Below are 72,089 nucleotides of genomic sequence, written 5' to 3' on the forward strand. Positions count from 1 at the left end.
CTTCTTCTGGAGGAAGAGGTCTTCTTCTGGAGAAAAGGTGCCTTTGGATTCAACCCACAGTTTAAAAAAAAAATTCTACACAGCAGAAACAAATAAGAGATAACAGCAATTTGGCACCTTGCAGGTAAGTCTCGGCACCTTATGCTCTGGGGTCGATCTAAAACTGACTTACATCTTTGGGGTTAATTCAGTCTTTCTTAGCCCAGATGAACTTCAACAGTTTCCCCATAAAGTCCGCTGTCACTCAAACCCACTTCAGGTGAAACAACAAAATGTGTGTATTCTATTTTTAAAGGACGCCATCTGGAACTGTTCTGTCTTGAGCCTCTCTAGTTTGCTGACGCTGCATGTCTAAAATGAATGAGACCTGACATACAGCACAGTACTTGCTGTCTGCCCCAAATCAAATTGGCCTTTATTCATATAACTTGAGAGAGAAAGAGGTGAAGAAGGGCAGGCTGGGGGAAAAAGAAGACTTCTGCTCTGCATTTAATATCTTTTTTAGAAGATGCAAATTTGCTACCTGTTTAAACTACGGTGTACTAAGGTTCTGACAAAAATCAACGAAACATTCCTTAGGAATGATTCAAAGAATATTCCTGGAATCATTCCACATAATACCAACCTTTGTGGTCCTGTTACTATGTGTTACTTTGTGGTCCTGTGCACTAGTGTGCATGCACTCTTTCAACATTCTATTACTAGAATGCCGAACCAGTTTGGAAACCCCATGTTCGAACTGGTCCAAATGTTGGGGGTCGCTTCAAGGCGTGGGGAGGGTGCCCTTACCTCCCCCGCCATGCTTCTCCCTCTGACGCTGCTGCAAAAACCACTGGCGCAGGGCAGCTGTATACCTTCTAGCTGCCCTGGTCAGCATAAAACTGGAAGTGGCAGGTGTGCATGTGCACACACACAGCCCTGCCTGCCAGGTGTGCATGGAACTGGTTCCATTCATACCCCTAGTTACTATCAGCTTGGCAGTGAAATTGGGCTGCCCACAGACAAGGTCATAGTTTATGCATACTTGGATGGAGAGGCTCTCTTAGGAACATAGGAACATAGGAAGCTGCCATATACTGAGTCAGACCATTGGTCTATCTAGCTCAGTATTGTCTTCACAGACTGGCAGCGGCTTCTCCAAGATTGCAGGCAGGAATCTCTCTCAGCCCTATCTTGGAGAAGCTAGGGAGGGAACTTGAAACCTTCTGCTCTTCCCAGAGCGGCTTCATCCCCTGAGGGGAATATCTTGCACTGCTCACACATCAAGTCTCCCATTCATATGCAACCAGGGCAGACCCTGCTTAGCTAAGGGGACAAGTCATGCTTGCGACCACAAGACCAGCTCTCCTCTTAACCCTGAACTTCCGAGCTACACCCTCTGGGGCCCCCACAAATCCTCTTTAGTCTGTCCCGGGTGATATGGTCACCATGCCATGCTGCTGGCCAGGGTGCTGAGCATGACCTCTGCTTCAGAGACAGAGGGGACAGTTGGAAAATAAATATTTGGGATGCAAATATGTTAAATTGTGTGTTGAAATGTTTGTGCCAATGCATATTTTCATAAATATAAAGGTAAAGTGTGCCATGGTTTCAGTGTCAACTCCTGGTGACCACAGAGCCCTGTGGGTGTCTTTGGTAGAATGCAGGAGGGGTTTACCATTGCCACCTCCTGCACAGTATGAGATACCTGCTTTATATTCTTACATTCTTGTGAGTTCAATTGCTGTTTGTGCCCTCAAGAACCCACATGTGGCTCTGGGGCAGGGGCTCCAAAGACCTTTAAGTCCAGGCTCCAAAATTACCTAGTCACTTAGACAACTCACAGAAAAATATTAGCTTGTGAACAAAAGAAAAGAGAAAAACAAAAACAAACCCAGATAAGGACAAAAGCATCTTTATTTAAAATCCAAGATCAGCTACAAAATTTAACAACAAACAACAAGGACAAAACATTCAAAACCCACCGGATCAGGAATGAGTCATTTGTTGTGTTTTCACCACTGCTACACAAAACTGAGCTTATAAAACAAAACGGGTTATAAATCGGTTTGTATCAGAAAGAAGTAACATGATATAAAACCCATCCAATCTATCCAGATACTTCAGCAATAGCGAGGGGATATATTTCATGCAAAAGTCCTTATAAAAGGGGCAATACAGCAAAATGTGATGCATCGTTTTGATCTCCTCCAACCCACACAGACAAGTTCGATCTGCTAATGGCACTTTAGGATATCTACCCTGCAGAAGGGAGAACATTATATTTAGCAGTAAAGAACCCCTTTCACAACCTTGGGAAAGTGAAAGTTGTTAAATAATTTGCAGGTTCCCAGGCAAAATTTGCAGCCCAAACTTCATACTCTGTGATATTCTATAGATATTCCATGTCATTCAACCTCTGAAAAATACTTGTTTGGCTTGATTGTATCCTAAGGAAGTAAGGAGCTCTAACAAGAGGACATATGAAAGTAATTTCTTTACAGTTTCAGACTTTCAGTTGGGCAAATGCTCACCCAACAGAACGAGCGAAACTAGTCCTGTCAGTGGCGGGGGGACTGAACTTTAAGCCAATAGCTGAGTTACCCATACTTTACCCTTACTTTGCCTTGGTCTTCCGGTTGGACATTGCGCTGGGGAGGACTTAATCTAGGAGGACATTTAACAGGTGCAGCTTCCTAATCACTTCCTAGAGATGCCCCTGATGAATTTCTGCCCTCTGCATTTCTGATCAAGGCAAAGTGTGGGTGCATACAGCCTCATTTCTAAAGCCATCATCATACAACAGACTGTACAAAATCTTTATAGCTTATATGGCATGGAAGTTAAGATGGGCACCTTAACTTGCAATTTCCATTCTTTTTCACATGAGTGAAAATGTAAAGAATCTCTTAACTCTCATCTTAAATCGAATGTTTTTTTCACCCAAGATTTTTAATTTGACTTTGGTTTTAAATGTTTTAAGGTTTTCATTTTCATTAGTTTCATGTTATTGTAAACTGCCCAGAGACAGTAGTTTGGTGCGGTCTACAAATTTGAGATATATATAAAATAAATAAAAATAGTAGTACACCTTAACCTAATCTGACTGGATTAGTAGGCCTTAACCCTCTGAATTGCATTTTTTAAACTATATATACGCTATGAGTCCCCTCACAGTCTCATGAGCTTTATGAGCCCCACCCCTTGAGCCCCCTTCACTGTCTGTGAATATAGAGGCTTCATTTCTTAAGTAAGGCCAAGTGAAGCTTCCATGTTCACTGGCTCTGATGTAGAACCTCCATGTTCAAGAGCAGTCTACACCAGAATGATGGTTTCTTTGTGCTGGATGGGAATGGTTCTTAGGATTTCCTTGAGGTTCCTTCTTTGGAACGTCCTAGTATTGGGTCCTTGGTCCCAAGACTATACATTTTTACTCAGAAATAAAAAAAGCCCCAGAGTAATAAATAGGGTTTCCTCATCAGAACAGGCAGGGAGGAAGGAAAAAAAGAGAACCTACATTCTTGCCTAGGATCTCTCCTGGTCCTGATTCCTATGTGTGCTTACTCAGAAGTAATAACCAGTGGAATTAATAGATTTACTTTCTATTAATTTATTCCAAGCGTTGCTTCTTGCCTCTGGTGGGAGTAAGAGCATGGGGTCAGAGAGAAAAAATAAATGGCCATGAAAGGAAAGGGAAAGGGAGTAATGGTTGTTTAACTATAAAAATGCCATATAGCTCATAGACTGTCCTTATTAGGTACCTATGTTCAGATTCAGGAAGTCACTCACTAGAAATCCAAGGACTTGCCCCTCCGAACTTTGACTTCATAATTCTCAGTAGGCAGACTCAGTTTATGCTCTTAGCTAGCTTTCCCTTAGTTATTTCCCCCTATTATTATGAAGATTTAGAACAATTACTCAAATATCCCTAGATTTTTTGTTTTTTAAACCAGAAAACCCACCAGTCCAGTATGAACCTAAATTTTGGAGGAATGCTAAAAAAAAAAAAACATTTTGAAAATTAAAAATATGTATGATCTGTGGTGAAAAAATGTTATCAACACTTTGAACCCCCTTTTCAGAGTTAAAAACTTAAACTGCTTTATCTCAGCCATTTTGCAATGGATTTGCACCACATCTGGAGGAATCGTGTCTCTTGTTCCCCAGTTGATATTTGAAGAATTTCATGGGGAGTGGATGTATACATTTGATTTTATAAGCAATAGAATGTTTAGGGCTTATAATGGCAGAATGTTGGAAAACCCGATCTTAACTGTTCTGGCATGATTGTTTCAGTATAATGCATATTTTCTAGAGCTTATTAATGAAATCTGAAGAAAGTACCATTATCATAAAATTGCACAGTAGAGGCCAAAATGCCAAGTTTAGGTGAGCGCTGACCTTTCTGAACATTAATCTTTCTTCAATAATAGCTTTAGTAAAGTAGGTTGAGTGTGTCCAGGCAGAAATTCCTGTTTAGAATGTTCATACTTGTTTATATGGTGTCATCTGGGAAGGACTAGGTGACACTATCTAATTCCGTGCCCTTATATGGGCAAGGATTATGCATCTGCAGCTTAGACCCCATATCTCTATATAAAGTGATACAATCAGCAAGCCGGTGTACTTCAGCAAGGTGTTTGAAGACTAAATAATTGTGGCTAACCCAAGCAACTGAACCAAGTCACAAAGTGTAATGGAAGGCTATGGAGGGAGAAAGATCAGAGGCACTAGTGAAATTGAACTTATTTCTTTCCATCTTCACATGGGCATGTGAATCAGGCAGCTTGAAGCATATTACATTGGCTGACATCCCAACAAAGTGCTTGAGGAAGGCTGGTGTGTTAGCACAAAGCTACTGTGTTTGCTAGTTGCACAAAGTCTGGAGCTTGTGTTCCAGAATAGTGTTTTTACTTGCACAATTGTGCAAATCTCATTTGTTTTAAAGGAGACTCTTGTACAAGAGCACTATAGCCAGAGGCGTATCTAGGGAAATAGCGCCTAGGGCAAGCACTGAAATTGCGGCCCCTGTCCAAACATCTGACACCCATCTTTCAGATAACTTTACCATAATAACAGCTGAAAAATACAAGTCACGCTCGTTAATCTTTTAATATTTCAAAAACTATTTAGCAGTGGATGGTAGTCAGACCAAAAAATGCTGGAAAACTACAAATTTCAGTATGCTGGGGCTCATGAAATACCCCAAAACTATGTGAAGGTATACTTGGAAAACTAAACAGAAGTGTCTGTCTAATTCTATACTATGCATTGTAGCATCACTATTACATAAGTTTTAAAAATAAATGGAGAATTTGACTTTTCCCAGATACTCTGAAAATAATTAAAGGATATGCAGAGTAAACTGTGTCACTGCTTGGAATATATTCTAGTATTTCAGAAAGACAGTTAAAATGAGAGAAAGAGAGCAAGAAACTCCCAGTGGGCCTTAATACTAAAGGATTTCACACTGATTTAAAGACAAACTCACCATTAATAGCCATATTATTAAGACATCATATGTAACTCACTTATCACAAGAAGCAAAGTAAGAGCGAATCCTAGCTCCTAGATACAATCCTAGCTCATATGTTTCAGCTCAGTATTCACAAGCCCTGATTCTCTGTACATAGTGCCAAACTAAATATGTGTACAGTGACTTATATTATATTAAATTAATTTTGTTTACCTGTAGCTCCTTCAGGGGGCTTCCTAAAGGCTGTGGGGGGGGTCTGCAAAGGTCCCCCCCACTGGCCTTTAGGGCCTCACAGGGACCATTTGAGCATGTGCACTGGCCATTTGTTTTAAGAAATGGCCGCTGAAAACAAAATGGCCACCGTCCATGCTCAAATGGCCTCTGTGTGTCCTGGCATGGCCTGGGCAGGCCATTTGAGCATGTGCGGTGGCCATTTTGTTTTCAGTAGCCATTTCTTAATTTTTTTAATTTTAGAAAATGGCGCCCCCCTTCAAGTGGTGCCCGGGGCACGTACCCTGCCTGCCCTACCCTAGATATGCCCCTGACTATAGCACGTCACAAATCTTTATCATTTAGTGCAACTATGCAGACTTAGCAACTTTGTTTGTTAAGAAATCACAGGTAGTTTTCAGCTCAGCACTACACAGCTTGCTGTCCCTGATGTCCCAGAGAAAGCAGAGAAAAATCCAAATATCATAATCTATCTGTCTGTTTTCTAATGTTTAGTGCTACTTTCTCATCTCTCCTTCACCCCAGTCTTTAGACTACGAGATAATAGTCATTTATTCATTTAATAATTCAGAATTTAAGATGTTCCTAATGTATTCACACAATAAAGTGGCAAAATCTGATTGCAACACTTTGCAAGGCAATGAATCCCTGTAGTATTACAATTCCCTATTCAGAAAATGCAATTGTCTCTGGTCTTAAATTTTTTATTATGTACAGCTTATCAGAATGTGTGGAAAATTGCCAAGAAACTTCAAAATGACACACAGACATGAAGAAAAATAAAACACCTGAAAGTTATGAAAAACATATTTACAGAAAACTGAAGTTAGTAATTCAGTGATAAAACAGAATAATAAGATATTTTCCTATCAGAGATGTACACATTTGCTTTGCTTTTAGGTGAAAAAACTTTTTTGCATTAAAGAGGAATGAGTCTTTCCAATGCTTGCTAGAAAATCTAGAGAACACAACCCCACAAATAAATAAAGCTAACGGCTGACATCGAGACTAATAATGCACTAGTGGTATAGGAGAAGTACTGGTATAGCAACTGTGCTTCTGAGGAGTTCCTGACTAATGCTACACAAGTACTTGCATGGGAAAGGTGAATTTTTTCCATATCTATTGGTCACTGTGGCTGGGGATTATGAGAATGGTAGTCCAAAAACAGCTGGAGGGTTGAAATTGTGTAGCCCTCCCCTAGAAGCACTATGTGGCACCCAAAAATATGTCCCTAAGGGTTGTATAACCCCCAGGGACATATTTTTGGGTGCCACAGAGTGCTTCCAGGCGGGAAAAGGTTGTTCTTCCAGCCATACGCAACACACACACAAACACACACAGTGTTAGGAACTTCTATACCAGTGCTTATCCCCTAGTACCAGTGTTTCATTAGTCTGGATGTCTTAAATACATTCATTCATTCATTTAGTTAGTTATTTGTTATATTCCTTTACCTCCTGATATAGATTATTTTTATATATTTTATTATTATATATACTTGATAAATAATCAAAACAAGTTATTATCCAGAAAAGCTATCATAAAAAATACTGTTTGTTAATTTTATGGTTTTAAAATTATTGTATTGTTTTAACTTTTATACATATTATATGTTGAACTGTTTTAACTTTTATATGTTTTAATTGTTGTTAGCCACCCAGAGACGTAAGTTTGGGCAGGGTATAGATTTAATAAATAAATAAATAAATAAATAAATAAATAAATAAATAAATAAAATGTATGTTTAATATGTATGAATTGGCTATTGTTATTTGTAATATTAATACAGATCCTTTCCCCCATGTTTGGTTGTATCATGATTTTTTATTGAGGTTCATTTTTGTTGTTAACCTCTGATCATTTTGGAATCTCCTCCTCTTTTGTAATTGGTATATATTTGGGGGTGGCATAGAGTGCCTCCAGGAGAAGGGGAGGAACATCTTCCCTCTGCTGCATGAGCAGTGGAGCTGAGTTAGTTGGACTCTTAAGAAGCACCTGTGCTTCTCCTGTAGTACTGGTGCTTCGTTAGTCTGGATGTCAGTCAGTGGATTGTAAAATTGACATTGAATGTAATTTTTATCTTAGAAGGGACATGAGGATTTCGCTCTATGTGAAGCAACACCTGCCTCCAAGGATCTTGCATTATCAGTCAATACTCTAAACACTCGTTCTAAGGTGTGAAATGAAGAGAATAACACTTCTATTGAAAATCTTAAAGTGAGAGAAACAAAATGAAATACAGGGGATATCTTATTGGGAAAACTCCTACAGTCTAACTGGATAAAGGTAGCTGAAACACCCATAAAATAGGTTTCAAGACCATCAAAAATTACAGGCAATATTGACTATCCACTGAGATAATATAATATAATATAATATAATATAATATAATATAATATAATATAATATAATATAATACAATACATCATCTTTTTAATGTTGTCATAAAGCTGTAAGGAGCAAGACCTTCCCAGTGACCAATATGCTTCTCTGGAATGACCTCCCTAAAGAAGTGGTCTGTATTTCTCACCTGGTTTCATTGCCTTTTCAAGGCAATTGTGTTCCCTAAAGCATTTGTCTGGTTTCTGGTTGTGTCACTATTGTCATGTTTTTAGGTAGGCATTACTTGTCTAGTTTAGGGTAGACAGGCATCCTCTTTTGTATTGGGCAGTACTCTTTTTGGTGGTTCTGTCTGGTATTTTGGGTTACTGCCTGGTGTCTGGAGTTTGGGGGAGTTTAGGTGCACTTTTATTAAAAGAAGAAGAAGACATTTGTCATGGCTGCAGCTCTGTCTGAGCAGCTGTTCTCTTTCCCCTATGCCCCCAGCTTCCCCAGGGAGCTCAGGTGAATGGATGCAGAAGCAGCAGCATTCAGCAGGAGAGAAGGTGAGGTGGCACGTGTTTTTTGGAGGGACCCAGAGTCATTGAGTTGATAGAAGACTACTATGCCATACCACCCCTTCACTCAGCATTCAACTAGGCCTGACTGTGGCTGGCCCTGAGGTGAGAAGTTGCTGCTGCCCATGATAGTGCCAGGGGACATAGGAACATGGAACATAGGAACATAGAAAACTGCCATATACTGAGTCAGACCATTGGTCTATCTAGCTCAGTACTGTCTTCACAGACTGGCGGCAGCTTCTCCAAGGTTGCAGGCAGGAGTCTCTCTCAGCCCTATCTTGGAGATGCTGCCAGGGACGGAACTTGGAACCTAGATCCTCTTCCCAGAGCAGCTCCATCCCCTGAGGGGAATATTTTACAGTGCTCACACTCCTAGTCTACCATTCATATGCAACCAGGGCAGACCCTGCTTAGCTAAAAGGAGAAGTCATGCTTGCTACCACAAGACCAGCTCTCCTCTCCTAGGGGTTGGGGAGCTGGCCTGGGAGCTGGTACTGCGGCAGCTGGCCTGGGCTTTTGGGGCTTGGCTTCTCCCAGCCCAGCCAAACGCAGCCAAGGAGGCAATGCTGTGTGGCTTATGTGAGTGGGATTGGGTGTCTAGGACTCTTTGTAGGGGGGCAGGGTGCACTGCATGGACTGAAGCATGGAGAGAGAGGGAATCAGTAGGAAACATGTTTAAGAGAGAATGAATAAATATCTTGGGAGAAATGTAGGAGAGAAAGAGTGGGAAAATGTGGAAAATGAAGGTCCAGTAAAATGGCAGGAAATAGAGAGAGAAAAGGGGAGGGTGAGGTTTGTTTGTCCATTTTTTTGAGGGGTGTGGGAGGTGGTGGAGATAGAAGAATAAAGAGTGAGATAAAGAATCAGAGGTTTTGAAAACTTAGCACCTAGACAGCAGACTGAGCACACACACAAGTCAACTAATCATAGGTTTCCCCACTGTGTTGAGGGTTTTTTAAAATTTTTAAATGATCTCATTTTCATCTAAAATTAACATCTGCAACATTTATGCATAGTAGCAATAGCACTTACATTTATATACCGCTTTATAGCTGAAGCTCTCTAAGCAGTTTACAATGATTTAGCATATTGCCCCCAACATTCTGGGTACTCATTTTACCGACCTCGGAAGGATGGAAGGCTGTCAGCCTTGAGCCCCTGGTCAGGATCAAACTTGTAACCTTCTGGTTACAGGGCAGCAGTTTTACCACTGCGCCACCAGGGGCTCATTAGTAGTCTTCTCTTTCCGCTCCACTTTCATCATCTCTTTTGGTGATCTATGTCCTCTATTTGACAATCTGAAACTGGTCATCCTGGTGTAGTTTGATGGCCTTAATCTTTTAGTAGTTTATGACTGACAAGGTGCAAAGCACAGAGCCGAAAGTGTCTCCACGGCATTTAGTAATGACGGGTTGTGCTGTGCACAGGGGTTGAATTTTTCCAATCCCCCATCCCCATGGAATAGATCACTGTGGCCCTGAAATAGGTCCCTAAGGGTTGGCAGCCCCCAGGGACATACTTCTGGGTCATGGGTGTGCTTCGGGGGGGGGAGGGGAATCAGTGAAAATTGCCTCCTCTACTGTTAGTGAGGATCTCAGCCTGTGTGTTTAAATTCTGTTGTAGGCTGCCATATGTGTTTGTGAAAAGGTAAAGTAAAAATATCTTAAATAAATTGAATGAACTTATTTGTGGACTTGCAATAATGTGTTCTCTCACACATTTCATGTAACCTTTTTTACACTGTAGATTAATGAACTACAGATTTTGATGACAAATGTCTCAAAATCATGTTCATTTTTCCTATTATGTTTTTCTTGTTCCAACACTATACTTAAGAAGTTATTCTTTCTTGGTTACTAAATAAACAAAGGTGCCAATTAGGCAGAAATACAGTTCATGTTAGAGACAATCTTGTGCTTGCCTTCTGGAAAGGAAGATTGAGTCACATGTTCTTCACACTGAAAAAATATAAACAGAAATGGTGACAGGCCAAACTGAGAGACCTATTGAGTGCGGAGGAAGTGAAAACGGCAGTGTGTGGTTATGAATGACAGTTAGCATTAAACCATAGAAAACTCAGTTCCAGTGGGAAATTGGAAAGAGAGTGACAGACAGACAGAGGGAAATGCTGACAGTTCAACATGTATCAGGTGCCCTCTGGCTGCAAAAGTACTGACCCATACCTGGAATTTGTGCCTCATCTCCTGTATTTTAAGGTAATTAGGAAACGCCTACTGTGAATATGGCTTCTTAAAATATACAATGGTTCTCTGAAAAATGCTTTCTGAAAAGAAAAAAAATAAAGCAGCCTTGAAGGATTCTGAAATTATTTTCTTAGCAGCATGTGGTACATTACCATTGCACAAAGGGACTATACTCCAGCACAGCGGAAAACTTCAGAACAGATTATAAAAGAGAGGGAATTGAGAAGAAAGTGCATGATAACCACTCAGATGCTTCTGCTGGTCCTGTCAGATAGGACTGGTGTCCCATTGGCATACCAATGTCAAATCAGAGATTGCTTCTAGTCTCCTTCATTGCACAATTCTGAGCACATGAATCCACCCCTTTCTGAAGGCTGTCATTTGAGATCCATGCAGGGATGTTCCCACCATTAGGAATTAGGAGGATGCTGATCAAACAGAGGGCCTTTCCATGGTGATATCCCAAATTTGGAGCACTCTCCCTAGGAAGAGTCACGTGACCTGACACACACAATAAAAGATTAAAAAATGGCTTCCAGTGAACAAAAAGAAAGGGGAAAATGAGATTGCTAAAACTTATGCCCCCTTGTGCAATGGAAAATCCTTGCATGTTGGCAGAGGGTTAGCCTAGATATTGACTAAAATATCGCCCCCTCCAATGTATTTTGTCTTTTACCTTACTTAATAATCCCATTCAACCGCTTCTGCTGACACAGGTTGCTGAACTAACTACCATCCTAGTGAATTAAAATAGATTTAAGAGACTTGCGTCTAGCTGTTCAGCAGGGACAATATTAAATCTTTCCAAATCAAATAATTTGTGGATCAGAATGAGGTTCCCACATTGTTTTCTATGAGCCATTGCTACATTGAAATGTGAAGGTAATCAGTACAGGTTTTCAGTGCAGAAAATTGGAGGCTATGTGAATGTAGCTGTTCTTTTTTTACTCAGCAGGCTCTTATTGAAAAAAACAGTCATTCCTCTGATCACTCTCTTCCAGTACATTTGTTCACTAATTGGCAACATGCCTTCCGGTTACAGAACTGGTACATGAACAAGGTAGAAAACACCAGGAAAATGAAGATGTAGTTGAGAGGCAGAGCAGTAAAATTATATGGCTTAGAAAAATATTAAGGGCTTCATCTCATGTTAGCTTTTATGGAAATAACTAGTCTTCCAGTGGAAATTGGCATTAGAATATATTCAAGGTATATTGTATATACCAGGCTTCCCCAAACTGCGGCCCTCCAGATGTTGCTGAACTACAACCCCCAGCATACCCAGCCACAATAAATTGTGGCTCGGGATGCTGGGAGTTGTAGTTCAGCAACATCTGGAGGGCCGCAGTTTGGGGAAGCCTGGTATATACTGTATATGAATGATAGTCACCTTAAGTGGCACAATGGGGAAATGCTTGACTAACAAGCAGAAGGCTGCTGGTTTGAATCCCTGCTGGTGCTATATTGGGCAGCAGCTACAGGAAGATACTGAAAGGCATTGTCTCCTACTGTGCAGGAGGAGGCAATGTTAAACCCCTCCTGTTCTACCCAAGAAAATCACAGGGCTCTGTGGGTGCCTGAAGTCGAAATTGACTTGATGGCACACTTTACCTTAATATAAATGATATATGACATGCCCTAAGAATATTTATGGGATTTGCAGTACTTAAAATGTGTATTCTTCATCATATTTACTTTTATTTATTTTTACATTTATACCCCATTCTTCCTCCAGGAAGGCCAGAGCAATGTACATGGTTATGCAGACCACTCACAACGTGGCTATGTACACTCTGCACAACATCCCTGTGAATTAGTGAATCCCTGTGAGTCACCCAGTGAGTTTCATGGCTGAATAACAATTTTATTCTCCCTATCATGAGACAACCCATGGGGTTTTACAATCTGGCTTCCTACTGTCAGGCCAATGAATGGGAAGTCAGATGCCATCCAAGCACTCATCCCGGATCAGATAGGACTTGATCCTAGATAAACATCATAGGCATATCCACAACTGAACAAGGGGAGGGAGACAAATGCCCCTGGACCCATGAGAGTGGGGGAAGACTCTGGTTGGGTGTCATCTTGCTTTTTGCTCTACTCCTTGCACTTCTCTGAATAAGGTGGGGAGGGTCAGGGGCCCATCTTCACCTTTTATCCCAGGGCCCACTCCAATCTTGCTACTCCCCTGATGACATGCCAAGCTGGCTTTCACACCTGGATAAATGTGGGCCCAACTTCCTCAGTTATATGCACCAGGCTTCTCAGTGGTTAAGCAGCATAACTGGGCAAGTGGGTTCACCACAGCCTGCTGAGATTCTATCCCCCTTTCCAGGTACCCTGCCCAGCAGTCAGCCCATTTCGCATATATACCTGGTGTTGGCCCAGACCTTAATCTTCAGAACACCCAACTCAAACGGCAGCAAGCTTTTCTTTGATTAATTTTAAAATTTTATTGATTACTTATTTGTGGATATTTATCTATATATTTACATATTTCCTTTCCCCAATTGTATCTTTCTATGTTATGAGATGTTTTGTTTATGTTATGTTATGCTGACCTCGGGTCACAAATAAAGAACTTTGACTACCTGGTGTCAGAAAGCCAGGACAAGATACGGATTCTCCTAGAGTAAGATGGATACGTATAGGGCCCTTTCATGCTGATGGTGAATGTGCAGACACTGGAAGAGAGGCTGGCAGGCACACACCCGTATTTAGAGATTTATTTAAGGATGTGCTCAGTTAGTGAAATCCACAATCTATTCCCACTGAATTCATGGAGGGATAATGTGCATACTTAATGGCCTGGTTCAGATATACTTTATCAGTTGATCAACCACAGAGGATCAGGACATGTGTGTGCCACTAAAATGTCCTTCCATCCTGTGATGTTTTTGGTTAATCCATTCCTTGACGCAGACCATCTTTTGAATGGTGCTTTAGTTACTTTTATCCCAGTCCTGGAGTAGAGGCGGGGCTAACAAACAGCCAGCAGCAAGAGCACTAAAGGAAGACTGCACTTGCCTCTCTGTACATAGTATCTATTTAATTAAACCATTAATATTCCTGATTCAACTCCGCTGTCTTGTCCTTGCATACCAAAACTCTTTCCTTTGGATTCTACAGGAGGCAGGAGGAGTGGTGAGGTGCATGGGGCCGTGGGACCAGGGGCATGGGCACGGGTGCTGCCACTACGCCACCCCCCCTGCCACCACTCACCTTTTGCTCCTAGAATGCACCTTTTTGCACCTTTTGCTCCCCCCTGCCGCTCCTAGAATTCCAGGGTTTCTTTCTCTAATCAAGTGGGGAGCAATTCATCTGAACCACTCCTCTGTATATGACTCCAATACTAGTTTAGCTGAGTATTTTTACTCCTAGTAAGGAGGAGTAAAATACTAGTTTAACTTCATGCAGCAAGTTAGTCTGTGGAGGAGGACTGTGGATGAACCACTTCCCACTCCTGTGTCAGGAAGGAGGGGGAGCGCATGTGTGCTTGTGGAACACAAATGTATTGATCATGTGTGATGGGCCCAGCTGACAAAGTATCGCCCAAAGCAGCCCCTCGTGTGACTGGCACACAATAAGCTTGATGGCTGAGCTAGACCTTGGACCTCATCCAAGACAGATATCCCTGTCTCTAATAATGGAGGCTTCACTTGACTACTGCTGCTGCTGCTAGTACATATCTGTATTTTCAAGTGTTCAAAGTGTGAGAAAGTTCAGAGATGACCCCCATGTACACTCCCATGCCCTTAAAAAGACACACCATCTTGATCTGCCTGCCTCCAGGAGGGACTAGGAATGAGAGAGTGTTCACCACTGCAGTTAGAGTATTATAGGAGAGGAGTGCAGCCATAGCTCCCTGCCTTCAAGGAGCCTGATTCGGGCACCCTGACACCCCCAAAAGAGTTTCCCTTCAAGGACACTCTAATGCAGGGCAGCCATGACTCCTCTCTACTCACTAATGTCTCTGCACTCCTGATCTCTGCATTGATCAGCTTGGCCATGGATCTCAGATGGTCCCTTAATCCTTAAGGTCAACATATGCATCCTTCTCAGAAAGCCCAAACCTCTTGGCAATGGCTAACTAACTAACCTGAAATTCATTGTTCTCCACTAAAGGTCATCCCCAGTAACTATTAAATAGAGAAGCCCCTCCTCTGCACATAGCCCCAATACACAAAGCATATTTCTACCCTATAAAATAGCCAGCAGAAACCCCTCCAACTTGCACAGGCCCTGGGATCCATCTTGGTGCTGTGACCTTCTCCTTCCACATCACCATGGATCCTGGCTTCCCTCCCTCCACCCCAAGATCAGGTAAATAAAAGGGTCCCCCCACACCCATCTTCCTCCACCCCTGGGAGCTCTCCCTTCTTTCCCTGGTTCCCACTTTCTGGAGTGTCTGTGTCAGTGTGTTGTGTGTGCGATAGTCAAGCCAAGTTTGAAGGTTCCTCCTTTTACCTTGTTCCAACTGCCTGAGTCTTAGCAGCCTCTCGTGATCAGCATAGGTTGGCCCTGTTTAGAATGCTCTGTTTATAAAGCCATGTCAGTGATCGAGGTAAGATACCTGGAGGTTTGAACCAGTGAGGGAGGTTGTGATTAGGTCTACCATGGATTTTGGATAAAGGGCAAGCTATGAACAAAAATGAAAAGCAACTATGCACATTCTATACACACTGATTTAAGAGTAAGCACACTTGCTCTTGGAGTATGCACATCCAATGCATGCTTACTTGAGAGTAAGCTCCATTGAACTTACTTTGAACTAAACATGCAGAGGATGGGCCTGTCATTCTTCTTGACAAGCAGTCACCTTAATAGTAGGTCCAACTTGCTCAGAAATTGTGACAAAACATGCACTAATGAGGAAAATTAAATTAAAAAAAAAAAAAACATATAAATACCATAACCATATTCTATCCTCAAAAGAACTAATCCAGATTAAAATTGGCTCCCCCCCTCATTTCAAGCAGGGCCGGAAAAATCCCAGCTACTTAAAAACTTGTTTCTCTGCTGCTGAAGACTTCGAAACATGTTTTCAGCATTGCTTTAAGATGCATTCAGATCACAATGGTAGAACATTATGAACCAGTTAGCACACTTCAATCACCATTTTGTTCACAGAGGGTGGTAAAAAAAGCAGCATTGTTTTCCCAAACCTATGTTAATTCAGTCTCATTCTGGATTAATTAACTTGGAGTATTTTCATGATCATTAAAGCAGATTTGAGATTTCCTCAAATATAAATGGGCTTCTCAGATGCACCTGGTGGCTGCTGCATGAGGCAGGAGACTGAATTGGATGGGCCTTGGCTTTTCTTTATTCTTAGATGATATTTGGGAGGCTGGAACAAGTCAATCCTTGTACCTAGGGATGTGCATGAATGAACTGTTATGCCCAGTTCAGTTCAAGTCTGAACCAGAATTGAATGGAACCAGGCATGTTTGGTCCTGCCCGCCCCTCAAATACTCCCTGGTTCAGCTCAAATTTGAGCCAGTGTGAGGGTGTAAGGGGAAAAAAAAACTTTTTTAGAAGAACTCATTGTTCCTGGGGATGCTGCCACAGCCATGAGGGCAGGGGGTCTCCAGTGATTCCCCCTCCCCCTGCCACCTCCCCCCCCCCAATCTCAATCTGGCCTGGTTTGGGTGGTTTACAGGCCATTTTTGGCTGTTTTCAGCCTGTTCTGGGCCTCTTTGCACTGGTGGTGGCCATTCTGGAGGCCACTGTGCATGCACAGTGGCCATTTGCATGACCCCAGTTTATGGAGTCCCAGGAGGTTTAATTAGTCCCAGGAAGATTGGATGCAGGAAGACAGGGTGAAGTCCCAGGAAGTTTGGGCTCTCACAATATTTTCTTGCTAATGATGTTACTGACGCCAGCAAGAAACATGCAATCCTGCTGAGTGTTTGTGGAGCAAAGACTTATGGCCTGATTAGAAGTTTGGTAGCAGTTAAAAAGCCTACAGACAAAACTTTTGAAGACTTGATTGCTAATGTTACTGATCATATTTTTCCCAAGCCTTCTGAAATTGTTAGGCATTTAAAGTTAAATAGTTGTGTGCACCAGCCAGGGATGTTCATGGTGACCTTTGTAGCCAAACTGCACCACCTCTCTGGGCACTGCAGTGTTGGAGATACTTTGAAATCTATGATACAAGATCATGAATGAAGAAAGGATCCAGAGGCACTTGTTAGCTGAACCCAATAGGGGTGTGCAAACAGGTTCAAATCCGTACCTGTTCAATATCAAACTGGTTCAGTTTGAAGTTTTGGGGTTGAGCCAAACCACCCCTGGTTCAGCTCGGCCCTGGACCAACTCCCCCCCCCCGGTTCAGGGGTCCATCGAGCCATTAATTCCCCCCTTTTAACTTACTCCCTCCAGGGGGCTTCTCTGAGGTGGCAGGGGGTCCGTGGAGGTCCCCCTCCCCCCACTGTCCTTCCTTTAAGCCAATATTTCCCAGTTCAGGAAGTCTTCAGCCTTTTCTGGGCCTATTCCCCGGCACGGCAGCCATTTTGGAGGCCGCCACACATGTGCAGTGGGACCCTGCATGGACGGGTCATGACCCAGGCCATGCAGAGTTTGATGAACCCCCCCCCCCAAAAAAACCCTGAACCAAATAGAGTTTGATGGGGGTCAAAACCAAACTGGCCTGGTCCAGTTCGGATCCAGTTCATGCTCAAACTGAACTGAGCCAGGTAGTTTTGTGCACACCCCTAGAACCTGATTTAGGTTTTTTAAAGGCCTTTGAGATTGCACAGGGCATGGAAGTGGCTGCCTACCATGTTTTGGAGATACGGTGGGGGTGGGGGGCAACCCATGTTCAGGAGTCCCAAGTACCCACTGCCCTGGTGCATAAGATGTCAGATGCTGCGATACGACCTGAGGTTTTTTTTCTGGTGATCAGCACCCACTCCTAGCAGGGCATCTTGTTTCTTCTGTGGTGGTAATCATGATGGTTACACCTGCCCCCACAAGACTACTGAGTGCTGGAAGAGTACAAAGCAGGGCTACCTCACCACAGTTTACTGCACTAAGTGGGCACCGCAAAAATGGGCCAGGAGGAAGGGACTCCACTAAGCTGAGGAGATCACTGACCATGTCAAAGAAGTGTACACCATCTTTAACATGGTAGAGGACCCAATACTGGTGGAAGTTTTCATTCATGGCACTTCATGTTCCATCACTAGTGATACCACCTATCAGAGTTTATGGCCACATGTGGAGAGGCCCCAGATAGATCCAGTAATTGTGGTGTTATACAACTATTCAGGGCATACAATTCTTATGTGGGGCAAGATCCATGTTTGTGAGGAACACATGTCACAGATGTCCATGTTGCCATTGCTGGTGGCCAAGACTATGGCCCTAGTCTCATAGGCCAGGACTGGATACGAGCATTAAATTTGAATTGGACAGTCTCAAAATATGTTAGCTCACCTGGGGTGGAAGCAATCCAGGCAAAAGACTTGGAGATATTAGGAGGAACTAGAAACCCCACAGGGGTCAAAGCCAAGATCCTCATGAACCCAGAGACCAAGCTTCTATTCTTCAAGCCTCATCCAGTACCATATGCCCTGCATGACAAGGTGGACCGAGAATTAGATCCTCTACAAGCCCAAAGCATTACTGAACAAATTCAGTTTGTAGACTAGAATTTGTAGAATTTTGTTCTAATTTTGAAATCAGATGGTTGTCTGAAGCTCTGTGGTGACCATAAAATTGAATTGAATGGCTAAGCATGATACCTACTAAAGTCCCAGAATTGAAGATCTCTATAAGACAATAAGAACATAAGAACAGCCCTGCTGGGATCAGGCACAAGGCCTATCTAGTCCAGAATCCTGTTTCATACAGTGGCCCGCCAGGTGCCTCTGACAAGCCCAAAGGCAAGAGGAGAGGGTATGCCCTCTCTCGCTGTTGCTCCGTTGCAACTGGTATTTAGAGGCATCTTGCCTGTGAGACTGGAGGTGGCTTATAGCCACCAGACTAATAGCCATTGGTAGACCTTTCCTCCATGAATTTGTCTAAGCCCCATTTAAAGTCATTCAAGTTAGTGGCCATCACCACATCCCATGTCAGAGAATTCCATAGATTATGCACTTTGTGAAGAAGTACTTCCTCTTGTCGGTCCTAAATTTCCCGACCTTCAGTTTCATGGGATGACCCCTGGTTCTACTGTTGTGCAAGAGGTAGAAAAACGTCTCTCTGTAATTTTATACTTCTCTATCATGTCTCCCCTTAGTCGCCTCTTTCCAAAGTAAAGACCCCCAGATGCTGTAGCCTTGCCTCATATGGAAGGTGCTCCAGGACCCTGATCATCATGGTTGTCCTCTTCTGTCTACCTGGGCCATAGCTTGACTTCTGCAATGCGCTCCATATAGGGATGCCTTTGTATGTAGTTTGGAAACTTCAGTTAGTTCAAAATGTGGCAGCCACATTGGTCTCTGGGACAACCTGGGAAGACTATATTATGCCTGTACTTAAACAGCTGCACTAGCTGTCGATATGTTTCCAGGCAAAATACAAAGGGCTGGTTATTACCATTAAAGCCCTGAATGGCTTAGGTCCGGGTTACCTTCTGTATGATCCCAACTGCATGTTGAGGTCATCTGGAGAGGTCCACCTCTAGCTGCCACCAGTGCATCAGAGAGCGATTTGGGACCAGGCTTTCTCTGTAGCTGCTCCTAGGTTGTGGAATACACTCCCCACAGAAATTCTTGGTTTAATTACATTATCGGCCTTTAAGAGAGCCCTTAAGACTTATTTGTTTTGTTTGGCCTTCCAGGGTTTTTAAACTGTTTTAAATTGTTTTAATTGCTTTAACTGTTTTAAACTGTTTTAATTGTTCAAGTGTTATGGTTTTACATTTGATTTTTGAATGATTGTATTTTGTTCTTAGTTTGTTAACCACCCAGAGCCATTGGAATGGGCAGTGTAGAAATATAATAAATAAATACCTGGCTATTGGTCGCTGTAGCTGGGAATTATGGGAGTTGTCCAAAAAACAGCTGGAGGGGCAAAGTTGAGCAGGCCTGATCTATGGATCTGCCCCCACCCCCAGATTCCCCTTTGCCAGCATAGTGCTGAACTGGCACAGTTCAAACCAGGCCCAGTTTGTGTAAGTCCATTTGTTACACCAACAGTGGCCGGGGGGGCGGGCGGCAGTGGCAGATTCACCCCCACTGGCCTACTCCAGAGTAGCCCAGGCCAGCGGCAAATCGGTTTGGGCCTTCTTTGGCCCTGTTGTCCTCTGCGCATGAATGGGGGACAGTTTAGTGACCCCCATGCATGTTCAGATGCCATTTTTGTGACCACGCAGATTGTGTAACCACACAAATGGCCTCTGTGCATGTGCAGAGGTCACCAAAATGGCCCCCACACATATGCAGTGGTCCAAACCAGGCCAAAGAAGGCCCAAAGCAGGCCACTGCCAACCTCGGTTACTCTGGGTGAGACTGGTGGGGGGTGAGCAACCTCCACCCCTGCTGCTCCCCTGTGGCTGCCGCCGCCATTGCAACAAATGGAACTTGTAAGTAATAATAGACTCTCCTCCCACCCCTTCTAGACTTAGGGAAGCCCCCCTGCCCCTTTACTGGTAAAGGGGAATCCTCACTAGATTCCCTTTTGCCATTATAGCTTTGAACCGGCTTGGTTCAAACCCGGCCCCATTTGTTTGAACTCAGACTGGCTGAGGCCGGTCCAGTTTGACCCCAAACTTGTTGAGTCAAGCCAGTTCGACACTGAGCCCAGCTCAAATCAAGCTGCTTTGTGCACCCCTAGTGGTAACACTGTCTGCTCCCTACTCAGAATGATATTCATCTGTGCAATACTATAACTAGGTCATTGCATCAACATTAACATGCAAGATGCCAGTTTTGATCTGAAGGACATGAAGACAACAAATCTTGCTCTGCTATTCCAATCAGATGCTATTCTTTATCAAATATAAAATAATTTGATATGCAAAGGCTAGATCTTTAAAATAGTGTTTCAAGAGCTACAGGCAGAAAATCTTCTTCTGTTAGCCTCTACAGAGAGCACAAATCCCTATGAGGAAGCACTTCAAACATATGTCTGATCGTTATTTAAACTTATTTGAGACAGTTGTAGATCTCAGAAGGATACCAATTATTTGTTATTATGTTAATTACATATTTGTAGCTGTTTTCACAATATTTGAATCTTGAGTGTAAAAATGAAGGATGTGAGGGTGGGGAAGGTATAAGCATAAGGACAGAGTGTGGTATTTACTTAAATATTTACTTTTTAATTAAATTTATACATCACTCCACATCAAGACTCCCCAAGTGGTTTACAATAAAATTAAGTAAAATACCATAAGCTTTTTTTTTTTTTTTAAAAACCCATTAAAATGCCAGATGTAAAATAGAAGTCGACGAGGACAATGAATAAAAGAACTAATTCAGTTTAAAGTTCTTTGAAACAGACTTCATTGTTTTCAGTCAATAGACTTTAATCATTCTTCATTAATTGCCAATTTGTTTTTGACCATCTACCCTTCTGTGACAGAAAATGCTCTTCCACCAGGGCGATGCTGAGACTATGATACCTACCAAACCACCAGGCAAAGAAAGTCCTTTATTTAATGCAGGCCTTTGCCTCACAGGAGCCAATGTCCAGGCTAACATAATCCTGGAGAAGAGCATTTTCCATTGTGGAAGGCGGCGATGGATGGTTTTTGTGATCCTCCCTTTCCCCTGCAGCTACCTGTGCTCCTGAAAATATGTCTCTGAGGGTCCCCTAACCTTCCAGGACATATTTTCAAAAGGCATAGCTATCTGCAGGGAGATAGCTAGAAATCATTAAGGAAATGTCCTCCTTAATTGATGGGAAATGATCTTGCACCAACATTAGTCTGGATGTTGGCCTCTGTTTTTAGTCCCTATGGCTGATGGGTGTTTTTAAACTGATTGTACTGGACTTATGTGTCAGCAAATTATGTTTCCTGCTTGAGTCCTTTTTGGAAGCTATCTTGGGAATTTTTAATGAAAAAATGAAGCATACATTTTAAAATAATAAAATAATGACAAATGAAAAAGATTTAACTTGATGCTCGGAGATCAGTAGAAAGGGCATGATGCTAACCATCCTGAGTAGGAGGTTCCACAGCTTGAGATCTACCACCAGGAAGTTTGTAGATTTCATAGCCCATATATCATGCTTCAGGTGGTAGGGACACTCACTAGACATCCCAATCCCAAATGTTCTAGGCATTCTTTCAGATGATAACAATTGTGTCTGGTTGTAATTTGGACTGGCTAAACCAATGATCTTCACTATTTTTCAAGTGAGAAGCATTTGAAAAAAATCCCACTGTGCTGACCTTCACATCATACTGTGTTTGGAGGGCCCTTGAAGAGAAATAGAGCCCTCTCTTAAGAGCTCTAAGGGGAAAGTGCTGGGAAGGACAACAATTCCCAGCATTCCATGCAGACTTTCCAAAATGGTGCAGGGGCTTAAGAGGGCTCAGTTTCCATTAAAGGAACCCCACTGGTCCTGAGCAAAGGATATCCCTACACAGTGGGAATAATCATTTCTGTATGGGGGACTGTGCACAGTGCTCAGCTTCAGCCAAAGCTTCACAGACCCAATAAGCAATTGGTCACAGTTAGGGTTGGTGGGAGTCACCACCGGCCCCCGATCAGGGGCGTAGCAAGGTTGGAGTGGGCCCAGAGACAAGATTTTAAAATGGGGACCCCCCCCACTGAAACTCAGCTCATGAAGTAAAGAAATCTTAAATGAGGCTGAATAGTAGTAACAAAAAGCATAGTAAAGTTTGTATACACACACACACACACACACACACTTATGTGCCACAATAGAACACCATCCTAAATTATTTTTTAAAATGTGGACGATACAAGTCATTTAATGGTACTAGAGAAATGCTGTTCTGGTAGCTCCAGCACTTAACACTCACATCATTTTTGGAGGATGAATACAACTGAAGGAAGCCTGGGCGGGTGGGTGGCTGGGAGAATCAGTCATGTGACTTGCCTCTGGGGGCTCCTGAAGGCAGTGGGCCCCCAGACAACTGTCTCCTCTTGCCATATTATAGTTACTCCCCTGCCCCCGATCCTTACAATGAAGAACATTGGGCTTGTGGTAGCAAGCATGACTTGTCCCCTTTGCTACACATGGTCTGCCTTGGTTGCATTTGAATGGGAGACTGCATGCATGAGCACTGTAAGATATCACCCTTAGGGGATGGAGCCACTCTGGGAAGAGCATCTGCATGCTTGTATGCAGAAGGTTTCAAGTTCCCTCCCTGGCATTTCTAAGATAGGACTGAGAGAGATTCCTGCCTGTAACCTTGGAGAAGCTGCTGCCAGTCTGTGTAGACAATACTCAGCTAGATAGACCAATGGTCTGACTTGGTATATGACAACTTCCTATGTTCATATGTAGAATTTGTTAGCTAGGAATGCCTTGCAGGATACCTTCAAAGGCTAATTTAAAGGTGACTGAGCTTCAGGATGATAACAGGATGTTTACCTCACAATCCAATTTAGCATGTAATGATAGAAGGAGAAAGGTGCAGACCCTTCAGTTGTGGAGATAAGATAAAATAAAATGCTGAATGATTCCTATCTAAATATATGCAGGGGCATTATTTAAATTTCACACCATATTGACAGAATTGTACCAAAATATTAGACAGGCGAATGAAACAGAATGTACTAACTGAAAAGGGGCGGGGGTGAGAGATGAGAGTGGCTATGCTTCATTGCTCCTGTGATTGAATATTCTGGTTTAAAATGTCAAGAGATGAAACCATTTCCTTTATTTAGCATGCATATCACTTAATTAAAGTTGTTCTACATTGCTGGATGCTCAAAACCTGCTGCTGTTCTCAAGCTAGAAATTGTATTTTGCCTGCATTATGAGCAAGATAGAAAATGCTGCGAATTGTATGACGAGGCCGAATGTCTTCCTGGCCTAATGGACTTCCTTTCTTAAAGCTTTAGTTTTCACTACGGATGTGCATGACCCCAAAAATGCAGTCCAGTTCGAATTCAAACCAATTAAAAAAAAAACCTGCTTTGCTCCGAACCAGTTCAGTCGAACCGGCTGGCCAGTCCAGTCCATTAGATCAAACTGGTTTGTGTGATTTGTGTGGCCAATATTTTTCTAAAGGGCAATCTGGTGAGGATTCCCCTTTCAAGTACAGGGGTGGGGTACTCTGCTCATAGTAAGGGGCAGCAGGGCAAGGGCGGCATGAGATGTAAAAAGCTGCTTACCAGGCCGGTGCGACTGCCAGCATTGCCTCTCGGCGCTGCTCACCCTCCTGGCGCAGCCCCATGTGTGCTTCCACCCTCCTTTACCAAGCCACTGGCTTGGCAATGTTCATGCTGGCCAGGTAAGCAGCTTATTACTGCTCTCACTGCCCCTGCCCTGCCACCACTTACTGTGCTGAATCGGTTTGCCTGAACTGCGCCAGGTTTGAACAGAGCAAACCGGCCCCGGTTCGGTACATAATCAAACTTCTGAACCGGCCCCGGTTTGAGGAGAACCTTTCATGCACTCACTTAGTTTTCACTGAAGAAGACGGAAATATATTATTAGAAAAGGAGACTGGCAAAGCAAAAGTGCGTAATGTGTAGTTCTTGATGACTATTTGCAGGGGTGGGTAACCCTCCTAGTTCAATACATTTTCTAGGATTTTTAGTCTAGTTCAACTAAGGGCTCAGAGTGAATAACTCTGTTCACAAGAGCTCTTCAAATGGAAATTCAAGTGGGAAGACCCAGGCACTTTAATTTCTGCACCACCTTAGTGCCTTACTTGAAGAAGTGTTCTGTCCCATCCCACAGAGAAGATCCCATCAATTCTGTTAACCAGGCTAGACTAGGTAGGCTGGGGCACCATGAATAACTCCAGGGGAAAGTTGCTCTGGCAGTGGTCAAAAGTAGGTTGAGTTCTTAAATAGTGTGAGCTCAGGTTATTCTTTCTGGGCACCATCTCTTTTGCCTGGAGAGTGGATGCTTTAAAGGGGCAACCTTCTGACCTGGAGACTGGCACACCTCCTCCTCTGTATCCAGTTTTGCCTAGCCTGTTGCTAACTTTGGCATGTAAGTAAGAGAAAATGTGGTAATATGGGAGGGGCTGGCTCTTTGGGGGCTCAGGTTCCGAGGGTGCCATTGCAGGAAGTTCAGGCTCTAACAGTGCTGGGGTTTTGTGGGGCGGGGGGGGGGCTCCATTTTTTATTAATCAGTTTTACATATATTTTGAAAGGGGAGGGACACAAAGCTATCAAGGGGAAGAAGACTTCCTTCAGAAATTGGAAGGCTTGTCCAAATGAAGAGAACAAAAAGGAGCACAAACTCTGGCAAAAGAAATGCAAGGAGACAAAAAAGGGATGTGAAAAAGAGAGTTTGAGGAACTTTGAACTCAAAGCATCAAGGGGAATAAGAAAAACCTATTTAAATACATCAGAAGCAGGAACTGCCAGGATAGTAGTTGGACCATGAAAGGGATTGTTAAGGAGGCTATGGAGACTGCCAAAAAACTAAATGGATACTTTGCATCTGCCTGCATGGCAGAAGATACTGAGCCTATACCTGTGCCTGAACAGACCTCAGGGACAGAGGCTAAAGAACTGCATCAGATAGAGGTGATGAGAGATGACGATCTGAACTGTTTGGATCTAGTTGACACAGAATACATGGACTTTCAAAACGTTTTTGGCCAAGATCTTCATCAAAGACTCTTGAGAAAACATAGCATTCATGGGATAAGGGAAAGGTTCATGTGTGGATTGGTAAATTATTGAAAAACAAGAAACAGAGGGTAAGTATAATTGGACAGTTCCCTAAATGGAGGGAAGTAAGAAGTTGGGTCCCCCAGGGATCTGTACTGGGACCAGTGCTTTAAAATTTATTCATAAATGATCTAGAGGTTGGGGTAAGCAGCAAGGTGGCCAGATTTGCAGATGACTCCAAACTACTTAGGATAGTGAAATCCAAAAGAGAGTGTGAAGAGCTCTAAAAGGGTCTCTCCAGACTGGGGGAGAGGGTGACAAAATGGCAAATGCAATTCAATGTAAGCAAAACAAACAAACAAACAAACCCAACCTCACATAAACACTGATGGGGTCTGAGAGAGATATCCTTAGAGTCATGGTGGACAGCTCGTTGAAAGTGTCAACTGTGGCAGCTGTGGGAAAGGCCAATTCCATGCTTGGAATTGAAAGGGGATTGAAAATAAAACTGCTAATATCATTTATACAAATCTACAGGTGAAACTCGGAAAATTAGAATATCGTGCAAAAGTCCATTAATTTCAGTAATGCAAATTAAAAGGTGAAACTGATATATGAGGCAGACGCATTACATGCAAAGCGAGATAAGTCAAGCCTTAATTTGTTATAATTGTGATGATCATGGCGTACAGCTCATGAAAACCCCAAATCCACAATCCCAGAAAATTAGAATATTACATGGAACCAAGAAGACAAGTATTGAAGAATGGAACAATATCGGACCTCTGAAAAGTATAAGCATGCATATGTATTCAGTACTTGGTTTGGCCCCTTTTGCAGCAATTACTGCCTCAATGCGGCGTGGCATGGATGCTATCAGCCTGTGGCACTGATGAGCTATTATGGAAGACCAGGATGCTTCATTAGCAGCCTTCAGCAATTCTGCATTGTTTGGTCTCATGTCTCTCATCCTTCTCTTGGCAATGCCCCATAGATTCTCTATGGGGTCAGGTCAGGCGGGTTTGCTGGCCAATCAAGCACAGTACACTGTATACTTTTCAGAGATCACTTCAGAAGTTGGCGGAATGCAAATTTACTACATAAAGTTAAAATAATAAATTAAACCAAGATGGTCAGGGGCATCTGGAACACCTTCCTTACAAGGTAAGGCTACATACAACAGCTGGGGCCTTTTAGTTTAGAAAAAAAGATGATTAAAGGGAGACATGATAGAGGTCTATAAAATTATGCATGGTTTGTAGAGAGAAAATTTTCCCCTCCTTCCCAACACTAGAACCAGGGGTCATCCCATAAAACTGATTGCCACAAAATTTAGGACTGACAAAAGGAGGTACTTTTTCACACAGTGCATAATCAACCCATGGAGTTCTCTGCCACAAGATGTGGTGAAAGCCACCAGCCTGGATGGCTTTAAGAAAGGCTTGGGTAAATTCATGGAGTGCAAGTCTACCAATGAGTATAGGCTACCTCCAGCCTCAGAGGCAAGTTGCCTCTTAATACCAGTTGCAAGGGAGCAACAGCAGCAGAGAGGGCATGCCCTCAGCTTTTGTCTGTGGGCTTCTCAGAGGCATCTGGTGGGCCACTGTGTGAAACACTTTTAAAGCAATTTTGCCTGATCCAGCAGAGCTGTTCTTATTTTATGACACCAACAAAGCAGTTTCACAAATACAAAGTAGCAATAATGCAATAATAACAAAGCACTTCTTTATCCATGCTCTGTCTGGTTTCAGTGACTGGGATTTGAACTAGTGCTGGTCTTGCCTCTTTGTGGTCAGATTCACTACCCAGGGCAGGGCTCAAAACAAAAAGGAATAGATGGAATAAATTCCTTTGAAATGCTGTCCTTGAGTAAATATTCCAAACCTCCACTCTTCTCACTATTAGATGGGCTTTGCAAACCTTTTAACTCTGTAAGGCATTTCTGGTTCTTGTTGTTTTTAAGCAATGGCTCTTAATTTGAATTTAACTTATAAAAGTTGACCTTCTTTTATTTGTGTGTGATTTTGCTGATTTTATTTTAAGTGTATTACTAATTGTCCTGTGTTCTTATTCTGCATGCCACCTTGGGAAATTTCTTGTTTTAAAGGTGAGATAGAAATGCTTAAAATGAAATCGATAAACTAAATAATCACAGGACTATACTGCCATACCCCTAGGGGAGATTATTCCTTCACTTTGGGGCAGTAGCTCAAGAAAACATGTTCTCCCATTTCTCTCATTTGGGGGACTCTCAGCAGGACCTAAACAGAAGTTCTTTGTTCTGATCTCATCCTTCAGAATTTGCATTTATTTCTTCAGGCTTTCCACCACAGCCACAATAATTTAATTTGTCTTTAACATCTTAGTCTTAAAAAATATTTTTCATCTGCATTTTAAAAGCTGCAACAGTATATTTATTTTAAAAAGCATTTTTTGTTCAACCAAGGGAAAAAAGAAAACAATCACATAATCTGTGGATTGAATTCAGCTGATCACACAGATGTACCCTTGGGTAAGGCTTCTCTGCCCCCACTCCAGCTTTTCAATGAACCATGAGGCATTCAGGGCAAGCTGATTGTCTAGGGAATCCATATGGGAGGAGTTTACGAACCCTTGTGGCTCTGAGTCTCCCAGATTCTCAGTCAGCATTTGAGAGGCAACCTTTCCCCACTCCCGCATGCCAGGTGCATAGTGTGAATTGACTGGTAACCTATTTGGAGCCAGGTAAGAATGTTTCCTTTTTTGCCTCCATCAGATTGGCAGGTGATGGTGGGGATCTTTTTTCCCCCTCCCGCCCCCCCCTTAAGTCCTCTTTGGTTGGCTAAGAGGAGCAGCACTTCACCTTAGGCCATGATGTGGCTCTGAGTTGTGGTGTAGTCATTGGATGTGATGTAGGTTAGGGACTCATAGCTAAGGTGGTGAGTCATTGGTTCCCACACTGTAGGGTGGTAGACAGCAAATTCCTTGTTGTTTGATTAGGCTGTTTGTTGAATAATGGCATGGCCCTTTCCTCCAGTTTAAGACTTGGGTCTTCATTGATGTGGGTGCAAAATGTCATTTCTTCAACTTGGTTTACATCATATATGTAGCTGCAGCTCTTTACTCTCACATTATAGGCCAGTATGATGAAATTGTGCTGCTTTGTGGTGCTAAATGAATTTAGTAGCATAATCATAACACACTATGTTCTGGCAATTATATTGGGGAAGATAGTAACACTAAATTATATTTCCATTTCCTGACTACACATTCACTGCTTTCTGCATGATGGTTGACTTGTAAATAATGGATAACAGTATTTGCTTCCCTGGTACATGGGCTCCAAATTAACCAGGGATAGATTTTCCCCTTCTTGCCTATGTATTAAAGGTAAAACCTTTTGCAAAGGTAGCTCCCATTAGAGATGTTGCTGCACTTCATAATTATTACCTGATTTGGAATATAAATGTGTCTAGCTTATCATGCTTGGCTGTTTACAAATCAAGCAGCTTTCGTCCCTAAAGTTCTTTTCCGGCTTCAAATTAAAACCAAGATTTTGTATGTGTGTAATCAGCATTCATCAGCCCAAGTGCCAAAAGACAGCTGCTTGTAGGCTCCTGAGAAAAGTCCTCCAACATTAAACACCTTGCTCTAGAAGAAACTCTTATGAATTGTTTTGAACAATGTGACCATACCACCCAATGAAGAAGTATTTTCTTTGGTGACTCTCTTCTCTATTTGGGACAAATCTTTGCTTCCTACAAGGGCATTATGTGATATTTGCCCTCCATCTGGACTTAACACTCTCTCTTATTCCTTTGCTTTTGGTCTTTTGTCAGAGGGATAATGATTTAACTCTGAAGAACCACCAGTACTGGGTTCAGAGGTGCACCTAGGTAATTTTGGAGCCTGTACCTAAAGGCCTTTGGAGGCCCCCTCCCCTGCAAATTAAGCATAATCTTGCTTCACTGGGTGACCACACCATCCAGGACAGACTAAAGAGGAATTGGAGGCCCACAGGGACTGCAGAGGCTCTGGACTTTGGCCCCAAAGTCCAGGGGTAAGAGCGCCTCAGGATGGTTTCTACAGTTGTGGGTGCAGGAGACAATGTTCATGTGTGCAGCACCATCAGCAAGAATATTGTAACATTACAAACCGGCAGAGAACTGTTTAAAACAGATCCGAGTGGGTTCTTTTTTTTAAAATGCATGTTCTCTGAGGGTGCTCATAATTACTGAATTGATTTGGAATTGAGCTGAGCGGGACATTGCCTGCCACTAGCTCCTGTGTCATGAAGTGATGCGTGTTTTGAAAAGCATGAGACAGAAAGATTCAGCATGCGATCCTTCTGAATTGTCTCAGCTAATAGAAGGATTAATCTTCCCTTGATAAGCTCCACCAATTACCTATTGAGTGCATGAAGAATGAATACTTGGCCCCAGAAGAATATTTTCCATCAGAATAGGAAAGAAGGTTTTCTGTACTAATTTTAGCGTGTCAATATTCATAATATAGTTGTTTTTTTTTAAAAAAAAAATAGACCTCCATCTCCTTCCACATTATCAAGGGTTAGCTGGGGATTTAATATAGATTCTGCTTCACTGTTTATAGAACAACACTAGATTCACAACAGTAGAATGAGGAATCATCCCATGAAAGACAGGAAATGTAGATCAGACACAATAAACTACTTTTTTAGAGTATGTGGTGAGGGCCACCAGTTTGGATGGCTTTAAAGGGAGGTTAGACAGATTCGTGTATTTATCTATTTAATTTATATATTGCAAAAATGGTTCAGGGCAGTAGACAGGTCTATCGATGGCTCTTAGTCATGATGGCTATAGGCTACCTCCAGATTGAGATGCAGGGAAGCAAAAGCCAGAGAGGGGGTATGCCTTCATCTTCTGCTTGTGGGATTTCCAAGGACATCTGGTGAGCCACTGTGGGAAGCAGGTTGCTGAACTAGATAGACTTTGGGCCTAATCCAAGAAGATCAAGGCTCATCTTATGTACATACAGTTCTTCAACAGTTCATAACTCAGAATGTTAGGAGGAATACAGTAGATTCTTAGATCTATATCTGGCTTAGCTGCTATCTTACCTCTTCCTCACCCTCCTGTTGAAATTTAGTTTGTAAGCTCCTTGGGGTAGGAATCTGCCTTTCTTACTTGCTACTGTGCAAAGTAGGCATTCTCAGCTTTGGGACCCCAAATGTTGTTGGGCTACAACTCTCATCATCCCCAGCCACAATGGCCATAGGTGAAATGAATCTCAAGTCTAGCCCTGGGGGCACACAAACCCCAAGTCTGAACCTGGGGATGGCACAGAAGACATGTAGGACAAAGAGGGGTTCAATGGACCTCTGCCTCCACCACTAGGATCTCCAGTGCCTTCTGACCCCCTTGTCAGGAACCCACCCAGATGCCCCTCTCAAGTCCAGGGAGATGATTTGTTTTTACATTGTTTTATAACAACTTAGTCTCCAGGTTCTTGGAATGTATTCAGTTTTCACTTTCTTTCGCTGCCACCATTTGATTACTCATTACCCTGCTCTCAGTACTCAACACTTTGGTTACATAGCTTTGCAAAGGGAGAATAGTGTACAATAGTGTACAGTTCAGTGTACAAATGAAACAAAATTCGTAGTGTAGAACAAAAAGAAGAAGACGTTTATTGTTTTCAACTGATTGGAATAAAGAGCTCTGCAAGGCAGGGCACATAAACCTCTCTACAAAGTCACTAAGTATGGTCAGCTGCTTAACTCTCTGAGTGATTTTTCTTCTTGATATGTAACTAATACTACTGCTACAAACATTTGTATATTGCTTTTCAACAAAAGTTGAAACAAAAGTTCCTAAAGCCATCAAGAAATAAAAATAAATAAATAAAGATGGATCCCTGTCCCCAAAGGGTTTACAATCTAAAAAGAAATTTATGATACACACCAGCAACAGCCACTGGAGGGATGCTGTGCTGTGGCTGGATCTTGCCAGTTGCTCTCCCCGTGCTCAGTAAAGAAAACCACCACTTTAAAGAAGGTGCCTCTTTGCTCAGTTAGCAGGGGAATGTTTAGGGAGGTGATATAACTGACAGAGGTAAATAAAACTTGGTTTGTAGACTTAGTGAATTTTCCCAGACCTTCTCGTCTGTTACTAGGAGGCCTCACCTCTGGGCACCTTCTACTTTCAAGGTTGTTTTTCCAGGCTTAATAAGCACACACCCAATTTCAGAGCACTGCCCAGTATATTGCTGGTTCCACAGTCTCCATACGTTAACCATTCAAGTCCCACACAACCCCTTGATCAATCTCTCCTGTTCAGATCACGTAAACCAATCTCTCTGCTACTCTCTGTCCAGCCTCTCACTCCTACCATCAGCTGCAACTACCTCCAACACCAACTGTCTTCCCCTAACCAACTGTCCTTGTTTAAATCCCTCTCCCAGAACATTCCATGCCTGGTTACTATGGCAACACACACTCTCACACACTCACTCTCCAGCTCCTATATGTACATTCCATCACACCCCTCATCACACAACAGTTGCTCAGCTCCATCATAGTCAATGCCTAGAGAATAGGGCACTGGCCTTTAAAACTTGGTTCTTTCCAGATTAGGGTGGGGCTGCACTCCTGCCTGTTCTATTTAAAGCTTTAGTTTGTCTTTGCCCTTTGCTGAAGCAACCTTGTTTTTAAATGTGTCTAGTTTGGGGGGTTTTTTTGTCCGATTTCTGACTCCTTATCTGTTTGACTTTGCCTTGGTTTGTTCCTTATAGACTAACTTTCTGGCAGATCTGTAGCTTGGAGGTGGTACTAGGATGGGTCTGCAAGCAGTTCATGCTGATACATGATCCCTGGAGGTGGGTTACGGGCATGTTTGGGCCCTTAACCTTGCCTATGAGCCGGGCTTCATGCTGGGTTTTGTGCCACAGCACTGCTTGGATCTGCATGGATGCCGACGGTTCTCATGAGCAGCCAAGCCCAGGCTGCCTAAGAACCGCCGCACTATGTAGTTTGTGGTGCTTAGTGAGTACTCCACAGTAGTAATAAACCCAAGGAATGCAAGCCTGCATCTTTAGCAACCACTGTGTAAATCCACTCCGTTCTATGGCTGAACAACAGAAAGGAGATTGGAAACAAAATGGTGTGCTCGCTGCTTTAGAGATAGAGTTTTCTTTTCCTTGAAAGGGATACTGCATAGCAAACAAATATGATACACGTTATATATGGAACAGAAATTGAGCCTGTAATTTTTAGAGGTCATATCCACAAAGAGACATAATCAGTTAGCATCCTAGACCCGAAGATTAAGTTTGGATACACATTCAAAAATGGAATGTAATCTGTGTCTAATTGCTGCCCAGTGTGGCTCTGCTTATATACGCTAGTCATTCCCTGCCTGATACACAGCCCTTGATGTGTTCTTTAAGATGAATGTACAATAAAAGGAAAATGATGCATAGAAAGAACATTATTAAAGTGCAAATGAAAAACCAGCCACAGATTAAATCCAGTGTGTCCAGTCTTACAAATTGGACCAAGCAGAGAAATTGGTGCTTCTCACAGATTTTGAATGGCTGTTCCTTTCTTTTTTCTTTCTTTTTTCTTTTTTTGGAATTCTGCGTTGTGTTTTCAGTCCTGTTGAATATGATACAAGCTTGAGCCAGCGTGGTGTAGTGGCTAGAGTGCTGGACAAGGACCGGGGAGACCCGAGTTCAAATCCCCATTCAGCCATGATACTAGCTGGGTGACTCTGGGCCAGTCACTTCTCTCTCAGCCTAACCTACTTCACTGGGTTGTTGAGAGGAGAAACCTAAGTATGTAGTACACCGCTCTGGGCTCCTTGGAGGGAGAGTGGAATAGAAAATGTAAAATAAAAATAAAGTTTATTATTTATTTAACATATTTTCATACCACCTGATATGTACATCTCTAGGCAGTGTACAAAATTTAAAAACCACAGATTAAAATACACAAGATACAATAAAAAGTATTAAACAGTTAAAACAAATTATTAAAATTAATTCTAATTAAAAGCTTGAGAGAACAGGAGAGTCCTGACGGTCTTCCTGAAAATAAAGAGAGAAGGAGATGCTCTTATTTCAGTAGGGAGCATATTCCAAAGCCCCAGGGCAGCCACAGAGAAAGCCCAGTCCTGAGTCACCACCAAACAAGCTTGTGGCAACCGTAACCACACCTTTCCAGAAGATCGTAACAGGCAGCAGGGTTCATTTCAAAGGAGGCCCTCTCTTAAATAGGCTGGACCCATATTGGCAGCCAGTGCAGTTTTTTCAAAACTGGTGTTATATGGTCCCTTCGTGTTGTCCCAGAGACCAATCTGGCTGCCGCATTCTGTACCAATTGTAGTTTCCGGACTACGTATAAAGGCAGCCCCACGTAGAATGCATTACGGTAGTCAAGCTGGAGGTTACCAACATATGTGCCACTGCTTTGAGATTTAAGTTTAGTAGTTAAATTTAATAGATATTCAATATAGTGGGAACAAATGTATCTTATTGTGAGGATTTAATAACATGCTGAATAGGAAGCTCCATTAATGAATAATGGAAAGCGCAATTGCAGGGGGAAAAACTAACTGTTTTGTTCTCTTATGAAAGCACTCTTGAACTTGTAACAGCAGTGTGAGAAATAAAAGTCACCACACTGAAGCCTTTTCAGTCTCTTCATCCTCATCCTGTAGAACATATATTTTAATGCTGAATTTGTGAATCTGTAACTGGTAAAGGGGGAGGGGAAGGACACACCTCCTTGGAGGGAGGGGAAAGGTCAAATTACAAGAATTTCCCATCTCTCTTCTCTGCCCCCCCCCCCCCACTCTGCTGCAATCCAGGAAATTTCATGGATGTTTATTTAGTTGCCCTGATCACACATAAGAGATCCACGTGAGTAAGCAGATGTCTTTGTCCCTCAGCAGCCATCCTCATGCATTAGAGATGTGGATGTGCATCTGAATGTGCATCCCTGTCTGCATCCGAAATACTTCAAGCCCCTCTTTAATTGCCTGGATTCATCTTTTGATGTGGATGAGGCTGAACATTTAGATCCAAGGATATGGACTGATGTTCTTCTTTGAGTTAGCACCAATATTATTTATTAAAAATGAAAGCTGATGATAATTTCAGGGTTCTTTCCAAGGAGAAGCATGTCAAAATGTACAAAGCTAAGCCAAATGAGGGTTTTTTTAATGAATGAATGAATGAATGAATGAAATTTCTAGGGGGGGTTCTGCAGTCCCCTAGAGATGACACTAACATTAACACTAACCCAGATTCAAAGGATCTGAAAGATGTCATTTTCTTCCAAAGTTAAAAATTCTGAGGAGCTATTCATTTGAACTTTTGGGAGGGCAGGTGGAGGGGAAGTTTGTGAAGCCTTACCTTACCTCCAGATGTGTTGGGAATTCTCTCTGGTAGGATAAACCTTTTTTCATTATAGTAGAGTGCACAGAAGCACAACACAGCGGAATTTACTTTGGCATGCGTGTATGCTGAGAGTAAAGTAACTTGGAGCCACTTCATAGTTTCAAATCAATATAAATGGTATTTATTAGAGAACTCCATTCTGGATAGGAAAGTGAGGAGTTAGGATCTCTAATCTATCTATCTAGCTGGATGCAGATGGATTCTGCATCTCTGCACACATGGTGCAGGGAGAGGAGCTTGCATATTGCAAGGTAGAAGGAACAGGAAGAGAAGGGAGGGAGAGAGGAAGTGCAAAGCAGGAAGGAAGGAGGTTAGTCCCTAAGAGTAGCAATCTACATTCCAAAAGGATAGTGTCAGAGCAGTAGAGAAGGGATGACCAATGTCTCGACCCTCTAGCCCTCTGACTCACTAGTCTGAAAAGTACTTCCTCTTGTCGGTCCTAAATTTCCCAACCTACAGTTTCATGGGGGGACCCCTGGTTCCAGTGTTGTGAGAAAGGGAGAAAAATTTCTCTCTGTCTACCCTCTTCACTCCATGCATAATTTTATACACTTCGATCATGTCTCCTCTTAGTCACCTCTTTTCCAAGGTAAAGAGCCTCAGATGCTGTAGCCTAGCCTCATAAGGAAGGTGGTCCAGGCCTCTGATCATTTTGGTTGCCCTCTTCTGCACTTTTTCTAGTTCTACAATATCCTTCTTAAGATACATTGACCAAAGCTGTACGCAGTACTCCAGATGTGGCTGCTCCATAGATTTGTATAAGGGCATTATAATATTAGCATTTTTATTTTTAATCCCCTTCCTAATGATTCCTAGCATGGAATTAGCTTTTTTCACAGCTGCCATGCAGTGAGATGACACTTTCAATGAGCTGAGGACACTTTCAAGAATGATGACGGCCGTCTCCGGGCTCTCTCCCCAAAAATCACTTCTTGAGTCTGGTGCTCCTCAGTCAGGGCGCTGCTCTTCCTCCTCAGCTCGGGAGCTCTGATTGCAACCATGGTGGAGTGGGCACGGGGCAGTGGTGAGGTGGGCACTGGGTGGTGACAGGCTTCTGTGGAGGCACCCAGGACATTTGGAGCCCCACCCCCACCCCAAGACAGGAGGCCATGGACCAGCATCCCAGGGTCCAGGGGAAAGATTGCCTCTGCTTGCTCCCTTAACCTTGGCTAAGAGCCTGCCTTAAAAGTAAGGTTTGGCTGGGTGGGACTGCCAGGATCTGCATCAACTCCACATGATCAGCCTAGTCCAGGCTATGACTCATGAGAACAGCCTCTTTGAATTTTCAAGGCAAACCAAATGAATTTCTATAAGACAAATGTAAATTGCATAGGGAAGCTCTTCACACGATCCATGTGAAGAGCTAGTGAGCTATCTGTGGGGAAGGAGGGTTTTACTTACCAGACAATGTATTGTGCAAGTGCACGGTGCATTACTGGGAGCCCACCCACCCCCATTATTATAGGTCAGGATTGTGCCTGACCCACAATTTTAAAAATGGGGTTAACGGAGTGCTTGCTCCATTAACCTCATTTGACTAGGGGGCTACTTTGGCGGGCTTGCCACTGTGGATCCACTTGGCTTGCCCTCGAGCATGCAAACCTAGCTGGGCTTCCTTAGCCTGGTTTTGCACGCTTGTGAGAATAGCCTCAGGGTCTTTCTGCACATCTTCTTTCTGCACATCTTCTGCACTACTTCTTTTAGATATTATTTGTCCATAATGAATGTGAAGGAGTGTGTGTGTGTGTGTGTGTGTGTGTGTGTGTGTGTGTGTGGCGCAGAGGCATTGTATTGGCAGTCTCTGCCTCAAACATTTACATAGTCATTATAATGAGCCCCTGGTGGCCCCTGGTGGCGCAGTGGTAAAACTGCCGCCCTGTAATCAGAAGGTTACAAGTTCGATCCTGACCAGGGGCTGAAGGTTGACTCAGCCTTCCATCCTTCCGAGGTCAGTAAAATGAGTACCCAGAATGTTGGGGGCAATATGCTAAATCATTGTAAACCGCTTAGAGAGCTCCGGCTATAAAGCGGTATATAAATGTAAGTGCTATTGCTATTGCTATAATAGGGATTCCCAACTTTTTGTTGGACTACAACTCCCATCTTCCTCAGCTATAATGGTCTTGTTGCCATCCAGCAACATCTGCAGACCCAAGGTTGAAATGCCTGCATTATAAAGTCTGAAAATATATTAAGCCTGTTCTCATGAACAGCCTAACCCAGGCTAGGGCAGCCTAGCCTAACCCTACTTTTAACCCCAGCCTTGATCCAGGGTTAAGGGTGCAAGTGTACCCTTAACCCTAGTGCTGTGGCTGTGTGTATGCTCAGGCTGCACGCAGATTGAGCATACACAGAGTCTGGTATCTAGAGTGACCAACGCCTGGGGGAATCCCCCAAATGCACCATGCTTCATGCATGCAGGTACCCAGCCCCCAACTTGGCTGCCGGGCCACCGGGTGAAGGCTGAAAACTGACCAAAAAGCACCTGAACCAGATGAGGGGGTGATTTAGGAGGCCTCCATGGACACACACACCCCCGCCCGCTGCCTCCAGGAACTCCCCCAAGGGGAGTAAAAGGTTAAAAAAGAAAATAATTTTTTTAAAAGAATTTAAAGATTGTGAACCCCCTGAACCGCTGAACCCCCGAAATGAACACCAGGACCCCTGAACTGGTTTGCACATCCCTAGCTCCATGCATGGTGGCACACCAAAGAGAACAGCCAGGATCATCTGGGAGGATAGTAGGTCCATCCCTGCCTTCCCTCTCCTCCCCTCCCCCGCAACATTTGGATCATGAGTATAGCTTTATTGTGTTTCACAATGTTAGCCACAAAACTTGTCGGCAAAAAGGAAGTTTAGCAAACATTTTTTGAAAAAGATTTTCATTTGAAATGCATTGGGGATTTTAATAAACTAAGCATACATCTTATTTCCTTCTCTCCAGTTTCTGTATATCCCAAGTTTTGCTACATGTGACTACTTGCCTGTAAGTGCGGCTGTATCATGGTCAGTAACTTCTTTATATATATTTCTCTTAGGCATACCCGCCGCTAATCCCATGTGTGGCAGCTCTTGCGAGAGTTCAAGCAGCTGCTGGGGAGCGATGGGGATGGGTGGGAGGGAAGAAAATGGTGGCGGCAGCTAGCCCACCAGCCGGCAGGCAGGAAAACAAAACAGCAGCAAATGGTGCTGGTGGCCAGCAGGCAGGCGGGAGAAGAGGATGGTTGGCCGGCCACTGGCCGGCCACTGGCCCGCCAGCCAGGAAAAAAATGACAGGTGGTGGCGACAGTGGTGGGTGGGCGTGGGAAGTAGCGGCCAGCTGGCAGGCGGGTAGGGGAAGCACTGGGGCGGGGGGAGATGGTGGCGGAGGCTGGGTGGTGGGCGGGTAGGGATGTGGAGGCGGAAGAAGATGGTGGTGGCAGTGGGGGGTGGTGTGGGGGGGATGGAGGCAATGGCGAACTAGAGGCACAGATGCTTTGCACCCAGTTCAGATAGTTTGTAATTAAATGCCTTAAGCCAGGCTTCCCCAAACTTCCCCAACCTCCAGATGTTGCTGAACTACAACTCCCAGCATCCCGAGCCACAATTTATTGTGGCTGGGTATGCTGGGGGTTGTAGTTCAGCAACATCTGGAGGGCCGCAGTTTGGGGAAGCCTGCCTTAAGCAAACAAAACAAGGGAATTAACCTGTATGTATGTATGTATGGATGGATGGATGGATGGATGGATGGATAGATGGAGGGAGCTGGTCAGTTTTTAAACTGCCTTTCATAAGACATCCCAAGGCAGTTTACAAAAGTTAAAAACCAATAACATTCCATAAAATCACATTTAAAACCTTAAAACCAGTTAAACAGTAAAAACCATAACACACATGCACACAAAAACCAACCATAAAAAGACGAACAAAAGCTGGAAATCTGAGAGATCCGGCAGTCCCGAAGAGGTAAAAACCTGAACCAATTAAACAGTATTTAGCTGTTTTTTAAAAGCAAAGGATCATAATGTAGTTTACTTGAGTGTAATAATTGTAATTTTGTGTTATTATGGTATACTACTGCATTTTGTTTGGGTAGTAAGCAGTTAAAACTTTTGATTGACCAGTAAACTGAACTGAAATGAACTTGGATGTAATTTCTGTAGAAATCAATGGTACATACTTTGAAATACATGTGGTGAATGAATTTTAGGATTGGCAGTGTCACTCAGCTACTCAACAGAGTGGAGTTTATCAGATAAAAATGGCAAGCCTGCTATAATAGATGTGAGAAATAAGAAAACTGGACATTTCAAACTTTTATTTCTCTAACATGATGATCACAGACTTTGGAGTCAAATTCATTTCAAGAGCCCCTAAAAAGAAAATAGGGGGCTTGTTCACATGACCAAATGGGCAGGGGGAAGTTGGAAGGAAGGCAGGATCCTATCTTCCTGCTCCCGTATGACCAGAGACCAGGGGCGTAGCTATATAGGGCAAGGGGAGACAGTTGTCTGGGGGCCCACTGCCTTGCGGGGGGGGGAGAGGCAAGTCACATGACTGAATTCCCCAGCCACACACTCGCCCGGGCTTCCTTCAGTTGAATTCATCCTCCAAAATTGATGTGAGTGTTAAGACCCAGAACTACCAGAACAGCATGTCTTTCTCTAGTACCATGAAATGATTTGCATCGTCCACACTTTACAAAACCTTTTTTTTAAAAAAAATTTAGGATGATGATCTATTGTGGCACATAGGTGTTATATATATATATATAAATTTTACTCTGCTTTTTGTTACCACTCTTCAGCCTCATTTAAGATTTCTTTCCTTCATGAGCTGAGCCTCAGTGAGGGGGGCACCCCTTTTAAAAATCTTGTCTCTGGACCCACTCCAACCTTCCTACTCCCCTGCCAGAGACTGTTCATGCTCTGCCACTTGTATGCCCACTCAAATGGCACGAGTTTTCGAGAGGTGGGGGGGGGACCATTTCAGGTCCTCCAGTATCCCACAATGCACTGTATGAGCCATGTAGAGGCAGCCATCAGTACAGGAACAATGCTCCTCTCCCAGGCCTTGTAACCTCAGAACTGTATGGTAATCATGGCCACCAGCTTCCTGGGAGCAGTTTAAAAGTGGCGATGGCACAGACAATCCAAGGAAGAGGTTGGGCTCTATTTTCCTCCTACCTCCCATTTAGCCTGGATAGTGGATCTGGGCTAACTAGGCTCATTGCTCCTGGGTTGAGAGGACTGGGTTAACCCTCTCCTACCCAGGAATCTCTGGTCAAATTATTTAAATTAATTTTAATTAGACACCTGCAGGAACAGGTGAGTCTTGAGGGTCTTCCTGAAAACAAACAGAGAAGGAGATACTCTTATTTCCATGAGGAGTATATTCCAAAGCTTATTCCAGAGCAGCCACAGAGAAAGCCCAGTCCCAGGTTGCCACCAGACGAGCCGGTGGCAACCATAACCAGACCTCTCCAGAGGATCATAACAGCCGGCAGGGTTCATGACAACGAAGGCACTCTTTAAAACCCTGGGTACAAGCCATTAAGGGCTTTATGGGTAATAACCAACACTTTGTATTTCTCCCAGAAACATATTGGCAGCCAGTGCATTTCGTTTAAACTGATGTTATGTGGTCCCTCTGTCAATCGCCTATTGGCCGACCAAGGCAGTCTCAACCCCATTGTAGGGGTGTGCATGGAACTGGCCGGTCTGGTTCGGTCTGAGTCTGAACTGGACCTGAACAGAACCAGGCCAGTTTGGTCCGGCACCTCCTCAAACCTTCCCCTTAGTTTGGTTTGGTCTGTAGGGGGTGGGGGGTTCATGATTTTTTTAAAAAAAAAACTCTTATCATTTAACCCCTGCGGGCGACTTCCTCTACATGGTGGGGATTCCACGTGGGTTCCCCCTCCCCCTCCAGCCTCCTTGCCACCATAACTGGACATTTGGCCAGTTCTTCAGCCTGTTCGGGCCTTCTGCCTCCGGCACGGTGGCCATTTTGGAGGTCACTGCACCTGCGCAATGGGCCTCTGTGTGGCCTGGGTCATCCTCATTGGAGGGAGAGGTAGGGAAATAAATGCTGGAAATTTATGTGCAAGTCTGCCTGTAAATTAGAGGGGGAGGACTAGGGTGGGCTGTTGGACAATTGGGCCACACCCTCTTTGCACATGATGTCACTCACAACGGGGGCTCCAGAGACCCTTTTCATTGGTGGTCCAGGTTATTTGAACCTGTTCGCTCAATGATTGCTCCACCCCTGCTCCCTGCTATTCCTTTGGACTCCAGTAAATAGCATGGGAAGCCAAGAGGGAGGAGCCAGTTTGTGACCTACAATCCACCCTAGATACTCAGCCTCATGTGAAACAGAGCCCAATCCACTTCAAAGCAGAATCAGCCCTAAAATCCAGCACTTCCACTTACTTCCAACTTCCATCTGCCAAATCAGACTCTGGTTTATTTCTTAGTTTTTTTTAATGATAATTTGGTTCTTCTTGCTTCCTATTAATGGTTATATCTTTTGATGGCTATATCTTTTGTCTTGTGAAAATCAATGAAACCTATTAAATCAATGAAACCATAGCATTCAGTTAATATCTAGTATATGTATATGCATTTAGGTTTTTTCAAACAATTAGTTTGCTGTGATATATCCCATCTTCCTAGTTTTTGTCTGAATGCTTCTTTCTTTAATTTTTTGTAAAATTATAGCCAGGCTTCTCTGTGACAAATAAAAATGTCCAAAAACTGACCATTCTATGGCAGTATTGCTTCAGGGGAAGAACTGAATGTAGGGGTGGGGGGAGACAAAGAGCCTATCAATTGCACTCCTTTCTCTATTTCTCATGCTTTCACGGACACTTATGACATTATAATTTTTTTAAAAAAACAGATTTTTTTAAAAAAAAATAATCAAGATTAGAAAATGGCAAACTTTTATTCGCCACAGTCAAAACTATATGAATAGATTCTATTATCAGCCTCAGAGAAAGAAAGTGATTCATGCAGGGAGCAAGGGAAAAAGGGAGGGGGTGAGCTGAACTGTTGTTTGGTAAAGGTTCCCTCCTGGGGTCTTGGAGAGTCGAAAGACCTGCTGCTTTTCAAAGGCTTGCTCTTTCCTGGTGTGATCAGTCCAGGTACCTAGTCAGTCCACGTAGCAAGACTCCTGAATCAGAAATTGTTAATCTCAGAGCTGTTGCTATGAATCATGCTGTCATCTCTGTGCAGGGATTGTAATTCCAGAGCTGCTCTCAGCACGCAGAAACACAGACTTGACTGTATTAACTACCAGCTTTGTACAGAGAGAAAAGAGGAGGGGGAACCCAGTTCCATCTGAGATGTGCATGTTTAGCATGTACCAATAGATGCCACCATTGCACTGTAGCGATTGTCTTGTCTCGAAGCATAAACAAGACAGCCTCTGTTAGGTTTTGTTAAATATTCGTTCTGAAGCAAGGAACTCCTATCCCCCCCACCCCCCCACCCCGCCTTTAGAAAAAGCAATTTGAAGGATGTAATTTGGTTGCAGGCTTTGGATTTCTTTTCTCTCTTTCTTTGCCCCCCACAAATTCATTGTAGCCAGAGTGTTGCAGCTTTGATATTTATTGGTAATTATATGAAACCTTTTGAACACAAGTATCAGAATGATTTCAGCTGTAGAGAGAGAACAGTGGAAACGAAATGTAGAAGGGAGCAAAGCGACAATATGGGTTTATCTTATTAATTCCTCTTTCTTTTGAAGACTAGTATTCTGAGTGCTCTGCTTCAAAAATACTTAATTTTTTAAATGTGTTTTAAGGTGAAAGCAAGAAGAAATTGTGCTGGTCAGTCACAGATATGATGCAGAGCTTGTTATATGTTGCATGTCCCCATCTAATTAATGATAATAGATTTGATGGTTTCACTGTAGCTCCCCTCACATTATGTTGTGTTATGCAACTCCATAATTACAGATAAAGGAACAGTTAGTTGCTAATGAGAGCACATTTCTAGATAATTTTAGCTCACTGGAGTTCAATGGCTTGGTTGTCAGGATGGGCTTCTGGAAGTCTAGTCAGCCTACTTTCACAATTCCTGCAGTCTAACCATCTTGTAGCTATCCTTACCTGTGATGCTACAGCCATTCCTGTATGCTAGATTAATGCATGTGTCATGCATACGCATGTGCAGTTGGATACACATGTGCAGTTGGAAAAATAGCAGCTATTCTAAATATGTCAGTTCAGCATCCATGGAGTGGCAGAAAGCTTTTTCTTGTTCTGTGCCAATTGTTGAACTTATAATTGTGAAATATGCTTCTTATAAAGGTGCACTTACTGTTGGAAATTCTCTGTGGTGAGAGAATCCCTTTCTCATTATAGCAGAGTGCACAGAGGCACAACACAGCAGATTTAGTTAGGCATGTGTGTATGCTGAGAGTAAAGTAACTTAGAGCCAATTCATAGTTTCAAATCAATATATAAGGCATTTATTAAGGAACTCCATTCTAGATAGGAAAGTGAGGAGTTAGGATCTCTAATCTATCTATCTAGCTGGATGCAGATGGATTCTGCATCTTCTCTGCACATATGGTGCAGGGAGAGAGGCTTGCCATGTTGCAAGGTAGAAGGACAGGTAGGGAAGAGAGAGAGAGGAAGGAAGTTAGTCCCTAAGAGTAGCAATCTACATTTCAAAGGGATAGTGTCAGAGCAGTATAGAAGGGATGACCAATGTCTTGACCCTCTAGCCCTTACTAGTCTGTCCTCCACTGTCTGACTTACTAGTCTGACTTACTAGTCTGTCCTCCACTGTCTGAGACAAAGAGACAGCGCAAAGTCCTTTAACTTCCAACACCCCCTCTCGATGTCTCGTGACTCAGTTCACAAGATTCATTTTCTCTCTCAGCTTTTCAAAGCAGGGTCTTGGTAGTGGCTTAGTGAGTATGTCTGCAAGCATTTCATTTGTTGGGCAATACATCAGCTTGATTAGTCCATCTTTCTGCAGACTTCTCACTACATGGTACTTTAAATCAATATGTTTGGTACGCCCCTTTACATCTTCTTGTTTGGAGAGTTGAATGCAGCTTTGGTTGTCTTCATACACTGGTATGGGCTGTGGTACATCTGTACCTAGGTCCTTCAGTAGTTGACACAGCCATTGTATCTCGTGACAGCCCTGTGCAGCTGATACATATTCCGCTTCAGTGGTTGATGATGCTACTATGTCTTGCTTTGTGCTTGACCAGCTTATGGCTCCATCTCCATAGAAAATTATGTGACCACTGGTGGATTTCCTTTCTGTTAGATCTCCACCCCAGTCTGCATCTACGTATGCTTCTAGTTTTGGTTGACTATTAGCTGGCAACTTGAGCTTAAAGTTTGCAGTACCCTTTAGGTAACTAACAAGTCTCTTAATTGCATTCCAGTCCTTGACTGTTGGTGATGCAGTCTTTCTGCAAAGTAAGCCAACTGCTGTGCTAATAGCTGGCCTAGTGAGTGTACTAATGTATAAAAGCTTACCCAATGCTTCACGATATCTATGGTTGTCAGATAATGGCTCAGTTTGATCTTCTTGCTTTGTGTAGTTCACTTCCATTGGAGTTGGTGTAGGATTCGCATTTTCCAGTCTGAGCAGGTTTATCAAGTCTTTAATTTTCTGTTCTTGGTTGATGAGGAAACTTCCATCTTTCTCTGTTTGTACTTGAATGCCCAAGCAGTGTGCAGTGTTGCCAAGTTGCTTGACTTCCACATCTCTGTTCAGATGATGCATTATTTCCTTGCTGTCATCTGGATTTTCATAGACAAGAATCAAATCATCAACATACGCCAAAATGTAGGTCCACTTGCCATCTATGCATCTTGTGTATAGGCAGGGATCCACATTGCTTCTTTTGAAGTTTGCTTGAAGCAGAATATCATTTAGTTTTATGTTCCATGCTCTGGCAGTCTGTTTTAAACCATAAATGCTCTTTTGCAGTTTGCATACATAGTCCTCTTTGCCTTTCTCTAAGAAACCTGGTTGTTGTTGCATGTAAATGTCCTCTTCTAGTTCGCCATGCAAGAATGCAGTTTTCACATCTAGGTGTTCAACATGCATTCCTTTGCTAGCAGCAATACTTATCAGAGTCCTTACTGTGGTATGCTTAACCATTGGTGCAAAGGTTTAATCATAATCTTCTTCATATTTCTGTGAATATCCTTTTGCTACTAATCTGGCTTTGTAGCGCTGAATCTCACCATCAGCATCATGTTTGAGTTTGAAAAACCAATTGGCAGCCTATAACTTTCCTTCCTTGAGGTAACTTAGTAAGAGTCCAGGTTTTGTTTTTCTGTAGAGCCTCAAGCTCTTCAATTGCAGCTTGTTTCCACTTCTGGGCTTCTGGTTGTGGTAGCTGGGATATTTCCTCCCATGATGAAGGTTCTGGTTGTTCCACCATTCTTGTGAGGTAGGACAGTCTCAGAGCTGGAACACCTCTGTTTGAGCACGTTGATCACCTCACTTCACCCTCTGTGGTCCCTTCCATTACCTCGGGCGCGTCTGGTGGATCGCTGGGGGTCTCTGTGTCGAGTGTGGTTGGTTCTGGATCTGCTGTCTCCTCTTCCTCAATTCCTCTGAGATCAGGAAGCATAATCCAGTCATCAGGGTGCTTGGTCTGGTTGCTTGCTTCGGTGTAGGCCCCCTCTGAAGGTGTAGCTCTTTCATTCTCATCAAAATACACCGCTCTGCTTATGGTTATCCTGTTGGTGTCGGGATCCAGTATTCTGTAGCCTTTGGATTGTGCTGAGTAGCCTACAAAAATCCCTTTTGTGGCCCTAGCCCCTAACTTAGTCCTTTTTTCCTTTGAGATGTATGAGTAAGCCATGCTTCCAAAGACACACAGGTGCGTCATGGACGGCTTATGACCATGCCAAAGTTCATATGGTGTTGTTCCTATAGGCTTTGTGTGCATTCTGTTTTGTATGTATGTAGCAGTCATGATGCCTTCTCCCCAGAATTTCTGTGGGAGGTGTGCATCAGCAAGCATGCATCTTACCATGTCCAGTAGAGTTCTTTTCTTTCTTTCTGAGATTCCATTTTGGGATGGGCAGTAAGCTACTGTGGTTTGATGCACGATTCCATGTTCTCTCAGGAACTGCTGTGTGGTGTTGGACATATATTCTCCTCCATTGTATGTGCGTAGGATCTTTGGCTTCCAGCCAAATTTGTTGCTTGCCATCGCCACATATTCTTGTAATTTCTCCAGCGTCTGTGATTTCTCCTTTAGTAGAAATACACACGTGTATTGTGAGAAATCATCTGTTCTTGTTAGAAAATATTTTTGATTACCTATGGTTGCTGGTAGTGGTCCAGATATATCACTGTGGATCAGCTCCAGGGGTCTTCCGGTCTTCCTTTCACTCTGCTTAGGAAATGGCTTGTTAACTGATTTGGACTTAAGACAACAAACACAGTTAGTTACAATGTCACATGGTACAAAATCAATGCCATTAGCTAATCCCTTTTCCTTCATGTTCTGGATTGACTCATAGCTCCTGTTTCCTAGGCGTCTATGCCACAGTTGCAAGCAGTTTTCATGCAGGCATGACTTAGCAAGGTTCACTTCATTAGGTTGGTATGCCTCAGGTTTAGACTGGGATGGTCTTTCTCTGTCTGTCTTTGATTGCTCCTCCACACTGTAAAGACCTTTGGATTTAGAGTCTACAATGCAAACTTCTACATTCTGGGTAATAACACATTGTCCATTTGTAATATACAGTTCACAGCCTTGTTTCTCTAGCTTGGATATTGAAATCAAGGAGCTTGAGAAGTCAGGGATATACAAAACATCTTTAAGAAAAAATGGTTTAACAGATCCATCCAGCAATTTGCAATACAAAATTCCTCTGCATTTCTTCTTGGCTTTAATTGTAGTATTATTGCCCAAATAAACAGTCTCTTCAGGAATATCAAACAGTTCAGTATAGAAACCCATATTATTTAAAATATAGACAGAAGAACCTGAATCAAAAATGAACTTTTCATCGCTTTGCATCAAGTTAATATTAAAGTTCCTGTTTGAATATCTTTCTGTTTGCTTAAAATTCTGATTCACATTCTCCTTAGTAAAATCGGTCCTTCTTGTCTGATTCTTCGGACAGTTCACCACCTTGTGTCCACATTGGTTACATAGAAGACATCTAAAGGCATTAGTCCCAGTTGGCCTCACTTCAGGAGCAGTCTCTCTGCTGGCGGTCATGTGACCTCTCTCTCTGGACTGAGTTTTTTTGGCAGCAACGAAGCCAGATCTCTTTGTATGTAAATGTGGGGGGCCTATGCAGTTTCCTCTTGCAGCATTCCCTCCCCACCTTGGGTTTCCTCTGGAATGACAAATTGTTGCTTTAAGGGAGAAGTTACTTGCCAATTCACTTTCTTAGTGAGAATTCAAAACTTTCCTTCTATGTGCCTCAGAAGATAATGTTTGTACCGCTTTCTCTAAGCTTAGATTGGTGTGGGTTTCCAATTGGCCGATTATACTGCTATAGCTGGGGGGCATGCTTAGGAACAGAGCTTCCAGCTTCTGACTCTCTGTAAATTCCTCCCCTGCCTCTTTAAATTGAAAAAAGAAATCTTCCAGAAATCCCACATACAGTGAGGGAAATAAATATTTGATCCCCTGCTGATTTTGTCCGTTTGCCCTCTGACACAGAAATGACCAGGCTATAATTGGAATGGTAGGTTTATTGTAGCTGTGAGAGACAGAACAACAACAAACAAACCCTCAAAAGCCCAGTGCCCAAAAGTCAGCGATGGATTTGCATTGTAGTGAGGGAAATAAGTATTTGATCCCTTCACAAAAGATGTCTTAGTACTTGGTGGCAAAACCCTTGTTGGCGATCACAGAGGTCAGACGTTTCTTGTAGTTGGCCACCAGGTTTGCACACAACCCAGGAGGGATATTGTCCCACTGCTCTTTGCAGATCCTCTCCAAGTCAGAAAGCTTTCGAGGCTGATGTTTGGCAACCCGAACCTTCAGCTCCCTCCACAGATTTTCTATGGGATTAAGGTCTGGAGACTGGCTGGGCCACTCCAGGACCTTCATGTGCTTCTTCTTGAGCCACTCCCTTGTTGCCTTGGCTGTGTGTTTTGGGTCATTGTCATGCTGGAATACCCGTCCATGACCCATTCTCAATGCCCTGGCTGAGGGAAGGAGGTGCTCACCCAAGATCTGACGGTACATGGTCCCGTCCATCGTCCCTTCGATGCGGTGAAGGGGTCCTGTCCCCTTAGCAGAAAAACACCCCCAAAGCATAATGTGTCCACCTCCATGTTTGATGGTGGGGATGGTGTTCTTGGGCTCATAGGCAGAATTCCTCCTCCTCCACACACGGCGAGTTGAGTTGATGCCAAAGAGCTCAATTTTGGTCTCATCTGACCACAACACTTTCGCCCAGTTCTCTTCTGGATCATTCAGATGTGCATTGGCAAACTGCAGACGGGCCTGTACATGTGCTGCCTTGAGCAGGGGGACCTTGCGGGCACTGCAAGATTTCAGTCCTTCACGGCGTAGTGTGTTACCAATTGTTTTCTTGGTGACTATGGTTTCAGCTGCCCTGAGATCATTGACAAGTTCCCCCCATGTAGTTCTGGGCTGCTTTGTCACCGTTCTCATGATCATTGCAACTCCACGAGGTGAGATCTTGCATGGAGCCCCAGACCGAGGGAGATTGACAGTTATCTTGTGTTTCTTCCATTTGCGAGTTATCGTGCCAACTGTAGTCACCTTCTCACCAAGCTGCTTGGCGATAGTCTTGTAGCCCAGTCCAGCCTTGTGCAGGTCTACAACCTTGTCCCTGACATCCTTCGACAGCTCTTTGGTCTTGGACATGGTGGTGAGTTTGGAAGCTGAGTGATTGCTTGCTTCTATGGACAGGTGTCTTTTATACAGGTACTGTAACAAGCTGGGATTAGGAGCACTCCCTTACAGAGGGTGTTCCTCATCTCAGCTCGTTACCTGCATATAGTGAAAAGACACCTGGGAGCCTGAAATCTTGCTGGTTGATAGGGGATCGAATACTTATTTCCCTCACTACAATGCAAATCCATCGCTGACTTTTGGGCACTGGGCTTTTGAGGGTTTGTTTGTTGTTATTCTGTCTCTCACAGCTACAATAAACCTACTATTCCAATTATAGCCTGGTCATTTCTGTGTCAGAGGGCAAACGGACAAAATCAGCAGGGGATCAAATACTTATTTCCCTCACTGTATGTAGCAAAACAATCCCCATCTTTATACTGGAGATCCTGCATTTTCTTTCTCAAGTTAAAGGTGTATGCCCACCCCTTTTTCATATGCAAGGAATCTAGCTTGCTTAGCATTTCCTTTGAGGTTTCAAGATCACATATGGTGTAAAGGTAATTTTTACTCACAGAAGCTGCAATCGTAGCTCCAGCTTTCACATCCTTGATTAGCCAGTTTTGTCTTGCAGTTTTCTCAGCAGATGTGGTTCCTTCTGCAGGGGGGTCCTCCTCAGTAACTTTTTGGAGTCCTTCTGCTTTCAGTGCAAGCCTCAATCAAGTCTTCTATTCCAAATAATTGTCTGCATTCAGGATAGTCAGCCTGAGTTTTCCCTCTAGGTAAGTAGCCATCCTCACTGGCTCCAAAAGGCAGTTGCTGTAGATTAGCAATTCAAAGTGTCCACGCTAGATCTCACTGGATCTCCTGGAACAAACCTAACTCTCTAGTTGCAGTACATGCAGCTCAAAATACTGGGCTCCCATAACCTTTTGGAAATTCTCTGTGGTGAGATAATCCCTTTCTCATTATAGCAGAGTGCACAGAGGCACAACACAGCGGGTTTAGTTAGGCATGCGTGTATGCTGAGAGTAAAGTAACTTGGAGCCAATTCATAGTTTCAAATCAATATATAAGGCATTTATTAATGAACTCCATTCTAGATAGGAAAGTGAGGAGTTAGAATCTCTAATCTATCTATCTAGCTGGATGCAGATGGATTCTGCATCTTCTCTGCACATATGGTGCAGGGAGAGAGGCTTGCCATGTTGCAAGGTAAAAGGACAGGTAGGGAAGAGAGAGAGAGGAAGGAAGTTAGTCCCTAAGAGTAGCAATCTACATTTCAAAGGGATAGTGTCAGAGCAGTGGAAAAGGGATGACCAATGTCTTGACCCTCTAGCCCTCTAACTTACTAGTCTGTCCTCCACTGTCTGAGACAAGAGACAGAGCAAAGTTCTTTAACTTCCAACATTTACCTAATTCCAAAGCCTCAGGGAAGAGCTGAAAGAGCCTGGCTCCTTCCTACAGTCATTAGAATCCCTCATGAGAGGATAGTGAGTAAGGCCTCACCAATAGATCCCAAACATTAGTGGGGACGTCATATGAGGAAAGATGCTAGGTGCTATCTGATGTCTGCGGTTACCAAGCTGGGAAAAGCCTGAAAAGACAGAAGCTGATATACTGACTGAATTATTCAATGGCCCTTTGAAATTAATACAACAAGTTAGTCATTAGGGAATGTGTGAATCAATTCAAGTACGAAATGATTTGTACACAAATCTAGCTGATTTGGGCGATTTATAGACAGAACTAATCACCCCTGTGCTCAATTGCCCAGGTTCGGGTACAAAACAAATCGCCCAGATTTGGACCTGAAAAAATTTGGAGATTCAGACCTCCATTTTGTGGCCACAGTGGGTTGTGTGGTAGTTCCCAATGGGTGGAAGCTACCAGCCAAATTTAAAAGAAATTGGCCAAAGGGGTGATTTCTAACAAATTTTTGAAGTTGGCATGTCTTTAAGCTGTTCCCCACAGGGAATAATGGAGATTTCAGGAGCCTCATAGTTCTGCGTGAGTGGCACCAGGGTGGCCCAGAGCAGGTTGTGGTGGGTGGTAGTGCCCAATGGGTGGAAGGAAGCTACCACTGAAATTTCAAAGAAATTGGGCAAAGAGGTGTTTTTTAACACATTTCTGAGGTTTGTGCATCTTTACACCTTTTCTTAAAGATGATTGTTTGCATCATACATGATGAATGAACAAAGATGTTCATTCATCATCTTTGGTGCAAAATGATGAATGAACAAACAATCCACTATCATTGTTCATCTTTGTTCATTCATCACCTTTGGTGCAAAATGATGAATGACCAGAGAATCCACTATCATTTTGCGTCAAGAATCCACACTCTGGACACCTCAAAAATGAAGATAACACCAAAACCCAGTAACCCACAGGCTTGTGGTTTTGGGGGGGTGGTTGGCACCCCATTTGCTCTATACCACAACCCGCTCTGGCCCACTCTGAGGGCCCCCATGTGGGGTTATGAGGCTGCTGAAATCCCCATTGTGCCTTATGGGAAAAAGCTTAAAGATGCACAAACTTCAAAAATTTGTTAAAAATCTCCTCTTTGGCCAATTTCTTTGAAATTTGGGTGGTAGCTTCCTTCCACTAATTGGGCACTACTACCCACTGCAACCCACTCTGGAACACCCTGGTGCCTCCATGCAGAGTAATGTGGCTGCTGAATTCCCCATTATTCCCTATGGGGGAAAGCTTAAAGTTGCACAAACTTCAAAAAATTGTTAAGAATCAGACCTTTGGACTATTTCTTTGAAATTTTGGTGGTAGATTCCACCCATTGGGCACTACCACTCACCCCTTTCTTTTGCCCACAGAACCCAATTTTTGTCCCTAAATTGATTCAGATCCAGATCCAGATTGATTTAGATCCAAATCAATCCTGGGGTGATTCTGGGAGACAGATTCAGACCCAAAACAAATTGGGGGTGATTAAATTTGGGTACAAATTGAATTGGTTTATTAACACACACACACACACACACACACACACACACACACACACACACACACACACACACCAATTCATATACATCCCTATTAGTCATGATATGTCCTATCAATTTCAGTGGAACTGCCATTGATTAGTTTAGTCAGGATGTCAGTCAATAGCTTGAAAACTTGGGTCTGTTGGACAACACCAGTTTTCAAGCAAACATGATATGCAGTGAAATTCTGTGCATGTTTTCTCAGAAGTAAGGCCCCCTGAGTTCTAGCCATACACTGCATGGAGGGGACAGAGCGAGGGAAGCAAGCGTTCACCCAGAAAAGTGCTATCTATCTATCTATCTATCTATCTGTCTATCTATCTATCTATCTATCTATCTATCTGGCCCTGTTAATAGAGCTCGTACATGCTTAAAAGTGCTGAAAATGGGTAGGAAATCCCGCCCCAGCACGTCATTCATCGCCCTCATCGCTGCTCATTGGAAAGGCAGCACTTGTCTGAAAGGGGGAACTGCCACATCAGGAGTGGCAAGTGCTTTCATGATCAGCAGCCTGCATCCCTGCATACTGTCCATCATGGAAGCACCTTCCATCATAGATATCACACTTCTTTCGGACAAACACTGCCTTTTCTGGGGTAGTGATGAGCGAGGTGAGTGACATGCTGGGGCGGGATTTCCTATCTGCTTTGAGCACTTGAAGCATGTATGGGCTGAATGCCTGAACAGGATATCTATCTATCTATCTATCTATCTATCTATCTATCTATCTATCTATCTATCTATCTATCTATCTATCTATCTATCTATCTATCATCAACATATATAAAGAATAGTTTCCCATGGACTCATTTCCATTTACATTTAGGATGGGAGCATCTATGTGCCATCAGTTTTCTTGCAGAAATCTAACATGTGGGACAAAGACACCCCCCAAAAAAAATGTTCTCCCCCCCCCTTCCATTTTTCTTCAGGTACCACCACTGGTTCTAGTGTCTACTGTCAGGTAAGCACACAGTGTTATTTAGTTACCCTTTGTATTGCATGCATGCTTGTCATTTTCCAGGCACGTCAGCTGCAGGTATGCTGTAATCACTAGTCACAAGTCACAAAATACCTCTGAATTATTCCATACTCTTTCTTCAATAGTTTCTCACAAATAATTGAAACAAACAAAAACAGTAACCAAGGTTTTCAATGTTGTCTCTCCTCAGACAAGTCAGGCCTTGCTCTTCCTTGACAATTTCAGACCTTGCTCTTCTTACCAGTGCCTATTTCCAAGGAAATATTAGAATCATTTTTAAAGATAAGGATATGTCAGATCAGATCACCATAAAGCACTGACATACATTTGAAAAGGAAGGAAATGCAGTAATATATTGAAACATAATATGCACACTGCTGCTCCCGGGCAGATGTCTTACACAAATATTTGAATGACTACAGTATAAATTAAGTTTTTGGGATTTTTTTGTTTTTGTTTAAGCCAGCTGTCACATCAGATGATAATCAGGCTGTGAAGAAAAGAAAACCCACATTTTTTCCAGTACTATGCACTCTATGTTTTCTATATGTTCTGTTTCCAAGTCACTTCTGCTAAAGGTTTCTCTTTCAGCCTTTCCATTGTTGTATTTAAAATCCTTAGACTGCTTTACAGTGCCCAAAGTGTTTCCACAGGCAGCTCTGCTAGGTTTTCCTAACTCTGTTAGGTGGAATTTATATAGGGTGGTTTCCTGGTGGGTGCATGCTCCCACTACTGCCATCTGCCGCCACTTCCGTGTTGTGCAAACCCAGAAATGCAGGCTGGAAAACAGTGGGTACCCTCCATCAACCCAGCTTTCATAACCAAAATTTGATGTTGGGCTGAGAATGTCAGACAAAGGTGGGTACCTGACATTCTCCACCTGACATTCCTGGGTTTGCACAACATGGAAGGCATGGAATAGTGGGAGATCATATCCGCCAGGTACCGGCAGGTTTTCCATACTTACTTGCTGCCATTATATGTGGAGCCACCCACAGTTTATTTGTTTCCATGCCATTTCAAGCATGTTTTGTTTTGTTTTTTAGCAAATGTGAACAAACTGATCACAAACTGGGAGGGCCCATACTGTGTAGGGCTTTAAAGTTTAAGGTATTAACCTTAACATTTAAAGTCCTACACGGTATGGGCCCTCCATACCTCCAAAACCGCCTGGTTTGATATGTCCCTCGCCTGGTCCTGAGATCAGCCACAAGTAATGCCTTGGTGATCCTGGGCCCTAGGGATATTAAATTGCAATCAACGAGAGCCAGAACGTTCTCAGTGGTGGCCCTGACTCTGGGGAACTGTCTCCCGGATAATATCAGAGCTCTCCGTGATCTGTTGGCCTTCCGCAAGGCATGTAAGACTGAACTGTTCCGCCGAGTGTTTGGTCGCTGAGTAGCTGGTTGTAGAGTGATCTTGTAATCCATGGTTATTATGTCATGTGGAATGAGTATTGTATGGGGTTGCAGTTTATGAGGTTATGTAAGATATATTTTTATGAAATTGTGTTGTTGTGTATGTTTGCTTGTAAGCCACCCTGAGTCCTATGGGAGTGGGGCGACATATAAATCTAACTAACTAAACTATTTAGTGCAGCATCATGTAGAGCCAGCATGGTGTAGTGGCTAGAGTGCTGGACTAGGACTCTCGGGGAGACCCGAGTTCAAATCCCCATTCAGCCATGATACTAGCTGGGTGACTCTTGGCTAGTCACTTCTCTCTCAGCCTAACCTACTTCACAGGGTTGTTGTGAGGAGAAACCTAAGTATGTAGTACACCGCTCTGGGCTCCTTGGAGGAAGAGCGGGATATAAAAATGTAAAAATAAAATAAAAATAAAATAAATAATTTATTTCAAGGACTTGCTACATGGTAGTCATGTTTTTAAAGTGCCACATTAACCAGTTTATTGTGGCATGAGTTTTAATAGGCAGCAGTATGTTCTATATGTTGTGTAGTCCTAGTGTTGGACTAGGACCAGGGAGTTCAAATCCCCATTCCGCCATGATACTAGCTGGGTGACTCTTGGCTAGTCACTTCTCTCTCAGCCTAACCTACTTCACAGGGTTGTTGTGAGGAGAAACCTAAGTATGTAGTACACCGCTCTGGGCTCCTTGGAGGAAGAGCGGGATATAAAAATGTAAAAATAAAATAAAAATAAAATAAATAATTTATTTCAAGGACTCGCTACATGGTAGTCATGTTTTTAAAGTGCCACATTAACCAGTTTATTGTGGCATGAGTTTTAATAGGCAGCAGTATGTTCTATATGTTGTGTAGTCCTAGTGTTGGACTAGGACCAGGGAGTTCAAATCCCCATTCCGCCATGAAACCCACTGGGGGACTATGGGCCATTCACTTCCCTCTCAGCCTAACCTACCTCACAGCCTTGTTCTGAGGATAAACATAACCATGCACACCACTCTGGGCTCCTTAGAAGAAGAGCAGGATATAAATGTAAACATAAATATAATTAATTAATTCAAATCAAACAATTAAAACTTCCGGCATTTGTTCAGGAAACAGATATGTTTTCCTAAAAGCCACCAAGTATGTTAAATCTTTTATTTCAGCAGGGAGTGCATTCCAAAGCTCAGGTGAGAAAGCCTGACCCCGAGTCACTGTGTGGCAAGATGGTGGCAAATGTAGGCATGCCACCCCAGATGACCTTAACCAGCAGTGGGACTCATGCAGAAGAGGATGGTCTCTTAAATACCCCAGGACAAAGCCATCTAGGGCTGCAAAAGTGTCACGAGCCTGGTCTCTCCATGGCCATTCTCTTGTTTACTTCTCCTTCTCCTCTCTCCCAGGCAGGGCCTCAGAGTTATTGAGGGGAGGGGTTTTGGTTCACCCAAGTCTTCTTCCTCCAGGGTCCTCGGGGTCACTGTGGAAGTATCTCTCCGGAGGCCACCACCACTTGCCCTCCAGTGGCCCCCATCACTGGCCGAGCCTGCCTTAAATCTCTTCAGACAACTGATGCATCCCACGCCCCTGCTATTTGGACCTCCACCCTGCCATATGAGGGTGCTCTCACCCCTATCCCCCTCAGCTGTGCCTCTGACTGCTGCTGCCTCCTCCCTCACTTGCCCCAGTGTTTATTGAATCCACTCTCATTTCTTACCAGATAATCTACTCTCATAAGAACACCTCAGAAGTAACAAAACCCAGTGCCCCATGGGCTTGTTGTTTTGGGGGTGGTCGGCTTCCTATGTGCACTACACCACACCCCTCTCTGAGCCACCCTGGTGCCCCTACCACCAACATAACTCCACTTGGTTATGTTGCTGCTGAAATTTCCCATTTTTCCATATGGGGAAAAAGCTTAAAGACACGCAAACTTCAGAAATTCTTTAATTTAATTAAAAATCACCCCTTGCACCAATTTCTTTGAAATCTGGGAGGTAGCAGGCACCCATTGGGGCACTACCACCTGACACACTATTCTGCCACTAAAAACCCCTTTCTGCCCCAAATCTGCCCCAAAGACATGTCAACTTCAAAAATCTTTTAAAAGTCACCCCTCTGCCCAATTCCTTTCAAATCTGGGTGGTAGCTTCCTTGAACCCATTTGGCACTACCACCCATCACAACCTGCTCTGGGCTCCCCTGGTACCCCCCCCCCCTGGGGAGTTATAACTAAGGCTACTGAAATCCCCATTATTCCATATGGGGAAAAGCTTAAAGATCCATAACCTTCAAAAATCATTTTAAAATCACCCCTTTGTCCAATTTCTTTGAAATATGGGTGGTAGCTTTCTTGCACTCATTGGGCACTACCATCCACCACAAACCTGCTCTGGAACACCCACATGGAGCTATAAGGTTGCTGAAATCCCCATTATTCCCTATGGGGAAAAGTTTAAAGATCCGTAAACTTCAAAAATTCTTTAAAAACCACCCCTTTGCCCAATTTCTTTGACATTTGGGTGGTAGCTTCCACCCATTGGGAACTACCACCCACCCCACTCTTTTGCACCCAGGATCTCCTTTTTTGCCCTAAATCTATTCAGATTCAGAAAATTTGGGTACAAATCTCCTTGCCTGTCACCCTTTCCAGGATGCTCAGAAGATTTTTGTGTTTCTTATCTTCTGGCAGATCAATCTCCATCTATTACATATAAGGTGGTGAAGTTTTGTTCTAATGCTATGTGGTTACGTCAATTTTTTTATTTCATGCGTATGTTCTTCACGAATCTTTAGTTTATATTTATATTTTATTGTTAGCAATTGCTAGTTAAGTCTTTGATTGGTACTGTATGTGATTGATGCTAACCTAGTGTAGGATTCCTTTTATTCTACCATTTCTAGTTGATCTGTAAGCTGACTATGGGTCGTAAATAAATATTAAAATATATTTTTAATATTGGGTACAAATCAAACCTGGGGTGATGCGGGGTGTCAGATTTGGACCCAAAACAAATTGGGGGTGATTAAGGTCAGGTTCAAGTTGAATGAAAAAATTGATTCATGTACATCCCTACTCTGTTCTGAACTTTGCACTCTCTTACAATCCTGGTGGTATCATGAAACACAATGAGGTTTGAATGCTTACTCAGCCCACTGCCCCACACCCCATGATCTCCCAACTCACTGTCTGGGAGCCACTAAATCCTAACATCCATTCTAAGAGTTTAGGTACTCCAGAAGAATTACATTTCCCAGGCTCCCTGGGTCCCGAGATGCTGCCACTGAAGTTAGCACTAATTTGGCCTATAAAATGGCACAATGACAAATCAAACATTCCATCCATTTATAATATGCAATATATACACTTTTTTAAAAAAGTGTGTTTCAGTCCAAGAAAGGGGCTATGCTGTCTCCAAATAATTGAAATAAATTAAATTAAATTAAATACAGTAATTGTAGTAAAAATGATCATTAATGAGTTAAACCTCTTATGGAGGGCTGGAGTTAGAACTTTTTTCTCTGGTACCTTTACATTTTTAAACAGTGTGTTTGCACAGCAATAAAGCAACATTCGATTACATTAAAAGAGAGTAAGAATATATTTGTTCTGTAATCCAGGGCCCTATAAAATTCACAAAATGGCAATGCTTTTCTGGGATGATAGGGAATGGCCTTGCTATTTCTTGCTGCTTAATAAAACTGTGGCAGAGGGGAGGTTCTGCACTACAGCTGTTCCATGAGAGCTCCCAGTCTTCATAAGGAAAATGGTAATATTATAAAATGGTGCAGAATTGGGCAGAGGGGGGATTTGTGCCACTCCTCACTCATTATGTACCAGCAGTATCCATCAAGTGTCTGAGACATTTGCAAATCATATTTTGCACTGGGTTAGTAGTTCAGAATGTTTAGGGACGAGAGTAATTCTTTTCCAGAAACAAAAATATTGCCCTTTGTATGCTTCAAAAATGTTTGCTGTGTACAACAGAAGCTTAGGGTAAGCTTGAGGTAAAATGCATGGACTGTGTGAGACATGGAAAAACAAAAGCACATTTATTGTTCACTAAAGTGATCCATTCCATTCCATATCTGAATGGAGGGCTCTGGGTACACAGTGCTTCTATAGGCCTATTCAGGCATGAACTTGTACAGTTGTACAGGCTTCAGCTGTTGTCCAGGGCCATATAGTGGTGACATCTTTGATGGTGAAATTCCCTCATTCCATTGATGTCTCAGTCTGGAATTAGAACAAGGGGCCTAAGGGCCTTGTGTGGGAAATGTTTCCTCCTGTGCCAGCCACCTCTTCCGTGGCAACTGGGTGCATTGGTGGTGTGCCACGCACTGTTCCCTCTAACAGGGATTCCCAGATGTTGTTGACTACAACTCCCACAATTCCGAGCCAAAGGCCACTGCAGCTGGGGAGTAGTAGTGAACATCTGGGAACCCCTGTTAGAGGGAACAGTGGTGCCACAGTGTACTTTGGGGCATCCTCCCTTGCAGGCTCTTGTTCCTGACCAGCACGGGGTGCAAGTTTTGGGGCTCCACTGCAACTACCACAATGCACGGTCACAATCCTAGTATGGGGGAGAGTAGATTGAGGGGCTGTTTTAGGTGCTGAAGGGGGGTGTTGCTGGAGTGGCTGGGACCACTGGGTTAGGACTGCTATTTTCGCTTGGCACATGCAATGACTTGCTGAGTCAAGTGCGGTGTGACCTTCTCCATTAAGAATTTGGCCATAAATTCACTCCCATTAACTTCCTGTTCAAGTTGAGAAATATATTCTTGCTAGGTTTGTGTTTGTGTTTCTAAATCTTTAGCTAAGTCTTTAATTTCTTTAAGCTGCTTTTCTGCCACTAATAAATCAGGAAATAACTCAGCTTATTTCACATGCCCACACAACTGCCCAAGTTTGGCGCTGGCCTCCTTGCTGAGAGCAAACACCTTTCCAAGTTTTTGGCTCAGTACCTTTTCCCTTTTCAAACAATCAAGCAACATACAAGATTCAGCCAACAACCTTCTCCTTTCAGTCCACGTGACATGAAACCACTTTCTGAGCAGCCAGTTTACTACGTACAGAAAATTATGATAGCCTCCAATGCAAAAAGCAAACCGATAAATCCATAATCGGATCAAACAATGTCTGGAATAATTTTGTGCAATAAAGTGTCTTTTTGTAGAGAGTTGAGGTGTTAATATGCATATTGCATTGCCCACAGATCAACTTATATGATGTTTAACTAAATATAGAACTAACAATCAATTCAAAATATGATTTTAAAACTTTAATTACTTTAAGCAATAGTCTCCCCCCTCCCCACCCCATATCTCCCTTCTCCCTGCAAAATGCATTGAAGACATGGAGGAGAAAACCCAGCCTTGATGCCAGTACATCTGCCAGCTCTAATCTCCACATGTGCAATGACAGCTCTGGAAAGAAGCATATGCATGTGTACAACTGTATATTCATATGTTACCTGATCTGTTGTCACCACTTTTATGAGCAGCAGTACTTTTAAAAGGCAAGTAGAAGAGTAGAAAGTAGAAGAAAAGTAGAAGAAAGCATAACTGCAGCTGCTAATATTGTAGCAATTCCCCTTCTCTTCTACTTTTAGTTATCGGAGCATGCTCTGAAAGTAGTCGTCCTGAGGTGAGTTGTTATCAGAACCCAGTCATGCCTGAACTCTAAATCTAGCCCCTGCAGAAGCTTGTAAGACTAACCAGGATCCTATGGTGACCAGAGCCCAAGAGGGAAGCTAGAGATTGCATGGCCTGTGAAGTTGCCTCTGAGCAGCCTAAGCCTAAGATTTTAGGGCTCTCTCTCTCTCTCTCTCTCTCTCTCACACACACACACACACACACACACACACACACACACACACACACACACACATTCTGTTGTGATCAGTCAGGAACAGCTTCTCCTTTCCCCCTAAAGAGTGAACCAGAAGTGAACCCTGTCCTGTCCGTCAGGCAGTGACCTCTAGGGATCAGCCACTCAGCACATGGTGACCAGGACCTAGGAGGCCTTGAGGCAGGAAGTGAAGAGGTTCTTTGTTGGTTCAGTTGGAGCCAGGCAGGAGATGATGGAGGACAGGTGGAAGGCTTAGTGGGGAGCAATGGAGTTTGTGCCTCATGGCAAAAGCTGGCCTGAAGAACTCTCTCATGGAAGCACATCTGCAGATCCATGGGAGACAGGATTGCAGGAAGCTTGAATTCTCTCCTGGAGTTTGGAGTGAGTTTCAAGGGGGAAGAAAGCCAGGGCTTCTGGGCTTTTGAAGTATTTAGTGAGGGAATAGTTTGTTAGCTTATTCATGTTAGATTTCATTCTTTTTGTGCTATTGCAAATCCTTACAACTGGTTTGTTGTGTTTTTATCTGTACTGTAACAAGCTAAGAGCAATGCTAGCCTGAGCCCTTTCTTCCAACTAGGGCTCTGTAGAGGTTTCTAATCTGTACATTGTAAAGGTTCCTTGCAATTGGGGGGTGCTCCTTGAATAATCTTTGCAACTGGGTAACCATGATTTTAAAGTGTACCACTCCCACTATCAACTGGAGTGCTTATTGAAGTATTCTTGCAAGTACTGGATGTCTCTGTTACCTGTAACTGAAGCTGCTAGAGCCTCAGACTGAAGCAGTCTGTAGTCTTTTGAATAAAGTTTTCTCTTTTCATTCTTTGTAATTTCACTTGCCTCTGAGTGGATTTTTAACTCAGGAAAACGGGTTTTATCTGGTGCAGACATGCCTCAAGGTTAATTGTTCAGCAACCTACCAGGTTTTCTCACAACGTGTAGGCTGCATGTGAGAGGTTTTTGTATTTTTCCCATTTGGTAAAAGAAAGAGAATCTTCCTGGACACTCACCCATATCCAGGGAGAAGTTAAACTCTGTAGTTAGGGTGTGGTGGTGGTGATTACCAAGAAATGGTTATGTTTTAAAGGAACAGCCTTTGTTGAGCAAACATGGGGGGAACGAATCAGCTTTTTTCTTTCCCCACGTGGACTTGCTCTGAGACAAAGGCTGGGCTTAAATCCACCATTCATGATTCGCTATACACCCCCCCCCCATTGTCCCACTCTTAATTGCCTCCAGGATACCAAGAGCAGCAGTGATGTGTAGTCAGGCCCAAGGTTCAAAACCTGTGGAGAAGCACACTCCTGACTGCCTGAGGTATAACTTTGACTACCTGAGGCATAACTTCCCAGAAGGAGGGACTAAACTATGGTGTAGGCCCTGGATTGGGGCAGAACTAAGTCCAGGGAGGGATGAAGCTTCCTGTTCCTTTCATAAGCTCCTCTGTATCAACCAGGCAGTTGCTGGTGCAACAGTTCCCAATGTCATGCTCAGACCAGTAGAGAGTGAGGGAGGAGCAGTTCTTCCATGAAGTGACATGAGGTGGCCCCTAGAGTGGCAGATTTTTTGGGCACCATCAGAGCAGCAAGATGCGCCCTTTGCATCACCTGTCTCCTTCTGCTGCCCGTTACCCAGTACCATAAAAGTATCTTATTCGTGAGTGGTGCAAAAGCCACTGCTTGGCAAGGAACTGCTCTGACAGCCTTCCATTGCTGCAGCTGCCTCCTTCTCTTCCTAGTCTGCTGCACACCCTTCTATCTCCCTTATATGCTGCTACTAAATTAGTAATGAAAAGGGGAACAGTTTTTATTAACCTAACAGTTTAGTACAGGAGATTCTCTACAGAGTGTGTCTAGTAATCTACTGTTCTTTCCACAGAGTTACAGTATGCTCTACCATAGAGTCTAAACTAGAAGAAAACTGAGTAGAATAACTATAGAGTGCCTCCTGTACCCTACTGCCCTATCATCACTTCCTCTTCTGCTTCCTTGTATTTGTTTCCTTTTGCAGAAGAGGAGAAAGATGAAGTGAGTGTTCATGCACATTAGCCACTGTAAGCAAAAACTACATCAAGAGGAGGTACACAAGTGGGCCATTCACATGACATACTGGGTGGATAGGTGGGGCGAAGGCTTCACCAACTTTCCCTTCCCCAAGATGTTTATCCTGTTCTTGGTGGGAGCACAGAGCATGCTCCCACATGATCTGTGCTGCTCTGTTCAGCATGGAGCAGGGTGGATTGCTCTGAGGCCAGGACCTGATACAACAAGGGAGTGGCTGCTTGGTGGTTGATCGGCCCCTTATCCTATCACATGCAGCTGACATGCTGCCTCAATGTTCATTTCTGAGATTCATGGGTGATTCTGAAGAATGAAAGATGACACACATGCACACTTACAACTGTGAGTTTAAATGGGCTTTATTAAGGCTAATGATTAAAAGTGTAGGTGATTAGGCATATACGTAAGTAGTTATCCATTTCATTTTTCTATGATTGTAATGCAGTGTTCAGTAACAGCTAAGAGCATTCCTAAAACCACTTCCCACCTTTTGTCAAAATGCAGAGCTGCCAGCTAGGGAAGAGTTTTGGCCTCACCAAGAAACAGGCAGTCGCTTTATCAGCCAGCTGTGCAAGAGCACCTTATCCTGCGGTTACGTAGCAACAAGTCAAAGTAATTCCCCGACCTGGCAATCAGTGTTTCCCTTTTAATTTGGTCGAATAATTTCTATGACAATTAACTCATACCACTAATAAATGCAAGGCATCTTGTACTCTTAACAGAAAAAGTATTTCTTTCTAACCCTTCTACTAAATGCTGAATAGTTTAAACAGTTTCACTTCTTTCAGAGCGAGTAGCTGAAGGCCTTTTGCTATCTCCTGATTGTTCTCAAAACAATCCTAGAAGCTGTGTGGGCAGAGAAGAAAAGGCTAGGGGTGTGCAATTTGGATTTTCGGGTGATTCGGCTCGGACCCGAGCCGAATCACCCCCGTTCTGTTTTGTGCCCGAATCTGGGTCACCCAAATCACCCTTGATTCGGTTCGGATTCGGATTTAATCCGAATCCGAATCGATTCGGGGGGTAAAAAGGGGCCCAGGGGCAAAATTTTGGGGTGGGGTGGTAGTTCCCAATGGGTAGAGTCTACCACCCCAATTTCAGGGGGATTGGGCAAAGTCCTGATTTTTTGTGAATTTTTAAAGTTTTAGTGACTTTGGGGCAGTTCGGGGGCATAGCATGGGATTTGGGCAAAAGGAATGGGGTGGGGTGGTAGTGCCTAATGGGTGCAGGCTACCACCCCAATTTCAGGGGGATTGGGCAAAGGGCTGATTTTTGGTAAATTTCTGAAAATTTCATGTCTTTGGGGCAGATTGGGGCATATTGGGGCAGAAAGTGGGGGCTGGGGCAGAATAGTGGGGTGGGGTGGTAGTGCCTCATGGGTGCAGGCTACCACCCCAATTTCACGGGGTTTGGACAAAGGGGTGATTTTTTGAGAATTTTTGAAGTTTTGGTGACTTTGGGGCAGTTTGGGGGCAGAAAGTGGATCTGCCCCAAAATAGTGGGGTGGGGTGGTAGTGCCTCATGGGTGGAGGCTACCACACCAATTTCAGGGGGATTGGGCAGAGGGCTGATTTTTTGAGAATTTTTGAAGTTTGGGTGTCTTTGGGGCAGATTGGGGGCAGAAAGTGGATCTGCCCCAAAGGAGTGGGGTGGGCTGGTAGATAGTGCCTGATGGCTGGAGGCTACCACCCATCCCCAATTTAAGAGTGATTGGGCAGAGGGGTGAATTATGGTGAATTTATTTGTATGAGGTTTGTCTTCATAAGGTGAAGTGTGCTAAATTGATTACTTCCTCATATTATTCATAGTAAAGGAAAGTGTGAAAAAGTGAAAGTGGGGTCATGAGAGTTGTTTAATTGAAAAAAATCTCATTTGCTATGATAGAATGAGAATTCACACCTCAGAAAAAACTTTTCAGAAATTTACCAAAAATCAGCCCTTTGCCCAATCCCCCTGAAATTGGGGTGGTAGCCTGCACCCATTAGGCACTACCACCCCACCCCATTCCTTTTGCCCAAATCCCATGCTATGCCCCCGAACTGCCCCAAAGTCACTAAAACTTTAAAAAATCACCAAAAATCAACCATGAACCGAATCACCCGAATTTTTTGTGCCCGAAATTCGGGTGATTCGGCTCGTGCCCGAAAAAATTCGGGGGGCATCGGGGGTGATTCGGTTCGGCCCCGAATCACCCGAAATTGTTCGTTTCGGGCACAGATCGTTCTGTGCCCGAAATTTTTTGCACATCCCTAGAAAAGGCTAAAATACAGTTTCCAAGGAGAGAGGGAGATGGACAAGAGGAATGTCCATGAAGGCAGGGTTCCTCAACGTTGGGCCCCCAGATGTTCTTGGACTGGGCTTGGGGACTATGGGAGTTGAAGTCCAAGAACATCTGGGGGCCCAACATGGAGGATCCCTGCATTAAGGCAGCTTAGGAAGAGGGGAGGAGGAGGGACCAGAAGGAGGGGAAAGAAACAGGTGCCGTTTCCTGGCACCTGGCAAATAATGGCTGCATCAGGGGCTTCACTGGAGCTCTGGATAGGTAAGAGAGAAGATCCAGGGACAGAGAGGGAAAGAGGGAGGGGGGAAAGTTGTGTTAGTCAGAAGTGGCTGGTTTATGGAGGCATGGCTTTGGCCAATATTTACCAGTTTCCAGGTACACTGGAACGAGATCTCCGCTGGCTTCTCCGGTGGGAGGGTGACTGGCTCTGAAGATGCAGGAAGGGGCTACATGGTGCCTCTTCCATGAAGAAGCCCATGCCTACCTCTCCATTAATGGCTGTCTGCAGCTTTTTATACCTTTTTGGCCACCTCTCCAAATCAAAATAATCACCACATCTACTCAGAGTGTCTCTTCTTTGATAACCAAATTATGGCACAGCTCCCCAGATTCCTCTCTCCTTTCAAGGAGGAGCCAATCAGGAGCTTGGCCTGGCTCTTTGTCTGACCAAATTCAAGATAGAGACACTTTTCCTTATTTTATCTGGCTTGTGGTCATTTTGGTATTGTTGATGTTCTTCAGCCCAGAGAAATATGTTAGAAGGACAGAGAATGCTACATAAGCGGGAGGGGGTATCTCAGTGTTATATGAATATAATGTCCCCCGTAATACAGCATAGGCGTTATCATATATATGCAGTTTCTTATAATTTCTTAGATCAGCTACAGTGAGGGAAATAAGTATTTGATCCCCTGCTGATTTTGTCCGTTTGCCCTCTGACACAGAAATGACCAGGCTATAATTGGAATGGTAGGTTTATTGTAGCTGTGAGAGACAGAATAACAACAAAAAAACCCTCAAAAGCCCAGTGCCCAAAAGTCAGCGATGGATTTGCATTGTAGTGAGGGAAATAAGTATTCGATCCCCTATCAACCAGCAAGATTTCAGGCTCCCAGGTGTCTTTTCACTATATGCAGGTAACGAGCTGAGATGAGGAACACCCTCTGTAAGGGAGTGCTCCTAATCCCAGCTTATTACAGTACCTGTATAAAAGACACCTGTCCATAGAAGCAAGCAATCACTCAGCTTCCAAACTCACCACCATGCCCAAGACCAAAGAGCTGTCGAAGGATGTCAGGGACAAGGTTGTAGACCTGCACAAGGCTGGACTGGGCTACAAGACTATCGCCAAGCAGCTTGGTGAGAAGGTGACTACAGTTGGCACGATAACTCGCAAATGGAAGAAACACAAGATAACTGTCAATCTCCCTCGGTCTGGGGCTCCATGCAAGATCTCACCTCGTGGAGTTGCAATGATCATGAGAACGGTGACAAAGCAGCCCAGAACTACACGGGGGGAACTTGTCAATGATCTCAGGGCAGCTGGAACCATAGTCACCAAGAAAACAATTGGTAACACACTACGCCGTGAAGGACTGAAATCTTGCAGTGCCCGCAAGGTCCCCCTGCTCAAGGCAGCACATGTACAGGCCCGTCTGCAGTTTGCCAATGCACATCTGAATGATCCAGAAGAGAACTGGGCGAAAGTGTTGTGGTCAGATGAGACCAAAATCGAGCTCTTTGGCATCAACTCAACTCGCCGTGTGTGGAGGAGGAGGAATGCTGCCTATGAGCCCAAGAACACCATCCCCACCGTCAAACATGGAGGTGGACACATTATGCTTTGGGGGTGTTTTTCTGCTAAGGGGACAGGACCCCTTCACCGCATCGAAGGGACGATGGACGGGACCATGTACCGTCAGATCTTGGGTGAGCACCTCCTTCCCTCAGCCAGGGCATTGAGAATGGGTCGTGGACGGGTATTCCAGCATGACAGTGACCCAAAACACACAGCCAAGGCAACAAAGGAGTGGCTCAAGAAGAAGCACATGAAGGTCCTGGAGTGGCCCAGCCAGTCTCCAGACCTTAATCCCATAGAAAATCTGTGGAGGGAGCTGAAGGTTCGGGTTGCCAAACATCAGCCTCGAAAGCTTTCTGACTTGGAGAGGATCTGCAAAGAGGAGCGGGACAACATCCCTCCTGGGTTGTGTGCAAACCTGGTGGCCAACTACAAGAAACGTCTGACCTCTGTGATTGCCAACAAGGGTTTTGCCACCAAGTACTAAGACATCTTTTGTGAAGGGATCGAATACTTATTTCCCTCACTACAATGCAAATCCATCGCTGACTTTTGGGCACTGGGCTTTTGAGGGTTTGTTTGTTGTTATTCTGTCTCTCACAGCTACAATAAACCTACCATTCCAATTATAGCCTGGTCATTTCTGTGTCAGAGGGCAAACGGACAAAATCAGCAGGGGATCAAATACTTATTTCCCTCACTGTAAATGTGATTACGCTTGACATGTCAAACTAGTTTTCATGACTGGTTTTTAGCACAGCCACAAACTACCCCAGGCTCTTTGCTAGGCAGTAAACAGCTTCAAGGCTGGGAACAATTGTAAGGGAGAATTCCCCTTCTTTCCCAGACTCTCAAGATAGCATTTCTGTTCACTGGCCTGGTTTAGAGAAAAATCCAAGTCAGGCTTCCATTTCCTGCAATACAATGGTCCCATTTACAGGTCTCAACCTTTCTCTCTGATTTCTTAGGGTGGTCCCCAGTTCCAAAAGGGTTTCTGCCAGTCTGTTCATATCAGAACCATTATCCCAGCCTCTGGGTATCCCACAATGCACCATACACAGAGCATGGTGCACTGGGGAATTCCCCCTGAGCTGGAAGTAGGCGCTCGCAGAGGCCCAACAAAGGGGTTCCACCCAAAAGACTCTCACTCATCACCAAAAGAGGAGAGATTCAAGAACCTACCACATGGCAAGATATAGAAAGGATGCCCTCAGCTGAAGCATGCAAGGAAGTAGTCTGGATACACCAGCTATTATCAGACTTTGGGGTTGAGGAACCAAAGCCCACAGCAATGTTTGAGGATAACCAAAGTTGTATCTAGATCTCCCAGATGGAGGAGATGAAGTCTTGAACTAAGCACATTCCCATAAACTATCACTATGTTCAAGACACACAGAAAAAGGGGGTAGTGCAGTTGGCTTACTTTCCAACAGAAGATATGGTGGCAATTGCAATCCACTGCCACTGCCCAGAGACAAATTCCAGATGCTTCATGAGAAAATGGGAGTCGTGAGTCGGTGTGAGAGGCAATGAGAAGAGGTGTTGGAGATGGAGTTCTAGAGTATCTACCTTTTGCACCGACTATCCTAATGACCACTAGGGACATTGGGAGTAGAGGTAGTTAGAGAGGGTCTCTTTATCTGTCCCTGCTTGCCTCTACTCTATGACCCCTGCCTTGACTCCTAAGGTACTTCCTGTAGTGAGTCAGTCCTCTTCCTTTCTTCCTAGAGAGAAGATAGAAACATATCTTTCTCTCCCTACCTATTCATTATGAAGCTGATAGATAGAATAGGTCTTTCCTATCTCAAATGTACTTCATCAATAAAACAACTTAGTTTTTAGACTGCACAACAATCTCCATGCATATTCTTTAAATAGCTGCAACAACTAAACTCTGCACTCTACTCTGTAACTGGAGTGGGTAGCTTCTCTTGTTGGTGCTTTGCCAAATAATCACAAACCCCAACAAGGCAAAGGGCTAACATGTGATTGCCTATGCCCCCTGTGTCTCCCGTTATAGTATTTGCCATTGCAAACAAACACTGTACTTGAGAAAGGCAGTGGCTGTGCATAGAGAACACACTGGTGTGGAATGCATGGCTAAGCCAAAACACTCATGTTAGCCATGTATGCTGGACTCAGGTGCATAACTTGCAAAAAGGGTTAGAGTCTTCCCCTCACAGTGTGTTGAACTGAGCTCTTCAGGAGTTAGTGCTTCCTTATGTTTGGAGTTAATAAAGAAGCCTTTTGCTGAAGTGATCAGTATCTGTTGACTGCAGAGCAGGGCCAGGAGGCGCATTACACACTGAGCAGGTAACCTCATCCCTCATACAAACCACGCACAAAGAATGCCACAGTGTGTGCAATATCCTCCATAAATTTTGTATTGCTTTCCAAGATCATTTTCAATGTTGGAAATTTTCATTATATCCTAATTTGATATACCGTTCTGTGGGGCAGGAACCTTGCACTGTATTCCTTTTGAATTCTCTACTTTTCTATCCCCCACCCCCACACACAATGTTCATTTTTCAGATCTCTACTCAGCCATGGGGATTTCTGGGTGACCTTCCAGCAGACCTCTCAGCCTAACCTACTGTAAGAAGCTAGTCACATGATTGCAGAAAATCGGGCTAGCCTCCGCTAGCCTGATTTCCTGCAATCGTGAGAACCAGAGGACTCGTCTGCAAGCCTGGTGGTTCTTGAGCGGGTAACCATTTGCGAGTGCTCCACAAACCCGTTTTTTAAAATCACGAGTAGCTGTGGCGTGGCTCCGGGCTGTGGCTACTCACGAGGAGACCCCCGGAAGGGAGGCGAAAAGCCACCTCCCGGCTCCAAGGGTCTCTTGCCATATTGGCTTCTGCTCCTCCCAGCCTTCGCCGGCTCCATCACAGAGCCAGCAGTTGTGTGGGCGGCCAATCCGGCTGCCCAGGACTCCCGCCCTGCTCGTGTGCGGGGAGAGCAGGCTTCGCCCACTCTCCTCACTCACTCTCGCAAACCGGGTCTCACTGATCGTGAGACCCGGCTCTAAGGGTTTCTTGTGAGAAAGGAACTGGAGTTTATATGCTGGAAGCTATGTACAATGCTTGACATGATGCACAGCCTACCACCTCCATAATAATCTGCCCTGGTGCTGCTACAGTCTTCAGAAGCAGCCCTAATGCTGTTCTGAAGCAGTGATTGTGGAAACTATGTCAATGGGAAAACTTCTGGAAATGCAGTGAACACAGTTACTGCTTCAAAACAGCATTGAGGCTGCTTCTGAAGTCCATTACAGAGGCAATAGGCCATGAATCATGCTAGCCATGATCCTGAGCTTAAAGGGCAACTTAAAAATCTAATCCATTTAATTCAAAATCTCTATTTGAGAATTTGGATTATGCCAGAGTTCTCATTTTCAATACAACCCTTGCTGGTGACTAATGTGTTCTTGAAAATGTACAAGCAGGCTGATTATACAAGGCTCAGAAGAGTAGATTGCTCATTTTTCTGCTGTGACCAGAAGAAATGTGATGCTTGCTTCATTGAGGCTGCTGAATCAGACCTCATTACAGAGGAGTGTTTGCTTATTTTCCCTGGAAATCTTAATCCATCACCAACTATTAAGAAATCAGGCAATTGTCTGAAGACAGTTATAAAAGCCCCTTCCGAAGGCCTTGCTTATTGCCTTTGACAAGAGATGTAGCTCAGCATGAATCATTTACACATTGAAGTCTATCAACGCTGCTTAGCAACTAAGTACTAACTTTGTTTGAAGAGGTGATCACAAAAAATGTCAGCTGTTCCATCATTAAGAGCCCTCAGTTTCTGAATCTGGAGATCGAAACATTTGTATCAGCCTATGGACAAAATATCACAGATCAAAGCAAGATGTAGGTGTTGGCATGTTGGCTGGATGAGTATATCCTTCCTCCAATAGTTACTTTCTGAAATGAAGATGTTCCTCTGAAGGAGATGTTTCTTCACTGATTTCAATTCATCGCTACATTTGAAATGTCAGCTAACAAATTTGAGCAAAGCATTATTGCTATATATGGGCATCAGGGTGGGGCAAGGGGAGGCAGTTGCCCCCCACCAATTGGGCCAGTCCCGTTGAATTCAAAGGGGCTTATTCTCAGTAATCAGGTATAGGATTGCAGGCTTTGCTTCACCCCCCTGGAAGAAGTCCTGCAGCTGCCCATGTTGCTGTGTATGAAATGCTGCATCCATATGAGGTTTTGTTATGCAGAGAGATCACCTTAGTCCTTCTAGCAAGGGACTGGTAGCCGTTTTTCAAGACATAAATATTTCCCAGCAATGCTACCTGAGATCTGTTTTAGGTGGTGATGGACCGATTGTGGCACATACACTGGAAATGTTGGCCAACTATACTAGTAGTTTCTAGTAGATATTCCAAATTCCCAGCTGACTGCTTAATAGTCAGGAGGATCAGGAGATCATGAGGTCATTCACACAATCAAAAAATGTGTTCTACTCAGGTTTGGGAGCTGTGTGTGCTCCCAATTACTGCTTGTGTGGAAGCAAGGTAGGAGGACAACCTGGGTAGCTTTTCCTCCTGCCTTGCTTCCACACAATCACTTCTATCCAGGTTTTCCTCCTACCTTGCTTCTACACAACCAAAAGTTGGGAGCACACACAGATCCCAAAACTGGGTAGAACACAGTTTTTGATTGTGTGAATGAGGGGTATACTCATGGGTCGAATGGGCCGTAACCCAAAATTTGGCTTTAAACAAGCCAATCTAGCAACCAAGCTTCACTAGTCTCATGATCCACTTTGCTGTAAACCACACTTACCAGCAATCGTGGTGGCACCTATTTAATATGGCAGAGAGCTCTTAAGGACTAGCTTTCAACCTCTTTCTGGGCTATTATTAACCAGTGATCAGCCTAACAAAAGAGTGATTGATGTTCAACCATCAGCATAATGATGCACTCTAAAAACCGATGGCAGTACAAATGAAATATTTATGATTTTTTTTTAAAAAAAAAACTTTCAGAAAATGGCCAAAAGCCATTGCATGTGGTTCTTTCCATTCTGCATGCAAGACAAGATGGACTATTATGGTAGATTTCATACTGAAATTCAATGGAGGTGAAATTCTGAAACATCCCCTATATTCACTCATATCAACCTCTGTTGGCTCCAGCTGGTTGAGAGCCAGTGCACATAAACAGTAGCACTTGTGGCTGTGTTGATGAAACTAGCTAAGCATGGGCTGAAGCTAGTAGGAGCTCTCTGTTTTCTGTGGTCCCCATGTGCAGAGCATGGATTGTCCCCAGCCCTATACTGATGGAGAGTACCCAACCCTCTTCCTTTAGTTTCTATAGATCTCATGATGACATGATTTGGAAAATAAATGACCACATAGTAGGTCAACCACACTTAATTGCTGAATCTACCCTCAGTTTCATTATTCAGTATCATAGATCATTCCCTTTTTGCATGATGCCAACCCCATCTATGGCTGAAATATTCTTAGTTCGATGTCTTCTTTTTGCTTTTCTAATTATCCGAAGTACATTCCTTCTGCTTGTTTTATAGATCTCTCAATTTTCTCTCCTCTCAGACCAAACAAAGTAATTACAAAGCAAAGTAAAGCCGTATAAAACAGGATAATGAAACAAAATTAGAAACGTCAGGCATCAAAACACTACAGCAAAGAGGCAATACAAATAGCATGAATATAATAATAATTCATGGATGTAATGCCACTTGATTTTCTTGGACAACAGATTGGTTTCAAAATAAAAACAATTATAGTGCAACAGATTTAGAGATTAAAACTCCATGAATTCATAAATACTTATTTCAAAGTCAGTTAATGTCTCTGAATTTTAATATAGGAAGGTTTTAAGCTGTCCCCTTTTCAATTAGTGTTATGCAGGTAATGCAATAGCCACTCTATCACATAAACTTCTCTGAATAAAAAAAAGTAGTTTGTGTGTGGTTTTGCTGGAGATACTTTTAGGGGAAACA

This window comes from Hemicordylus capensis, chromosome 4 (assembly GCF_027244095.1).
Source record: "Hemicordylus capensis ecotype Gifberg chromosome 4, rHemCap1.1.pri, whole genome shotgun sequence".
Lineage (NCBI taxonomy): Eukaryota > Metazoa > Chordata > Lepidosauria > Squamata > Cordylidae > Hemicordylus > Hemicordylus capensis.